We start from the raw sequence: 71,300 nt of genomic DNA on the forward strand, positions 1-71,300 counted from the left end.
CTCAATTGCTCCTCTTGTTGTTCAAAAGATCTCCCTTTTTTTTTTTAATTTGTTTCTTTCTTTTTGTAATGAAAGAAAGAAAAAAAAATAAAGTCTGAAACACAAGCAACTCTTTTCGGCTGAGTGTTGCAGATCTGAAATCTGCTGATCTGAGTGCCGAATGCAACTCAGATCTGCAACACTCATGTTTTTTGTGAATTTTTTTTTTCTTTTTTTTTTTTTGAAGGGAACAACATCAAGATTGAATAGAAATCAAATATGCCTTTATTAAAATGAAACTGAAACCAGAAAAAGAGAGTAATCTACTTAAGAAAGAAGAAACATAACTACATGAGTACAGTAGTTGCAGTCCAATCTGAAATGAAAAAGTTAGCAAATTAACCCAACTATGAATGCAATGCTGAATGAGATCAGATTAAGAATGCTCAATGTTTCCTAATATTGCTTCTCTAAATCCCCGGCAATGGCGCCAAAAACTTGATGTGTGGCTCATTGTGACACTAGCAAGTGCACTAGCCGTTCAAGTAATAAAGTAGTGAGTGAAGTATCGTTCCCACAAGGATTTAGGAAACAATTACCAATACTAAATTGAGCACTTCTTATCTGATCAACAAATAAATCAAAACTCTAATGAAAGCTAAGAATTCCTAAATTAAAATCTATCTAAATCATTGGTCCAATTGCCTTCAATTCAGGTTAGAAGAGTAAGCAGTAAATGTCAATCTCAGAATTCAGCAATCTATCAATTTGGATCATTCGAATAAATCATGATTGAGCCTTAGTTTGGTGAAACTCCAAGGTCATGAACAGCCTCTCTCAAGTGCATATTCATCCTATGCATGAGTGACGGTTCTTCTATCTTTAGCAAGAATCTAATCCCCATGCATGCATTTCTTCAAACACTTCTAAGGCATCAATTCAAATCTGAATTGATCACCAACTGAATTGTGCAAGTTATCTCTAACCTTGCACTCAATTCAGTTCTTGAATAGTAGATTTGAATTCCTAGAGTCTCTCTCAAGAACTCTAGGAATTCCAAGTTGTAGATTAATTCGCCCAATCTGAAAATTGCAGATCTGAATTCTCTTTCAAGCAATTCAGATCTTGCAATCTCAGATCTGAGAATTCAGATCTGAGTTTTGAAGGTTATTTGGCCGAATTAATCTACAATCACACCCTTATTCAAGAAACTTCAAATACAATGCATGACCATTTGAATGAATCAAAAAGAATTAGATTGCTGAACTGAAATTTTACAAGCTGAAATACATCAAGGAAGAATGGAAACAAGGAGAAAGAAGAAAGAACATATAACTAAGAAACTGAATTCAAATCAAAAGAGAATGAAACTACAAATGATTTATTACAGAAGATCTTTGAATCACAAACTCTCAATTCGAACTCACCTTCTTCTTCTAGCTTGCTTGTCTTGAACTTCCTTCAGCCCTTCTTCTTCTTCTTCCTTGCGCCTAGCCTTCTTCTCTTCTCTTCTCTCAAGGTGGCCGAATCTCTAAGAGTGGGAGAGCCTTCCTCTCAAGCAATTGAACACCTTCTCCCCTCCTAGAGGCCTCCTTATATAGTTTTTCAAGGGGGCTCTTGCCCCTTCTTGAAGCCTCTAGAATGGGGTGTATTACACCCCTCATGAACCTTCTAGAGTGCTCCCTCCTTCTCTTCAAGAAACTCCTAGAAGTTGCCGCCCCTAGCTCCCTTTGGGCTGCTATTTGGGCTACAACTTAGCTTGCTTTTGAGCTCATGTGGGCTACACTCTAGGCTGTTATTTGGGCTAAAAATGGGCCTTCCTTGCTGGGCCGAATTCTACTCATAGCTAGGCTTTATTTTCTTGGGTTTTCTCAAGGAATTCACTTGCTCTTTTTGGGCCGAAGTGCTCTCTCTTGCTTCCACGACCGGGCTGGACTGAAATTGGTCTTTTTGAACCTTCTTTTCTTGCCTTTTTCCTTCCTTTTCTTGGATTGATTATCCCTGAACTTATTCTTAGCATTAAGCTAAATTAAGGCAAAAATTAATAAAACTGGCATAAAAATCCATGCTAAAGTCCTCAAAAATTATAGATAAATTGTAAGTTCATCAAGTTTATTCTTAGGAGGCCCCCGAGTTCAACCCGAAGTGCCTTGAGCTTGGAAGATTTTCGTCTTGGGAGAATCTTAGCTCGGGGTACTTCTTACTTGGAAGAATCTTAGCTCGGGGTAATCAGAGTGACATCTTGTAGCGAGCTGCCACGCTGGATCTTGGCAGACTAGTCGTGCTGAGTCACGTCCACATGTCCTCTTATGATGAGGTCATGCCAAATCACCCTCCATCAATTGCCCCCCACTCCCCGAGCCAGGGGTCCTGACCTGGTGTGGGGAGTTCACGACGTGACAGGTGGATTTGGCCTGAAGTCTAGGCTGCCCCATCAGATAGTTCATCGGTCAGACCAGTTCGCTGCTCGACTCAATCAAGGATAACCCGGGCCACATGTAGTTCACGCACAAATGTCACGCGATCTATAAACTTTGCGGATGTCAAAAAATGTGCTAAACTGATTTTACCTCGGGGGTTGCGCAACCAGTTTTCTTGAGAGCCGTTAGATCGTCTTGATCTGAACCATTGAATCTCGGACATAGCGACTATAAATAGGGGAGACCCTAGTCATTTTCTCTGCCATAAGTTCACAATCGTTCATCTTGAGGTCACAACTAAGTTCTTCAGCTTGGGTTTCCCAGTTCGTCAGTCTTCCTAGCTCGGTCGTTTTCCCTTGGTGAGTTCCCTTAGTCTCTCCTTTTTAGTTCGTAGTTTGCTTCTCTTTTTTTTTATTCATTTTTAGCTCGTAGCTATGTCAAACCATAGCTTCGACAGTCTCTTAGATGAGCTCGAGGCGGGTGCCCCGACTCAAGAAGGTGCCTCCAAGGCACAGTTAGTCTACGAGGTGCGGGAGACATCGGATAACCCAACGTCCACTTCTCATCGAGGTCGGATGCTGGACAAGTTCGACCCTTCTACTATGATTGTAGACAGACTTAGGGCCCTAATAGTTCGGTATAACCTTCATAGGGAGTATACCTACCACCTTCCTACGGGCGACTTCCCTTGGGAACACGGTCACAACGAGATCATGATTTTCGGGGAATAGCTCGCAGCCGGACTCTGCCTTCCACTGCACCCCCTAATTATTGAAGTGTTAAATCACTTCGACGTCACTATAGATCAACTCCACCCGAACTCTATCCGGAACGTGGTCGGTACCATTTCCCTCTGTTTTGACTATGCCCTTCCTCTTGACCTCGACATTTTCTCCTCCATCCTCTCCATAAAGAAGAATGCCTCTAGCGTTCTCCCTGAGCACAGATGGACCTACTACTTGTCCCCCCGCCCGAGCTTCAAGTTGTTACACGAGCTTCCCAACAAAATCCTGGCCAGGAAACGAGATTACTTTGTAGTTCGCAACCCTACGGGGTGGCCTTTCCCTACTCACTGGAGGGTGGTCGTTCAGGACTTCGGCATTGTGTTGGACCGGGATACAAGGGAGACACTCATCTTGGGCGGAGCTTGGCTTCAACTACAATGACTACCTTGCCAAGGACAAGCTCATCCAGGCCAGTTTGAGTCCTGGTAGGTCGCCTTGTTTTAGAGTTAGTACTTTACCTTAGTAGCTGGCACTTTTTTGGTAGCATCACTGATGTCAAGCTTTGTTGCAGGACCCATGGAGCAACTTAGCGCAGAAAGGCTCTTCAGAAAGATGAAAGGAAGGAAAAAGCGACCTGCTAAGAGAGCTCGCATTGAACTTCCATGGGCTCCTACTCCCGAGCTTGAACATCCTGTTGATGCTTCGGTGATTGACTTGGAGGAGCCGGAGAACCTCCCACCTTGGGAGCCCGAGATGATTGCGGAGCCCATTCCCAAGACAGCTACGGAGCCCACTCCCGAGACCACTGCACAGCCCATTTCCGTGCCCGAGATTACTTCAGGGAGCGAAGGAACAACTCGGAGCATCCTAAACCCGCAGTACAACCTTCGGAAGAGCAAAGGGGCTGCGTGTGCCAAGGAGGTTTCTGAATGGGTCGAGCTATCACCTGCTCAGCTTGGAGCTCGAGCAGCTACCCACTGCATGGTGGTAAGTCTTGTTTAAACTTTAGTTTTTACATTTGTAGCCTTACTGGTGCTAACTGGCATTCTTGGCAGGTGAACAACGCCGTGCATGCCCTGACCTACCAGTCCAAGTAGCACTTAAAGCGAGCTCTGGCTGTCGAAGACTCAACCCGCATGACTCACACCGATTCGAAGCTAGCTCGCGGTCAAATCCACCGGTTGGAGAGCGATGCCATAGCTTAGAAAAACTACATTTAGGTGCTGATGTCGGAGAAGGAGGGGTGGCCGCGAGAGAAGGAGGAGCTGCTGCGCAAGGTGGAAAACCTTGAGGCAGATAAGGGAGCTCTGAGGCGCGAGGTAGAGAACCTCGAATCCGATGTCAAGGAGCGAACTGAGGTTCTCCTTGGCACCATGGAGGAGGCCAAAGTCAAGGCTGTCCAGGACTACGTCAAATCGAAGGAGTTCGACGGGGTGTTGGTGGAGGCCTACCGCAAAGGCTTCAATCTCAGCAGGTGGTTGATAAAGCGCGAGTTCCTGCATCTTGATGTAAGCGCCATCACCACCTCACGAATCATGGGAGAGGTAGCTCAGCAAGCTGCTAAAGACCCAGACTCTAAGGAAGAGGGCGACGAAGACATCGGGGAGGCTGATGCTACCGACCAAGCTGGCACTTCTGCAAAGGCTCCGAGCAAGAATGATAAGTCCCTTAATTAGTTCAGGCAGTCCTTGTACTTTGAGCCTATGAGCTCAGTTTTTTCTTTCTTTTCTTCCCCCTTTGTAACAAACTTTTTGTAATGAAATATATCCTTGTAATGAAAATACACTTTGCTAAGTGCTGTGCAATTTACTTTATTTTCCAAAGTGATTATTTTACCCTGAACTGTTAAGCTATCAAGCTAAGTACCCGAAGTGGGGGTTTCTCGACTGTCATCACCCTGAACTGTCTCCCAGTAGTTAGTAGGGGTAATCTTATGTACACCGAGGTGAACAATATAGTAGGGTATATGCCTGACCTGTCTACACCCGGGTTACTTAGACCACAGAAATGTTAAGCTCCCAATTCACTTCACTATCGCATTCTGCTGAAGTAGAAGATTATCCAAATAGGTCTCCACATTTGAATATGGCATTCTGAACGAATCTTCACCTTTTTTCTGGTGGAAATCTCTCCATCATTAAGCCAAAATTCTCTGACAACCTGCCACAAACCATAGATTCAGGCTGTCGAACAAATGAAGTATTGGTTAAAACCAATAAACAAACAAAACCAAAACCAAATGAGAATTCTTTTAAGAGGAACCAGTCTATTAACTCCAAAAAATAAAACAAATCTAATAAACTCAAATCAAAACTCTACAATCACAAATAATTTCCGCCAGTTAAGTCATCAAGAAATCACAAGATCACCACCGAAAAAAATTCAAACCAATAAAAAAGTTTTGCCTTTCTTGTCGTAACCTTCACCTTGAATACCAATTGCCTTCCGCCTTTAGTAACCCAGACGATGTTTTCATGGTTTACATGCAAGCCAACGACCATTTCCCCTAGGCCAATGATGCAAGCCCTGGTTATGATGTTATGTTATAGATGCAGCGGCGATGTTAAGGGAGGAAAAACAGGGAGCTAAGCTTAAGCTGAAGATAAAAGAAGGAGAGAGAGAGATTCGCTGCTAAGAGTTGTGGCGGCGATGGTAGAGGAGGAAAGAAGGTCTGTAGCGATGCTGTCTCTTCTTCCGTTCGAGATTCCCCAACAGAATTAAACACCTGTTTCGTCCTCTCCCCCTTCATCCTCTCGATTCCATTATTCTCTCCCCCTTCGTCTCTCTCTTTTAATTCCCCCTGTTTTGTCACCGTCGCTCCAACTTGCAGTGGCAGATTAAAACGCCTCACTTTCTTCCCCTCTCTGATTCTCCCTTCCTCCCTCATTCCTACCCGTCCCTCATTAAACCGTGGCGGAGTATAGTGTTTACCGCAGGATAGTAGTCGAAACGCCAGAGAAGAGGGTATTGATGCCATCTCTTTGAACAATTCTAATCCCAACAGAGATAGGCACTGCCAGACGGAAGTTGCAGCGGTTGTCGTATGTTTTCCATTCAACGCTTGTTGTGTTAAATAGAGGGTTAAAATAGTAATTTACTATATGACATCCTTTATTAATGTAAGGGTAAAAGCAACATAACGATGGTGATAGTAAGGGTATAGTTAGTCAATTTCCTAAACCTTAGGGATAGTTTAAGAAATTTATCTTATTTTATAATATGTATTATAAAAATATCTTATATGATATAATATAAATATATTTTATTTTTGAGCTTTTGAGCCAAACTCAAGCTCATTGATTATTTAATCAAATCGAGCTTGACCCACAAAATATAATTCAAGTCAAATTTGAGCTCAAACTCAAACCTAATAATATTTAGTCAAACTAAGCCAAGGTTTTTAAAATCAGACTGGACAAAGAATTGTTTTGGGGATCAGTTCCTTGGTAGAACTGTCCAACGATCCAGTTTGAACAAACATTCCATTTTGATTTAAAAAATAAAAAATGACAAAAAACCATTGTCTAGGTTGACAGTTTGATAGTTCAACCACCCAGGTCAACGAGGTCATGACCAAATCAACGATTTTTAGCCAAAAAACGATTTTAGGGTGAAACAGTACTAGTTACCTAACTGATTCCTAGGTTTTCCAATCCAACTGTCCAATTCAATCTGATTTTAAAAACCATAAACTGAGTTAAGACATGCCAAAGTTTGGCTTAACTCTATTGCACCTCTATTGTTATTGATAACCGAAGGAATGGGATGATAATGATTTATACTAAGGTTGCGACTTGGGCCAAGTTAGCTTGAACCCAACCCGATGCGGGTTGATGCTCGGGTTAGGGTTAGGGTTGGAATTTATGAACCCGACTTTACTTCGGGTTGGGGTAGGGTTGATCCCTTAGGCAATCCGACCCAACCCGAACTCGACTCTATAGTACACATCATATAAAAATATATGTTATATATATGATCATACAATGATTTGTTTAGATGCATGATAGTTGTATAGCCACTACCACATACTATCATTTATTTCATTTAAGATAATCACTTCACTTAATACTAATTGGAAACTAAAACCTTGATAAAATATTTTATGTTTTCTGAATATGTTATTCTTTATCTCCTCTTTGTTGTTTGCCACCTATAGCTTGCTCCCTATAAAAGATTTATTATAAGTCATCATCATAAACTATAGTCATTTCAAACACTTTGTACTTAAAGAACCATCAACAAACAAATACTAATAAAACATAGGATTAATATATATATATAAGTTAAGATCTAAGATTAAGAACCCAACCAAACCTAAAGTTGGGTTGGATTAGGGTTGAAGGAATTTAGTTAGGGTTAGGGTTAGGGAGGTTTGGTTGGGTTAGGGCAAGGTTTAAAACTTCGATATGATACACCTTGTATCGGGTGCATCGTATCGTATCTTTGAAAAACCGTTACAAGATACGCATGGAAATCAGACATCTCATCTTTTTTTTCCCTTAAATAAGCCTTCTTTCACCCCTAAATAACTCTAAAACTCCAAACCTCATTCCTAGAGTGCTATATTTGCAAGAAACAAATGTGAAGCATTAATTTTTGTAGATTTTTCAAAATTTGAAAAAATGACAAAAATAGGTAAGTTTTTTTTCTTCAATTTTTTATAATATCTTGTGATTTTTTTCCTTGAATGCTTAAATTTATGTTGATCTACATTTCTTACATTCAAAATCACATTTTTCTTTTGTATTATCAGAACATTTATGGAAATTTCGTGAAGATATTTGGGGAAAATAAAAATTAACAAAAAATTTGAAAATGTAATTTTTTCTTTGCCTATAAAGACTAAATATGTTTTAGATCTATGGATTTATCTATCATATCCATAGAGCGATTGAAAAATCTTCTTTAATATTTTTTTCGATTTTTTATATTTTAAAATTAGAAAATAAATAATAATTAATTATAATTTATCATTTGGTCACAATAATTGAATATATTATAATTCCATGGATGATCTATCATATCCACAAACCAATTGAAATTTATTCTTTAATAATTATTATTTTATTTTTATATTTTTAGAATTAAAAATAATAAATAATTAATTATATTTTATCATTTGATTATAGTGATTAAATATATTGTAATTCTATGGATGATCTATCATATCCACAAAGCAATTGAAATTTCTTTTTTAATAACTATTTTTTGAATATATTGTATATTGTTTATTTATTTTTATAATTTTTGGAAATAAAAAATAAAAAATAAATATTTAAGTAATAAATAATTATTAATTATATTTTCACTTGGAAATTGTGCCAATGCATGTGTAGGTGAGGTGGTGGCTAAGCTAGGGAAGTGGTATCTTTGAAGGACAAAGGAAGGCCGAGAGCAGAGAATCAACTGGGAAGCTAGGGTAAAGGGGGAGTGATGAGACGGTTGAGGAGGGATATCAACAATAAGGGTAATCAATGATTGAATGAATGAATTTCATTATGAGAAGGATATCTATTTATGGGGGAGATCTCGAGATCCTGAAAGGAAGGAGTTAAAGGTGTTTGTTTTCTATTAGGAAAGGGAATATTGGATTCGTTGTCAGTCGTTAAGGAGCATTGGTAGAGTTTCGCCACGTGTTCCTATGGGGATCTCTTCGAGGATTGATTTTCCTTTCACTCAAAGATCCTCATAACCCATATGTGCTACTACCTTTTGCGCCTCACTTAACCGACGTGGCGCTAGTGACGTTACTGCTTGACGGACAATGTCTTATTAAACTTATGTGGCGCTTTGTCACGTTCGTCACTTTGAAATTATGTGTGCAACTAATATCTGAGCCTGGTTCTTAACAAATTGGGATCCCATATATGAGGGTTGATCGCGGGACCAAACGTGTAAAACCTCATTGTAGGTTCAACTCGAGTTTGTTTTTGGCTTGCACTAAGCGTAGGCTCATCCCAAGCGGGTGCTGAACCGTGGGTTCATCGCAGATCTGTAATGTACTATGAGTTCATTGTAGAGAAAAGATGAGTTGTAGGCTGATCGCAAGCATCCATGTGGCATCAATCTAGTGTTTTCTGTGCTTTAAGGGACTCAGCGAGCACTATGTACCTATAGCATGTTTTATGGTTGGATAGGAGTGTTGCGTTTTTCCCATCCCATAAAACATTAAAACTTAAGAATTATATCATAAATTATAGTTAAGCATAGGGTTTTTAATGAAATTATAATTAACTATAATATATTTCTTCATAAAACCATTAAAATATATTAATTTAATGTATATACACCTCATTGAGGTCTTATATTTTGTGTTATTGATGTATTTTTTTTGATTTATTAAAGTATTTATAGTGTTTCCAAGTGTATCTAAGCATATCTTAATTTTTCTCTAATATACATACATATCCAAGACGTATCTAGGGTCTATTTGGTTCAAGAGAATAGAACCCTAGAATCGAAATCGGAATGGGTCATTCCATTTCCAGATGTTTGCTAGACAAGAATGGGAATGAGCATGTGGAATGCCATATTCCCGACCCCCTCCCCTGGAATGGGATTCACATTCCACAGTTGATAGACGCTCAACGCTATTTACTGTTGCTTATGTCATTAACGCCATCCCCAAAAAAGTATCTAACTCAAAATATAGTTCAAAGAACATTTAATGTGCTTGCTCACCACCTAAACGTGTAAATTGGGCCGTGCTGCTCACGGCTTGGCACGATCACGTGGGTCATGCTGGGCCTGGGGTTTTAGGTCCATGGGCCGGCACGACACGACATGACCGAGTGGGCCATGCGCCTATGGGCCGATACGACCCAACTTGCAACCTGGTGCAGCCTAGCCCACGACTTGGCTTGACACGTCCCATATATATTATTTATATATATTATATAATAATATATAGTATATAATATATTAATAAAATAAATAAATTCTTTTAATTTTATTATACTATTTTACTTAACTATGGTATATATAAGCAATTGTATACACATAATTAAAAATTAAAGTTTTTTGTCAATTTTTTTAAATAAATAGCTTTGGCTCGATGCACAACCCGACTTGGCCCAAGGCTCGGCCCATGAGCCAGCCTAGCCTACGGCATGGCACGGGCCTGGGCTGTGGGCCAGGCCGACCCCCAAAATAGCTTTGGCTCGATGCACAACCCGACTTGGCCCAAGGCTCGGCCCATGAGCCAGCCTAGCCTACGGCATGGCACGGGCCTGGGCTGTGGGCCAGGCCGACCCCCAAAATTTTCACCAGAGAGGGTGGCACGGCCCGTGAGGTCTGCCGGCCAGCACGATACAATTTGCACTTTGCGTGGTCTGCCCACAGGCCGTGTCATGGCTGCCATGCATGGGCCGCCCACGTGTCATGCCGTGTCGGCCTCTTAACGACCCGACCTGACCCGACACGATCCACTTTACACATCTATCACCACCTAATGTGTACACATTGTATTTGACACACAAACCGGTTCCAACCTCTTATGAACCAAACAACATTGGTCGGAATCCGATTCCGATTCCAGTCTGAACCAAACAGGTAGAGGGAATAGACCATTCCAGTTCTGATTCCAAAGGATTCCGATTCCAATTCCAATCACAAACCAAACGAACCTTCAATACGTTTCTTAAAATTACCTTTCCAATACACTTAACGTTTCTGATAATTTAAACCTTACGTTAATGTTAGAATTGTGATTTAAAACTTAGAATTAGACTAAGATTGGTTTCAACCCGACCTAACCCGGCTCAATAGCCTTAATTTATACGAATAAACATGATTAGGAGGTGGTGATTTTTGTTGTATAATTGGGTCGGCATGAATTTTTTATGATGCGGAAAAGTTTAATAAAAACCTACCTCATTGATCAGGACTATGATGTGTCTAGCTGTTCTCACATCTTTACTTATATGACGGGATATTACAGATGCGCAATGAATAATTTAATGTGGGATAATTTTTTGGCTAACAGATTCGGAGTGGTTGATGTAATAAGTTTTACCGGTATCATGTGTTTACGGCATCCTAATCGAACCATTTTTGGGAGAAAATTGGGTCGAACTGATCATGGTCAGAACTGAACCAATCCGGTCAAGTTGCAACTCTTTGCGAAACGATCGAAACCATATAGGCCTCTTCGAGTCTTTGGCGTAACGCGTAAAACCCTCATCTGGACGCTCTCTTTCTCAGCTAGGGTTTTTGCAGGGAAGCAAGCATGGCGCTGTCTCTCTTTCGTCGAACTCTGATCAGCAAACCATCCTTAACATCGATAGTCTCTCGTGCTTTCACCTCAGCATCTATCTCTGGTCCTCGCATTACTCTAATTCCTTCATCGCCTCTTCTTCGTCTCCGACCTCTCGTAGCCCTTACTGAGTTTTGTCGGTTCCCGTCGTCGGTCAGTTTGAGATGCTTCGCCACACGACAGTCTGCTTCGTCCTTGAACGACCCGAACCCCAACTGGTCGAATCGTCCACCGAAGGAGACGATACTGCTCGACGGCTGCGACTTCGAGCACTGGCTCGTTGTTATGGAGAAACCTGAAGGGGAGCCGACAAGAGACGAAATCATTGATAGTTACATCAAGACCCTAGCCATGGTGGTTGGAAGGTTGGTTTCTTCTATCATCCTTTTCTTTGCATTATCCAGTTTCAGCTGTTTCTGTTTTTGGCATAAAGGGGATTTTGTACTGAAACTACAGTTGAGCGCTTTCTTCCATGAAGAAATGAAGCCTTTCTTTGGGGGTTATGATTTCTTCTTTCATTCTTGTACTTTTTATTTCCGAAATGTACACTGTAGTAGCACTTGTTCAGCTCTTATCTGGATTTATTTTGGTTCTTTGATGGGCTTAATTTGATTTTCCCTGACGGGTACTTTGAACTGATATTTAACTATGTTTTCTGAATATAACTTGTTTTTCTTTTCATTGATGGCTAATACGAACTCCTATGAAAATTAGCTTCATTCCTACTGTTGTTGGATTGCTAAATTTATTCCCCTTTCGAGTGTTCTGTCTGTTAATGTGGGGAATTTCCCATAACATGGAATAGTGCAACTGGATGCTACTGTGAATTCTCTGGCAGTCTGGCTATCTGATATTCCATAGAACAGTTTACGTTTTCAATATATTCAGAAAAAGGGCATTTTGGTCTTATGATTTTTCAATATGTTGCAATTCTGTTTGAGTCCATGCAAAGGGGACTAATGTGCTGTAATTTTTCATAAGAGGAAAATTTACTAAAGAAGTGGGTTTGAAGGCAAATTTGCAAAAAACCTTCTTGTTTTTATGGAGTCTTGTACTGTTTACCTCAATGTATACTATAATCAACTTTTGTATGTATTTATGTTAGCAAATCTATCCTTATGTTCTCTTGTAATTCATGGTTGGCTGATTATTTACTTCTTTCCTTGTACTTGTAGTGAGGGGGAAGCAAGGATGAAAATTTACTCGGTGTCAACTAGACACTATTACGCATTTGGAGCCCTTGTTTCTGAGGAGCTCTCATACAAGATCAAGGGTATGTTCTTTCTTAACATTCTGTTAATGTTTCTTTTTATTTTCTGTTCAGATTTTAATATATTACTCAATATTTTTCTCTGAAACCTACGCAGAACTGCCAAGGGTTCGATGGGTTCTTCCAGATTCTTACTTGGATGTCAAAAATAAAGATTATGGAGGTAAGACACATGATACATGTTTCATCTTTCATGCTTAATTTTCTCTCCCCTTTGAGTTTTCAATTCTGAAGTATGTCAGGCACTACAAACTCATGTTCTTGAAAATGGGAAACAAGGTCTTCAACATATGCATTCTGTGAAGTCACACATATTTACACTCATATTTTATACATCAAAGAAACAATTCCCAAGTCTGCTGATCTCATGGCTTTCAATATTTACCTTTTCTGGTCACCCTGATAATTCACTTCTACCTATTATAAAATTGATGATGAAACTAATGGCATTCCAGCTTGTTTCCTGGCTGTTGGCATGTGTTTGGATGATGGAGTCATTCTTGAAATTTGCTGATTTTATTGTCTGCAAGCGACAATGATGCTAATGGCTAGAATTTGTTATTGAGATGCTTTTGATTATTCCTCATTCTGTGTCTTCTGTTTTATAATTTCAGGGGAACCTTTTATTAATGGGCAAGCTGTTCCATATGACCCTAAATACCATGAAGAATGGGTTAGGAACAATGCAAGGGCAAATGAGAGATCAAGGCGCAATGACCGACCTCGTAATTTTGATCGGTCAAGGAACTTTGAGAGAAGACGGGAAAATATGCAAAACCGTGATTTTCAAGCAAGAGAAATGCCACCAATGCCTAACCGGGATCCTCAAAGCCCCATGCCTAATGTGGGAGGTATGCCACCAAACCAGAATTTCCAGAATCCCATGCCTAATATGGGAGGAATGCCACCAAACCAGAATTTCCAGAATCCCATGCCTAATATGGGAGGGATGCCAACAAACCAGAATTTCCAGAATCCCATGCCTAATATGGGAGGGATGCCAAAAAACCAGAATTTCCAGAATCCCATGCCTAATATGGGAGGAATGCCACCACCTGTGCACAACAACAACATGCCAAATATGGGAGGCATGCCACCTAATCGGGATGCTCAGAACCCCATGCCTAATACGGGAGGAATGCCACCCGTTCACAACAGCATGCCAAATATGGGGGGTATGTCCAATAATGCAGGATACTCAAACAACATGCCCAACATGGGAAACATGCCACCCAGAGACTTTCAGAACAGGGATGGACCTCACAGTGGAGGTATGCCCTACCAAAATAGGGAAATGCCTAGTGGTGCCATGCCAAATAGAGACTTTCAGAACGGTAATGCACCGAACAGGGACATGGGAGGCATGCCAGATGGGAATCCTTACCCCAGGTGAGGTGAGATTATGAGAGAGATGCCTGGTAGAGACTTTCCTCCACTGCCAAGCAGTGACCACCAGTAAAGGTGAAGTGTAGATAATGCGGATCGGGTCACAGAAGATCCAACTTGGGGAGTTAGATATTTGGTTTTGTGGAGTTTATGGGACCTAATTGAGTAATATTGTTATAGTTATCATTGCCTCGTGGATGGTAAAATCTGCTGTGTGCATGAATTGAATATTAGTATAAGTTTTTTTTGATGACTATAGATTTCTCAATGCTATTTAATATTAAATCTGGTCCGGATCTAATCTAGCCACATCTTAGGGATTTGTTGCTCAATATTTCTGTGTTGATCTAGCTGTGGTTTTTATTGTTGGTGAAGGTTTTTATTGTTGAAAAAATATTAAAATATTTTTTAATATTTCTTTATCTCAAATAAAAAACAATAAAATGGACTACCTGATTATAGCCTCAAATATACGGTGGGGCATAATTTCTTTCAATGTATACGCACAATTATTCTAATAATCTGAATTTAGAACCTTTATCAGAATATTGTATGCATTATAAAATACAGTATCTATCAGTGGGAACCAGTTTTTATGAAAATACAACAAAGAAAGCAAGTGCAGAACTTGCCCATGGTAATGACTCCAGATATGTTACAACTTACAAAGACACGATTCTACAAAACCCAATCAGAAGTAGACACATCGGTAGATAATCTGATGACACTACCGGTTTCTGGCATATGTTTATTTCTGATTGGATTTCTTAGCCCATTTGCACATCTTGTTTGAAGGAGATCCAGAGTGTATAAATATCAATTTCTTAGAGAGCTTCAATATAAAAAAATGCCCAAGTTTTACTAGAACTTTAGACAAACAAATACAAAGAAAAAACATGCTATCCATATGAAATTGGACCCTGCAAATGTATGAAATTCAGCACTTAAATCATGCTCATATAAAGGACCAATTACTTGTTTAAATGGATTCTGCAGGACTATCTGCTGTAGGAGTAACTGTTGTACTCCTAGATGCCTGGAAAATTTCATCAGATTTGCTTAAAGCGTATCTTGTGAGAGTATCTCTTATATCCTTAAGTTCGTGGAGGGCATCTCTCATGCTAATGCGCAACTGAGGTGAATCAATGGCGCAGCCTAACGCAATCTCCAAAATTGATTCCGAACATTCTTGTTAAACTTTGGGGCTTACGGGGCACCTTGCATAATGAAAGTTGTCCATTTGTAGTAGCAATTCAGGATCCAGAACTTCTTTAGTGTTGTCAGGGTAGACTGATTGCACCCATACCCTTCCAGAAACATCTCATGGGTTGGGCTCTTTCCTGTGAAGAGTTCCAGCAATATGACTCCGAAGCTGTAGACATCACCTCTGGTAGATGGTCTCCCAACTAGTCCATACTCTGCATTCAGGTCATGGGGTCAAGGAGGCCCCATAAAAGGCTAAAATAAAAATTAGAAATGCATATGAGAGAGAGAGAGAGAGAGAGAGAGAGAGAGAGAGAGAGGAGGAACTTGCCTGGAGGTATATATCCTATAGAGCCCTTGAGACCGTATGTGGCAGTAGTAGATTTTCCTTCATTTGCTTTCTCAAGCATCAATCTTTCTAGCCCAAAGTGCATTCATGCCATTTTCCAAGAGTACATTTCTTGGCTTTAGGTCGCAGTGCACCACTGGAGGCTGGCAGTCATGGTGCAAGTAGTCCATGGCACATGCAATATCAATGGCGACATTCAACCTCTCCATAACATTCAACCACTCTGCATAAAAGCTCTTCAGTGCTCCATGAGTCCCATGGTCAATGACCTTAATTCCAACAACAATTCCATGTTTGAGGATCCCTTTGTAGACGGACCCAAAGCTTCCACTTCCAATCAGATATTCTGGATCAAAGTGCTCAGTTGCCACGCGCAACTCATCATAAGAAACCATTTGATGCTGTCCCTTAATCGGAATAACTTGCGACTCTGATGTTGATGCCTTGCTTCTTCTTCTTTTGCAGAAGAAAACTGAAAATAGTAAGCCTAGTAAACAAAATGCAATTGAACCAGCAATGGGGATCATAATCTGAGCCACAGATGAACCTTTCCCATGATTTTGACCCTTTTTACATGCAGAAGGAAAACAAAGCTTTGGGTTGCCTTCAAGATGAACATTAGAGCGATTACTGAAGACCCCGTCTGTGGGAACCTCTCCTTCATGGTCATTTTAAGAGAGATTCAAAAACTAAAGGACCTGTAATTGTTGAAGATCAGAGGGAATGAGACCAGAAAGTTGGTTGGATGAGAGGTCTAGAGTGTTTAGTCCCCGTATTTCTCTAAGAGTACTGGGAATATGACCCGAGAGAAAATTCCTGGATAGTAAAAGATTTTCTAAGCTCTTACAATTCCCTATAGAATCTGGTATGCTTCCTGACAGTTGGTTATCAGAGACATCAATTATGGCTAATTTTTCCAACAAGCCAACTTCTTGGGGAAGAGGTCCACTTAGAAAATTTTTGGATAAGTTGAGTAGAGAGTTCAAATTGGAGAGCTTGAAAATTTCTTGGGGTATGCTATCATTTAGCCTGTTGTAGGCTAAATCCATTAAATTCAGGTTTTGATAGTCACCAAAAGAGGTTGGTATTCTTCCTACTAACTCATTTCCAAACAATTCAAGCTTATTTAGTTTGCTTAGATTCCCTAGAGAATCTGGAATTTTGCCAGAGATCCTATTTCCAGCCAAACTTAGCACCAGTAGTTCCTTCATCTGGCCAATTTCTGTTGGAATTTCACCAGAGATAAAATTATGACTCAAATTTAGCAAATTCAAGTTTCTAAGAAAGAGGATTGACGAGGGCATGCTACCATAAATCCTGTTACCTCCAATGTATATTTTTGTGAGAGTATTTGATAGATTACCGATGGATTCTGGAATGATTCCCTCTATGAGATTTTCTTCCAAAGAGAGGACTTGAAGATGAGAACAATTTGATAAAGAAGTAATGAAACTTAAGCCACCATCACCAGAACTTACAATACGGTTGAACCCCAAGTTATACATTTCAATGTGATGAAGCTTTTCTATTCCTTGTGGCAATGGTCCATGAAGAAAGTTGTGAGATATGCGAAGAGTTTCGATTTTGGTGAGATTATGTAATGATTTTGGAACTTGACCAGTGAATTTGTTGAGGCAAAAATTGAAGAATAGAAGATTTGGAAGCTTAATGCCAATATCACTTGGAATTTCACCCCACAAGTGGTTTGCAGCCAAAGCAAAATGATCAAGGGAAGAAAGATTGTATAGGGATGAGGGGACGGTGCCTGTGAGATTGTTGAGGTTGAGTTCGAACAATCTCAAGTGTCGAAGATTATCCAAGTTGATGGGTACCAATCCGGATAGAGAAATGGTGCCTAAGTTTAGAGTTGTAAGTGATGAAAGGTTTCCAATAGAGGGTGGAATTGAACCAGAAAGACTGTTATGACTCAAGTCCAGAATTTGAAGCTTTGAGAGGTGATCAAGTCCTGCTGGTATTTGACCCGATATCTTGTTATCCATCAAGTCAAGGACCCTTAGCTTCGAGCACCTGTTTATGTTTGGTGGGATTGACCCTTCTATGAGGTTAGAGCTCATGTTTAGATATTGCAAGTGAGATAGATCGCCAATTCGATCAGGAAGAGTTCCTGCAAGTTTGTTCTTCTGTAAATGAATGTAACTAAGAAAGGAGAGATTGACAAGGTACGGACTGATAATACCTGTTAAACCAAGGCCCCCAAGCTCAAGACCAATTACTCTTTGGCTAGAGTTGTTGCAGATGACTCCAGTCCAATTGCAAGAAGTATTCTGGTCCCATGACGAGAGTGTTTGAAGGGTCTACTAGGAGGGACTTAAATGGGAACGATTCTTTTTTATCTGTAAAAATGCTTAAAGAGGTCACACTTGTAGTAGCAAGAGATGGAGTTTGGCTATTCAAAATGATAGCTAAGAAAACAGCTAAGGAAAATGTTAGAGAGAGACCCATGCCAAGATTCAGGGAGGGAGATAGAATTTTTTAGTGGTGAAGAGATTTTTATTGTATGAGAATGAGAATAAGCGGCCTTATATAACTAGAGTATAGACAATATGGTGGGTGGTTACATGACAGAAGCACAGATTTATTGCTTTGAAGAGGAAACCTTGGAATTTGGAAATGGGTTATCTTCCAAACTTTCAGCAAGCTGGAGCCAAATCTTGACTTGAACAAGTCTAGGCGTCCTCCATGGGCATGTTGTCATTTGTTTGGTTAAGGAAACAAAACGCACTAATAATATTTTAGATATGCTGCGTGGATCAAATTTAGACTTCAGATGGAGATTCTGCAAATTAGAAGAGGAGAAATAACAACAAAGAGACATGTCTTGTGTTTTTTTCGTTATTTAACACAACATATTAATAACTCTGGAAGGTAGGCGGTAATAGCGGGACTAGATTCTTCATATCGGTTGGGAGTCTGAGACTTGGGACTATCCGGCTAACGTATCAACTGAGCCACCACTCGATTGGTAGAAAGAGACATGTCAAGGAGAAACCAATACACGACCTTTTCAGCATCTGCTTTGCTGAACCATTATATGCCCAAGGTTTTGGTCATCAAATACCAAGACCCACCCTTGGGTTTACTTCCCTTTTCCCTTCCTTTCCTCTCAAACCAAACACAAACACACTATTAACCCACTTACAAGTCACAAATCACTTCATCCATTGAAATAAATGTGAAATGCTTTATTACCAAAAAAAATTGTGGATTTACTTGTTGACTTATCCAATAGTCAATATTTTTCTTTTTTCTTTTTAACTTTTTTTATCTTCCTTATGCCTTATAGTTTGGGGTTAAGTTACTTATTCTATCCATCCAAAGCGCAATAGTTGCATATCTCACCTACAAGGCTACAACATATACAAGTACGAGACATGTTTGAGGGTAGCTGCAGTTAGCAAATCTCCTATTTAACACCCGAACTAATTCCTTGTTATATTGTTACATTAAATGTGTCTATTTAACAACTGAGTGGGTTTGTTATCCAATTACATACGAAAAGTAGAACTATCAATTGTTTTTGGGGCATATCGGTCAGTGCAGTTTGTGGTATTCCAACTTTTATATGAGATAAAATATTGTCCCCTTGAGCGGAATGGAGTCTTTTAACAGGCAAGTTGGATATAATCTAATTTTGGCTGAACAAGTTTCATTGAAGAATGAAGAGTTCACTTTGGAAGCAATGGCTTACGTGCTGGGCTAAATGCTAGTCTGGCTTTGAGTTGTCAATCTGATGCCTTTTGCTCTGTTTGCATCACATATTAGTCTTTATTCTATGATAAAATAACTTTTTATAATTCTGGGGCTTGAGACTAGATTACTACTCCCACATTAAGCTCAATGCTATTGATTTGTAAATATCATGGTTTTAAAAAATTATCTGAAAACGGAACTGTTCTGGTAATTGGTTTTTGGGTTAATGGTTCGACCGTCTGATTCAAACGGATAATATGTTCTAACAATAAAAATTAAAAAAATGATTAAAAATAAAAACAACAAAAAACCGTTGAACGGATTGACCACCCAAATCAATGGGTTGTTGACCAATTCAACGGTTTTTACTAGGGACTGGGTTTGGGGTAAAACAAAACCAGTTGCCTAAACGGTTATCGGGCCAAACACTCTGACCATCCGAGTCAATGACAGTTCGAAAACCATAGAAACATTGTTTATAGGCTTTTTGGGTGACGCACCTCCCATTTCCCAAAGCCAAAAGCTTCACTGTGAAACCCTCCTAAATGGGCACAAGAAGTCATATATTAAGGGTGCAACTTGGGTAAATCCAACTCGAGTTTCTTGGGTCTGATCAAAATTTGGGTTGGGCTTCAGTTGAGGTTTTGGGTAGTACAGGCCTGGCTTTAAGGCCTTGTTCGCTTTTCGATAAGTTACTTATCCAGGTAAATGCAATTACCTGGGTGAGTTTTTCCTGGGAAACACTTACCCGAATAAGTGCATTTATCCATGCTCTTTTATTTCTCATGCAAATAAGGCAATGACCATTTTAGTCATAAAAATTCATTTTTAAAGGGGTATTTTTGTTCCATTTAAATGTTGGCAATTTTCCCCCTCAGGTGGGAAAATTATTTACCCACCCAAGAGATGAGTATCACTTATCCAGGTAAGTGATACCCAGGAAAATGAACTTTTCTTGATCCCCATATAAATTTAAAAAAAGAATAAGAGATTCTTGATCAATGAGAATCAAAATCCCATTGACGAATTTTCTACCCTTTCAAAATCCGAAAAAAGAACACCCCCTATGCATATTTCCGGTCAATTCTACTTTTAAATTGGGTTATGAAGCTCAATAAAATGATTATGTAGAATTATATATTCTTTTAAATCCGATCAACCTGATTAACCTGCCCTGTTGAGTTGTGTTAAGTTAAGCTTGATTGGGCCTCGATTGATAAATTCGGAATTAGCCTCAGGTTTGGAGCTTTTTGACTTTTTGGAATTTATGGCTACGAGGTTGCAACCCGGAGGTGGGTGACCAAAGGCAAAGCGAACATTTGGACCGGCCGAGTTCCCTCGCTCGCACGTCCATGTGACAGCCCGAACCGAACGCATAGTCGCCTATCTATAATGATTATTTAAATAACCTCAGTTTTATTATAGCAATTGAAGAAATTAAAAGAGACAGTGAGTGAATTGGTGGAGGAGTTGAGTGAATTGAAGACGAAGAAGCATAGCAAACAATGGCGGAAAAAGAAAACAGACGGGTTCTCCAGTTCGCACCTTTTCAAAGTGCCGTCGACGAGGGTTTCTGGCGGAGATTATCTTCTCTCAAGCTCGATACCTTAGGGATTGATCAGTCGCCTATTGCCATCAAGGGCAAGTTTCTTTTTCTTTTTATTTCTTAACATATGTTAACTTTAATTCTCTTTTCTATGCTTTTCCTCTTCTTCTCATTTCTTTTTGATTCTTCAATTGGTGGGTTCTTGTAGTTTTCCTTTCTAAGCTCTCTTGTAGATTTCCTTTCTTGTGCTTAATTATGTTCTTGTTTTTGTTATTACGGGTTCTCTTTGTAGTTTTTTTTTTTTTGTCTTTTTAGTTTTATCAGAAACTTAAGTTTATCCATTAGTTTGGTGTTTGTTTCACAGTTCACGGACGGTATCCGGCAATTTTTGTATGCTGGAAGATGTGAAGTTGGATTTATACTGCATGATGCCCCATTAAATTAGGCAGAGATCCAAATTTCCCCCGCTAGCAAGTTCTTTTTACACTGTCCAGCTCAAATTTACATTCATGAATATGTATTTGCAGCAAAATTTCTGATTCTAAAGATGAAGAATTCTGGAAGAAAGTTGCTAGATAAACATTTTGGCAAATATGGAAGATTAGAAATGAAAAAATGCTTCGAAGATGTCACTGTAGCACTGAACCAATTGGTATCCACTATCATGGGGAAGGCGTTGGAGTCTGAACAATGTTCAAGTTTTTGGAACATTGAGAAACAAAATGCATATGATAATGCTAAAGAAGAGATATCCATTGGGTGGAATCGACTGCCTTATGGATGGGTCAAACTGAACACTGTTGGATCTGTTCTTGAGTCAACTAATATAGCAGGAGCAGGAGGAGTATTCCACCTTAGGGATCATCGCTTGGTGCAATGGTGAACCGTGTTGACAAGTGTGAGAATGGATGTTCGAGTCTGATAGAGTCCACTTTGTGCCCAAATAAAAAAAGAAGCAAAAGAAGGAAAAAAAACAGAACCAAAGGCTAAGTTTGTAGCCAGTCTACTCTTCCCAAGACCCCAAATAATCAGGACCATCATTGGATAATGGCCCTTAGGTGGAATATCTTGAGATCGTGGAGGGAGGGTTATCGGAGCCTACCAAAGAAATGCTAGAAAAGGATCCAAGGTCAAAATAAAACTTTGTGCTGTCTTTGATTGTTTAAGATTGGCGATGGGCATTCAGAAAATCAGAACTTGATAGTGGAAGGTGATTGATCTACAACTATACTTTTTTGTTTACAGTTCTGGAACCCCCATGGTGTTCAGAATTTTAGGGGTGATTTTATATATTTAGATGGTAGAATTCCAAGTCTTTTGTATATATACATGCATATAGGAAAGCTACACGTTGACAGATGCTATAGCTAAAGAAGCAAGAAAAAGTTAGAGCAGGTAAAGTATGGATGGATAAAATTCCACGTAGTTTGTGATATTATGGAAAAAGCTTCCCGTGAAATGGTGGTTGTAATTTTTTGTTTATAATAACAATATTATCCCATTTTTTCTAACAAAAAAGGTCAATGACAGGTTTAACATTCATTTTTTAAGATCATTAAAGATTCAAGTGGACAGCTGGCATCTATGGAAATCAGGAGTTGATCACCTCTAGGAACTTATATGGATTGTTTATGAAGGAAAGTATACTGGGTATTTGAAAATAAGAGGTTCTGTGATGGGGTGACTTCTACTTGAGCTGATGTTAATAAACTAGATTGTCTATCATTCCTCTATGACTGGTCAATCTCAAACTATAATGTAAAGCCTGGAAATATATATGGTCTAATGATATTTCAAAGCAGTTTATTCTTCTGACCTCTTGAAAATTTTTTCTTTGCTTGTTTTGCATTCTTGGATGATTTTCTGTCAGCTTTTCTAAGACATGAATCAACTGTGTCAACAGGTTTCTATGCACCTTGCTCTCATGCCCAAGTTTCAAATCATTTAACGCTTCTTTCTGAATCTTTGCCCCATGAACCAAGTGAACAATCATCAGAATCAATAGTAACTCGTGGTAATAGGAACAGGTGTCCTATTCCAGGCATACTGTACAACATGAATACACTGGAGAGTTTCCATGCCCTTGATAAACAGAGCTTGCTCAAGGCAGAAGCAAAGAAGGTATTCAGATTTTAATTTTCATTTGTCACGTCAGTTTTTTCTTTCTTTTGTTCTTTCTTTCTTCATTATTTTTATGTTTCCACATGGGAGATGAGTTGGATTGCTCTCATGTAGTTATTAACGGCTCTATGCTAGTCTAGCACTAAAACATCAGTTGTGAATGTAGATGAATAAAAACACTAATTGACCAAAATATAGTTATTAATCTCACGTCCAATGTTAACACTTTATTTACCATTAGATTTGGGACGACATTTGCTCTGGAAAAGCTCAGGAAGATGCTGCCTTGCTTTCCAGATTCCTTCTCATCTCGTTTGCTGACTTGAAAAAGTGGAGTTTTCATTACTGGTTTGCATTTCCTGCTCTTGTGCTTGATCCTCCAGCAACATTGATTGATTTGCAGCCGGCTTCACAGTATTTCAGCTTAGAAGAGGTGCACAAGAGGATTCCTTTAGCCTATTAGTTTCTTCTGTTTCCGTTACTGATGTCACTAATATTGTTACAACCTGTAGGCAGAATCCCTGTCGGCAGCTTGTAATGGATGGCGTGCCTCAAGTCTAACTGCAGGTTGGACTGTTGGTTGTGTCATGTCAATCTGATTTCTTATACATAATGTTCAGCTCTGCTATTTCTTTCTTAGAGGCTAACTCACTCAATCCACTGCAGATATACCATTCTTTCTAGTTACTATTGCTTCAAATTCACATGCCACTATTAGGCGTTTACGAGACTGGGATGCTTTCCAGGGTGATGGTGAAAAGGTTTGTTCATGAAACTGTCAGCATTTTCTGAAAATTGTATGTCATCTATCACTAATGCTGAGCAATATTGAGATTCCCTGTTGTGGAAGTTACAGATTTGTCTCTATAAAGCATATGTAAGACAAATTGTTAAAAGTAAAGTTTGGTCTGTCTCTTCCATAACATTACACCCTTGGTGCTTGCAGATTATTTTTGGTTTCTATGATCCATGTCATCTCCCAAATAATCCCGGTTGGCCTCTACGCAACTTTCTTGCACTCATTTATTCAAGATGGAACCTAGAGAGGGTTCGTTTTCTATGCTACCGAGAACAACGAGGCTTTGCAGATATGGGATTGTCCCTTGTTGGTGAAGTTTTGCTTTCAGTTCCACAAGGTAGAGAAGAAGAAAATGGGTAATGGCTCACTTCTAATTGATTTTCTCTTTTTGCATATTTTGAATTTGCTTCCCTCACTCTTAAATCTTTTAATTTGTGGATTATTTGTTTAGGCTGGAGAGATTGTCAATCTGTACCCAATGCTGTGGGATGGGAGCTAAACAGAAACAAGAAAGTTCCCAGGTGTATAAGGCTTGCTGAATCCATGGATCCAATGAGGTACATACTAGATGGTCATATGTTCACTTAATAAAAGCTTTGTAATTCTTATTACCCTTTTTAAGCATATACAGAAAGTTTTCACAGGTTGGCCACATCTGCAGCAGATTTGAATTTGAAACTCATGAGATGGCGTGCTTTGCCATCTTTAAATCTAAATATCTTGTCAACTACCAGATGCCTTCTCTTAGGAGCAGGGACACTTGGGTGCCAGGTTGCTCGTATGCTTATGGTGAGTATCTAAAGATTAGTGGAAAAACAGTTCTCACTTTCTAATCGTTACCTGATGCTAAATTATATCCACCTGCAGGCTTGGGGTGTCCGGAAAATTACGCTACTTGACAGTGGTCGGGTGGCTATGTCTAATCCATTAAGACAGTCTTTGTATACCTTTGATGATTGCCTCAATGGTGGTTATTTAAAAGCTATGGCAGCAGCTAGCAGTCTCAAGAAAATATTTCCAGCTGTGGTGATTCTCTACTACCCATCCCCCTCCCGCCCCCCCCCCCCCCACACACACACACCCTCCCAAAAAAAAAACAATAAAATAAATAACAAAGAAGAAAGAAAAACGAAAAACTTTCACTCGTATGTTTTTATTGTCTAGCTCAACATTTCTTATTAGTTATTGAATGATTTGTAAGAATGTGGTGACTTTCTCCAAAGCTCATAATATTCACAACTCTTTTGTTTATGTAACCATTTCTTTTTCTTTTTTTCAATTTTATGCATTTTCTACCTAAAGTGTACATCTCATGGATGTTCCTATACTTGCTGCATACTAGTTTTATGTTTTCTTTTAATATTGGTCAATAGTGAAGCTTAAGCTTCATACCTCAAGGCTTATGCCTCATGCTTCTAAAGGTCCTCATGCCTTGCCTGCTCCTCTATATTTTAAAACATTGTTTCTCAATCCATGCAACTATGCTATATCTTGCAGGAAGCTGAGGGAATTGTAATGGCAATACCAATGCCTGGGCACCCAGTGGCAGCCCAAGAAGAAAATAATGTGGTGGAAGACTGCAAACGTCTTCAAGATTTGATTGCTTCTCATGATGCAGTATTCTTGTTGACTGATACAAGAGAAAGTCGATGGCTTCCAACACTTTTTTGTTCTAATACCAACAAGGTTTATCTTATTGGTTTCTTACTTTCTTTTTGGTGGTCTTTTATTTGTTTCTTGGGGAGTGAGCTTTGTATTGTCATGGTTATTAGCATTTACAACAAGGAATCTGGCTAATGATCCACATGGATCAGAATGACAGTTCAGACTTCAGATGCAACACACTTGTTATCTTAAACTGTTTTTGATGGCATATTCATTTATTTCATTTGCAGATAACTATAACTGCAGCTTTAGGGTTTGACAGCTTTGTAGTTATGCGCCATGGAGCTGGTCCTTTCAGTTCTAGTGGTGACAACAAAGGTGAAGATGAAGATGCTTTGGCCACTTCAATAGCCAACTTATCCCCATCAGGAGGAGATGGAGGCCAACGGTTAGGCTGTTACTTCTGCAATGATGTGGTTGCTCCTATTGATGTAATTTTCTTAAAGCCTAATATATTTTCCCCATGGCATCCAGTAAATATGTTAATCATCGGAGTAATTTCTGTTTTCTTTGTGCAGTCAACTGCCAACCGCACATTGGACCAACAATGCACTGTTACACGACCAGGACTTGCTCCCATTGCCTCTGCCCTTGCCATTGAGCTGTTAGTGGGAATTTTGCATCACCCAGATGGGTAAGTCCTTGAGAATACAAAGGCCAATTGGATGTCTTGGCGTCTTTCTGATGGCATGAATACTCACATGTGATTAGTGTTAGATTTTAGTCACTTCCACATTTTGATTGACATTGTGGTATTGGATTGGGTTTCTACAGGATACTTGCCCCAGGTGAGATTGCCAGCTCCAGTGGTGAGGAGAGCAATGAGCAACCACTTGGTATTCTTCCTCATCAGATCCGGGGTTCCCTTTCTCAATTCTCTCAAATGACACTTGTTGGTCATTCCTCTAATAGTTGTACAGCCTGTTGCAGCACTGTAAGTGTCTCAGCTGATATCATAGCCATCTAAACCAAGGCAGGCTTGAACCAAAGATCAGGATCTGGCATGTAAATGGGGTATTAGATATTCAAGATTTTGGGGAGAAAAGTGAGGAAAGGTTTTATAGAATCGGTACTATATAAAAAGTGTAAAGAATTAATACATGCAATAATGGGCATTTTATTTAACTGAACAAACGGATATATTGTACATATTACAAATTTGCAGTAGGTAGGAAAGGTTCTGTGGAACCCATGCTATATAAGCAATGAAATCAACTAAGAAGTGTCAAGAATTAATACATGCAATAATGGGCATTTTATTCGATTGAACAAAGGGATATCTTATATTTGCACATATTACAATAGGCAGGAAAGGGTCTGTGGAATCCATGCTACATAAGAAATTAAATCAACAAGTCATGCATGTGTGTTCTAATTCTTTCTACACTTGTTATATAATGCTTGAGAGAAAAAGGAGAGAGGGAGGGAGTAAGGGAGAATAAGGAAAGTTCAAACCAAGTGAAAGGGGGGCAATTCCTTCTCTTAGGCATATAATTTAAAATTTTAAATCTGCACCCCTTAATTCGGTTTCATATCAGTGGTCACAACTGTTGGATAACTTAATAAGGAAAGTCCAAACCAAGTAAAATTGGGAAGTTTCTTCTCTGGGGTATTTGAATTTGCACTCTTCTTTGATTCTGTTTCATATCAGTGGTCACTACTGTTTTGGTTAATTTAGGAGACTGCAATACTTTCTTAAATTGTTCTGTTGGTTTTGGCCTCTCTCAAATCTTAAACTGAATCCAGAAGGTCTAGTTCCTTGGCTAAGTGACCTGATCATCAAGGTCGATCCTGGTTTTAAAATGTTGTCCATGCAAGAGTACAACCATTGGTAGATGATGTTATCATCTTCAGTCTAGGCATCTTCACATTGCAAGGAATATTGGTTGTTTCATGAGTTTGATCAATTGGTTTGAAGCTTTCCCACCTAGAACCCTTTCTGACATTTTTTGTACTCATGAGGCAGACACTTTGCGCAAATACCTATAAGTACATCAGGTTTAATGGCATAAATTTGTTTCTTCACGTATATTGATTTTGTTCCATAAATTCTCATGCATTGCCTTGTTTCAGGTGATATCTGAGTACAGGAAAAGGGGGATGGACTTTATTCTCCAAGCTATTAACCACCCTACGTATTTAGAGGATCTCACAGGACTAACAGAGTTGATGAAGTCTGCAAGCTCTTTTAAACTGGATTGGGATAACGATGCTGACAGTGATGATGGTACTGCTGAGATCTAATAGGTTCTTTACACATTATTCTTTGTACTAAAAGTACATGTCAATTGTGCAAAATCTAGTGGAAAGTAGTTTGCTGATTATTATTTTTTTAATCTACATTAACTATTGAAAATTGTCTCTTGTAATCACTCGTGTACATCTGATCATTATATTAAGAAAACCATGTCCCTATTTCTTGGTGAAGCCTGAGAATTTTTTTAGCAGGATTTTCCCTTTTGGTCTCTGCTTGATCAAATAAAATGAAGGGAAAGGAATAGTTTCTCAAAAACTATTCATGAGTGTTTGGTGAAAAGCATTTATTTCAAGTATGGGTATTATAAATATTTTTAAAATAATGTGGTGGGTCAAGAGGGGTCACAAAGGAAATAAACACTTTTTTTTTTGCTATTTTAAAACCAAAATAAGCACTTTATTTTTTTAATCTACATTAACTATTGAAAATTGTTTCTTCAATAAGTGCATATTTTCAGAAATATTATTCGGACTTATTTCCCAAATGCAAATAAATGAGTATTGGTGTGGTCCAGCCCCAAAACAAGTTTCTGATTGATTAAGCACTACAAATGAAGTAAAGATAAGTCCTGAAATAGTATAAAACAAAACCCAAAACAAAATAAAACCAAAATTTAGTAATTTACATTCATTTCATTTGCCGTCCCATGCATTTGTACCAGGGCAAATAAAATTGTACTGCAATCAAACGCAGCAAAGCACCACAAAATGCACCCTGATTGGTTGTGGTTGGAATCCTTGGGGTGAACGTCAGGATACAACCGCAATTGATCTCAAAAGAAGACGATTGCATAAGCCAATCTCGTGTGAAAAACACCGTTGCCCAGTTTGGGGCATTAAGAAACGTGACACACAGGTGTTCCATCGAAGGCAAAGCTTACCAACTAGAGCGAATAGGCACTTCTAGTGGAGCAGATTAAGAAGTAATCACTTTCACTTCCACTTCAGTGATTGAAAAGCCTCCTACCTAGATTTCCAACTATCGTATGATGCATACAGCATACCCCCACAAGTTGTATGAACCATGAAGTTTAGTTTAAAACTTAAGCAGCATCATTTTCTCACGATTCGAAGAAATAGCCAGATTTCATCAGCATTCTCAACACCTATCTAGCTTATGCATTCAGTCATCTTCAGCCACGCTTTTCGTTCGAAGAAGATCCAAGGAAATTTCCAACTTTTCGAACGTTATGAGAAAAACCATCTTCAAATGTTTCCCACCATCTTACAATTACGTCCGTGCGGTTCTCCCTCCTATGTTACATTTCTCTGTCTCTATGACCACGCAGCCTTTACCTGACCCATCAAGTGTTACCAACCTGCTCGATGAATTCACGAAGTTCTGCTATCAGAGAGACCTTCGAAGGGCCATAAGCGCCATGAATTTGATGCAGAAGCACGGAATTTGGGCCGACTCCATTACATATTCTGAACTCATCAAGTGTTGCGTAGCGCATGGTGCCGTTGAACAAGGCAAGCTCGTTCACAAGCATGTTTTTTCAAATGGGTACGAGCCCCAAACGTTCTTAACTAACGTTTTGATCAATATGTATGTTAAATTCAATCTCTTGGACCAGGCACGGGAATTATTCGATAAAATGCCCGAAAAGAACGTTGTTTCATGGTCGACCATGATTTCGGCTTATTCTAATAATAATATCAAAGAAGAAGCCTTGAATTTCTTGATTCTAATGCTAAGAGACGGCGTGAGACCAAATATGTTCACTTTATCTTCTGTTCTCAGAGCTTGTGATGGGTCGCCGACCCTTCAACAGCTCCACTGTAGTATAATTAAGGTTGGTTTAGATTCTGATGTCTTTGTTCGTAGTGCCTTGATTGACATTTACTCTAAATGGGGCGAAGAGTATAGTGGACTTCGTGTCTTCAATGAGATGGTTACTGGGGACTTGGTTGTTTGGAACTCGATTATTGGTGGCTTTGCTCAGAATGGAAATGGAGATGAAGCTATGAATCTCTTCAGGAGCATGAAGAGAGCTGGTTTTCCATCAAATCAGGCTACACTAACTAGTGTTTTGAGGGCCTGTACAGGTCTGGTACTGTTAGAATTGGGAAGGCAAGTTCACGCCCATGTACTGAAGTTCAGGAGAGATCTGATCCTGAATAATGCACTCCTCGATATGTATTGCAAGTGTGGGAGCTTAGAGGATGCAAAGTCCTATTTTGATGGCATGTCAGAGAGAGATGTGATCTCGTGGAGCACAATGATTGCAGGTTTGGCCCAGAACGGCCACAGCCGAGAAGCACTTGATTTATTTGAGTTGATGAAGGCTTCTGGAGAAAAGCCTAACTATATTACAATTTTAGGTGTTCTTTTTGCCTGTAGCCATGCTGGGTTGGTAGAAGATGGGTGGTACTACTTTCAGTCAATGAACAGGCTTTATGGGATTGAACCCGGAAGAGAGCACTATGGTTGTATTGTTGATCTTCTTGGCAGGGCAGGGAAGCTTGATGAAGCTGTTAAGTTCATCCACAAAATGGAATGTGAACCGGATGTGATAATCTGGAGGACTCTACTTAGTGCATGCAGAGCCAACCGAAATGTAGATCTGGCAATCTATGCAGCAAAGCAAATTTTGAAATTGGAACCCCAAGATGAAGGAACTTATATACTCTTATCTAATATCTATGCTAATTCACAGAGATGGGAAGATGTTGCAGATGTAAGGAAAATAATGAGAGACAGAGGAGTGAGGAAAAATCCAGGGTGTAGCTGGATTGAAGTTGATAAGCAGGTTCATACCTTTGTTTTGGGGGATAAATCACACCCACAAATAGATAAGATTGTTGCAGAGATAAACAGGTTGATACAAAGAATAATGGAGGTGGGTTACATCCCAGACACTAATTTTGTAATGCAGGATCTTGAGGGAGAACAGAAGGAAGACTCCCTCCGTTACCATAGTGAGAAATTGGCTATTGCGTTTGGTCTGATGAGGGTAGCAAGTGAAAAACCTGTTAGGATCATGAAGAACCTCAGAATCTGTGGTGACTGCCATGCCTTTGCAAAACTTGTCAGCAAGGTTTCACAACGGCATATTGTTATTAGGGATCCCATCCGGTATCACCATTTTAAAGATGGGCATTGCTCTTGTGGGGATTATTGGTAGGGAAGATGCAGAAGTGCATGATATCTCTTGATAATTCAGTTGGACAAGTATATTGAGTATGGGTGCCCAACCACAGAAGCAAAGGATGGGTCTTAGTAGCTGCAGAATTGGATGCTGGTCTGAGCTTTACTTGATCCTCCAGTCTCTAAATTATTTGGGGAAGAACTTCTGAGCAAGCATAAAAAATAAGTCTCAATTGGTAGCAAGCATAGAATAATTGACAGAGAAGTTCACCAGTTTGTCATCACTTAATGTCATTAAGAGAGATTCAATTTAATTTCATGGCCATGATGTGTGATGGGTTCAATTCATAGTTAGATAATTGCTACCTGAAGATGCAGGATGGTGATTGGGTGACCAACATCAAGGAGATGAACTAACAACTGAATTGGACATGTCAAGAGATGGATATCCTATTTTGCCTTACTGATTTTTGTCTGATAAACTAGACCTGAAGGCAATTTGACCTGAAATCAAATATAAGCTTTTATGAGATGATTTGAACAGAAAACTAAGTTCACTGACCACTCTGAGGTATAAGAGACTTTGACCTTTTCTATCGCTTCTGACATAAATTATCAAGTTGTGTATGCATCACCAGCCATTCTACACGAGAAGTTTATTCTGCCATAGAAAATGTTTACTTATGAATAATATAGATTTTGCTTGTATCAGACAAAAGTTACAACTTATACTGTTTGGATCAATTCTTTCTCATTTCAATTTCTTATTCATTCTTTTAGTAGCATTATATCTCTTATCTCTTCTACATTCTCATCCCATCGTTTCCTGTATTGCATAATGTGAGTTCTTTTCTAGTTGTATAATCCGAAGGAACGAGAATAGCTTGAGCTTTTTTGCACGTTTTCTGGACCAATTTTTTGAGAAAGGTTAGCTGAACGCGGCTGTGGAATCCACAACCACTCAACCTCTCACTGTGGGCCCCATGCATTTTATCACTGGTGTGGGTGGGGCATTGTCATTGGAATTCATCTAATCTGAATACCAATTTTTTTCCCATGAGTCTACAATGAAGAGAGGAATTTGGAGATTCCATTTGAGCCACACTAACTTGTTACTTGGAAGTTTCATGGGTTGTTTTTTGACTGGCAAATCCAAGATATACAGTCAGCCTCCGATAAGGGCATAAACACTGATCGATGGAAGATGATGAAGAATGTGTAATCATTGAGAAATATTGTTGTTATTGCCTTGTTTCAGCACATTCAAAAGGGGACAAAAGGAGAGAGAGAGAGAGAGAGAGAGAGAGAACAGCTAGAATAAGTTTTTGTGTGCTTCAAACTTAAACAGACAGAATCAGTTGCCTTGGTTGAACTTGACTGTAATAAAATTGGCACTTGTATGAATTCTACTACGGCTCTGTTTTGTTGCATGTAAAATGGTTATGAGAAAACGAACAAATTGCAAAAAGTAAGAAAAATAATACTCCTTCAAATCGTCCAGGAATCATTGTTGTATAAAGGTTGATGTTCTCTTTTTATTTCCTGCAGCCATGGTTCAAAGTATAAAAGAAGTTGGTCTTCTCCATTTACTAAGGCTGTCTTTTGTTGCAATGCAATTTTATTTGCACTAATATAAATGTATGGGAGTGCAAATAAAAGAATGCAAATTCTGGTTTAATTTAGTTTTGGGTTTTGCTTTATTCAATTTTCAGTGTTTTCAACCTGCTGCCGAGGTCGAACTGTTTGAACCGTCACCTAGCCAAGATTCCGGGTCCGGTTTAGTCAAGATGACTCAGTCAGTTCAACAATTGACCCGGTCACCGGATTGCGGGTTGCACACTCAATGTATGCAAACTTTTGAAGGCCATAACTTTGCACTACGATGTCCAATTGGAGTATTTTTTATTTTGAGTAACTTTTCGAGATCTATGCATCCCCCTACTATTTTAGCAAAAAAACCTTTTTTGGTCTTAAATTGCAATTTTTATTATTTTTTATAAATAAAAAAATTACAAACTGAGTTAAAAAATATATTAAATATAAAAATACATATAACATATCCTTAGCCACTCTACATCGGACTCCGCCAATTCTAGTGCAATAAACTCGGCCTCCATTATTGAGCTTTTGTTGTATGACTGCTTTACCGATTTCTACGATACTGCTCCTTCACCTAGAGTAAACACATATCTACTGGTGGAAGTACTATCATTTGAATCTAAAATCCAATTCACACCAATAAAGCCCTCTAAAACAGGAGGAAAACCTAAGTAGTGTAAACCAAAATTTATGGTTCCTTTTAAATATTTTAATAATCTTAATAGAGCTTCCCGATGTTCATTTTCGGGATTATGAGTATGCTGACTTAACTTTCTCATAGCTATAGCTATGTCCAATCTTGTACAGTTCATTAAGTAAGATACAAATCCAATTATACTTGCATACTCCTTTTGTGAAACATGTTCTCCTACACGTTTTCTTAAGTGAATATTACAATTAAGATGTGTTTTAATCGATTTACAGTCAAAGTGTCCAAATTTTCTAAGAATGCTTTCTACATAGTGTGATTGGGAGAGAATAAAGTTTCCTTGTTGTTTATGGATTTTAATCCCCAAGATTACATTAGCCTCACCAAAGTCCTTAGTATCAAATTTGGACATTAGAAATTTTTTTGTTCCTTTTACTACCTCTAGACTATTTCCCATTACTAACATATCATCAACATATAGATAGATCATGACTCATTTATTATTTTCAAATTTGCTATAGACACATCTATTAGAATCATTTCTGCTATATCCATTAGTTTCTAAAACATTATCAAATTTTTCTTACCATTGTTTGGGAGTTTGTTTTAAGCCATACAAAGACTTAATTAGTTTACATACTTTATTTTTTGGTCTTGGCATTATAAAGCCTTTATATTGCTTAATATATATTTTTTCATCTAATTTCCTATTCAAGAAAGCTATTTTCACATCTATTTGATGAACTACGGGTTTGTAAATGGATGCTATAGCAAACAAAACTTAATTGTTGTTAATCTTGCAACCGGGGAGTAGGTGTTAAAGAAGTCTACATCTCTCTTTTGTCTGAACCTTTTAGCAACTAATTTGGCATTGAATTTATCTATTGTACCATTTGGTTTTAGTTTTTCTTAAAAATCCACTTACAATCTAGAGCCTTAGTTCTAGGTGGGAGATTTACAAGTTCCCAAGTGTGATTAGTGATTGAAGAGTCTATTTCACTTTTTATGGCTTCTTTCCAAAATACTACATCAGGTGAAGTTACAACTTCTCGATAGGTTACTGGATTCTTGTCTACCAGAAATGTGAACATTCCATCACCCAAATTTGTTTTTTTTCTTTGTCTTTTACTTCTCCTTAAGTCTGATTTTGCCTAGGTGAAGTACTGATTCATTGAGGACTTACTTGTTCTTGGTTTCTAATTTGGTTCTGGGAAGGTTCCCTATTTATTGTTTATTTTCTCTAAGGGAAAATGTGCTCAAAGAGCTCTACATCTCAAGACTCTCTATTATTGTGTTGTTTTTGGCAACATTTTCAATTATTTTAATTACAAGGAACCGATAAACTGCACTATTTTGTGCATATCCTATGAATATAGTCATAGGATTTCCGTCATAATTTCTTTCTTTTAGGTTTAGGTATTCCAACCTTTGCTAGGAAGCCCCAAACTTTTAGGTAATTCAAACTATGTTTTATGTTATGCCAAAGTTCAAAAGGTATTTGCCCTTTCTTCTTGGGTGGTATTCTATTATATAGGTGATAAATCATTAGGATTGCTTTCCCCCACAAATTCAGAGGTGCACCTGAACTAGTCAGCATTGCATTCATCATTTCTTTTAGTGTTTTATTAAGTCTTTCTACAACTCCATTAGATTCAAGTTGATAAGGGTTGTGGTTTTATGTATGATTCCATTTTCTTCAAAGAAATTTCTAATGGTTTATCCATCATATTCACTCCCTTTATTTATTCTAAGTCTTTTAATTTTCTTTCCTAATTGATTTTCTACTTCAGTTTTGTAATTTATAAAAGCTTGATCGACCTCATCTTTTGATCTAAGTAGAACTACTTTTGCATATTTAGAGAAGTCACTTGTAAATGTTATATAATATCTTTTTCCTCCTCTAGTTTCATGATATTTAAGGTCTCCTAGATTATTGTGTATAAGTTGTAGCAATTCAGTTTCTCTTTGTACACTTTTATGAGATTTCTTAGTGAATTTTGCTTCTACACATACTTGGCATTTTTCATTTGTAAAATTAATAGGAACATTCAAAACTCTTAATTTACATAATCGTTTTAAATAAGTAGCACTACGATGTCCTAGTCTAGCATGCCAAATATCAAATGTATCAACAATATAAGCAAAAGAAGAAGAAACATTTTTATTCATAACAATATCAGAAATGTTCAATACAAACAATCCACCAGCATTGTATCATTTTCCAATAAATACATTATTTTTAGTCAACACAGCCTTGTCTGCTTCAAATTTGAGTTTCAGTTCTACTTTGTTGAGGAGTGCTCCCGATACCAAGTTTCGTCGGATCTCTGGCACATGCAACACGACATTCATCATTATGACTTTTCCTAAAGTCAGTTTCAGGAGCACCTTTCTTTTGCTGATGACCTTCGAAGTTTGTGAGTTTTCCATAAAGATTTGCTCTCCTTCAAACTGAGTTGTAGACTCATAGAAGGAATTTCTGTCCTCACATATGTGCTTGATAGCACTAGCGTCCAGTACCCACTCCTTTAGCTTATTAACTAAGTTTACCTCAGTTACCACAACTGCGATAGCATCCTTAGTCAAATTGACTTTGGGTTTCCCAGAGCCTTCTTCTTTTAGTATCGACAGTCATTCTTGTAATGTTCGGGTTTGCAACATACATAGCAATTTTCTTTCTTTTGGTGCTTCTTAAATTTCTGATTATTTTTCACATTCAAGTTTTTTTTGAATTTTGTAGTCTTTTCCTCCACCAGATTGGTTTTGGAAAGATGGTCCTCATCTCTCTTTCTGATCTTTTCTTCTATTTTAATTCGGACCACTACTTGGTCTAAAATAATGACCTTCCTCTTATGCTTCATACTAGTCTTGAAATCATTCAATGTATATAGTAGTTTTTCTATGAGAGAACCGGCAATGAATTCATTTAGCAGTACCATGCCTTTTTTTGCTATTTCCCCCAGTAAAACATGGAACTCATCTATTTGGGCAGACACGTCCATGTCTTCTTTCATGGTGAAGTGCAAAAAGTTGGCAATTACATATTTCTTATTTCTGACATTTTCCAGAGCATATTTATTGTCCAATGAATTTCAGATTTCATAGGCATAATTGTAGGAAGAAGAAACATTATAAAGTTCATTAGACATGTAGTTTAGGATATGGTTGGTGTAGAGGTGGTTGGTTGTAGTCCAATGTTCTGCAACAACAGAACGGGCTAGTTCCTCCATGTTTGATGGGTTCGATTCAATCAAAGCAAAGGCTACCCCTAATTGTTCTAAGGCAAAAAGCAGGCATTGTCTCCAATGCTTGTAGTTGGTTCCATTGAAGGGTTCAATATTAGAGATGTCGGGAATTGTTGACAGTATCCGGTTCCTCATGAAGGGGTTAGTAGTGATAGGTTCCATAAATGCAGTTTTAAGATTGTTGTAAAAATAATAAAGAAGGCGGAATGGAACTTATCGGTAATCGCTTTCCAAACTGAACTTGCAGTGCTGTGATGTTGTTGCAGAAACTCAGAACTAGGAATTGCAAGGAGAAGAAGGGCTAAGTCATGCCACTTAGTTACTCTCCTTAAAACCACATTTTCCCCTACGGTGTAGCTGGGTGATTGCAAATCAGTCGCCAAGATAAAACATGCTACAAGCTACTAGTAGGCGTGCACTCGCTTACCAAACATCCACGAATCACAGAAGACTAATACTCAGATATGTAGAGAAGACAAAGAGTAAAAAAATGTGATTGATGAAAACTGGGTCAACTAACACTCCTTTTATAGAGTGCTCTTAGATTCGAATGGACACAAAGGTGTCCTTTCAAACAGGAACCTCTTCAGAATAATGCACCTGTTCGAAGAGGCATAGAAAGGAAGAGACACAAACAATGAAAGAGAAAACGTTTTAAAACATTAAGTTTGAAATTTGAACAAACACCTGTTCAAATGGACACAAAACCATTTAATTTGAAAATAAAATCCGGTTAAATGAAAAAAGCGATTCGGTGTAACGTGTGTGCGTACACACCGGCCCGGCTTGGCTCGGCTCGGCGTGCACGTGTGAAAATGCATACTAATCGTAGCCTATTACGACTTACGAAGGATTTGAATTCTCATTCGAACATGTTAAAAGGATCGTCAATATATATTTTAGTCCGCAACTTATCCCATAAAGGGATTTCAGAATATGGACTTTATACAGAAGCCATGCCACTTCGGATCTGTTTGACCACAATACATCGTTGGTCACGTTCATCCAGTCGCATGTTGAGTATATTGGTGATCATAACACAATCGATGTTCCAAATGTGTAGAGTGGCCAATTGGCCACTCGCCAGCAATATGTTGTAGCTAGCAGATCCGAATTCCTTTGGTTGGCAGAGTGGATCCATGAGATCCCTCAAAGTTTAGGTTGCATTTGAAAATGTTGCAAATGGAGTGTAAATCCCAGTTCAGGGTAAATTTAGTTCACTTTTGCATGTGTTTGTCAATATTGCATTTATGCATTGATAAATGATAGAAGACACATTTTCCGGTGCATATTTACGTAGATAATAAGATGTAAAAGTACATCAATAAAAAAGAATTAAATTTGCATTCAAGTGGACTTTTGATAAAAAAAGGCATATACTTTATTGGAATTCGTGTTTGTGTCTATTTTAGATAAAAGTCTATTTGGTAAGAAGGTAAACTTGTAGATGTAAAACTAACCCAACTTTGCCATTTATATAGACCATTTTACATTTTACATATTTGCATTCACACTTATTTGCTTCGTTTCTAAGCACAACCTTAATCTTTGACATATTTCATCATTTTCAAGTCAATATTTTTTTTTCAAATTAATCTATTATTTTTATCGGCCAAACGCATGATCATTCCAACCCTACCGGCCTGGGTTTGAATCTGCACCAGAAAAACATTCAACACAATGGAAGTCAGCCACGTGTCCTCCCATGCGCATTTGCCATCGATGCATGTGGAGCTTCACGAACATAAATATTTTCCCATTCCTGCTCATGCTTTCTCAGTCTCTTGACCTGCCCCATGTGGAGTGGCAATTGATGTAGAGCTTCACCCTGTTGGATGAGAACCAGCGCCGATGACTGTTTCGTTAGATACTGGAGGTACTTGCTGTCCCTTTTAGGGTTTGTTGCATGTTTATACGGTAGGGAGAGAGAGTTGATGACTATTCCGGAAGACACATAGGAGAAATCTGGCACCGACGACCGCTCATACTCTATCTTGATGTTGTCTTATTCTGAGGGATGTTGCTCTTTGATGCGTGGGATTGAAATTCGAGGTATAAATTTTGGGTTTCTTTCACCGCCCAAGCACTAATCATCAAAACCTCTCAAACAATTCGAAAAAAGAAAATCCAAATTGATGATTCAGGTTGCATTCTTGTGGGTGATTCAAATTTTTTTTTTCATGTAATTTGGACATAAAGAGGAGAAAACGTTTTTTGTGTGGTACTTCTAGTGTGTCTGTCAAAGATGAGATGAAGGAGACCGGAGTACCTTCGATGTCGTCAGTGTCGATGGAACTTGGAAGAGGAGGTGCAAGGGTTAGGGTTACATAGAGGTCGAGAGACTGAGAGCAGGAGCGGGAATGGAGAAACTTTTTCGTTTTGGGTGAATCCACACGCGTTGAGTGGGGAATACGTGTGGAAGGCACGCAACGGGCTTTCATTGTGTGCGATGTTGTTGGGGGCACAAGGCTGTGGGGCGTAGATTCAAACTCTACTACCCTACGCCTACCTAGAGGTGTAAAATGGGTAGTGCTGGGCTGGCACGACACGGCCCGCGGGCCATCTTGGGCTGTGCCTCCTTCCCTTGGGATACTTTTGGGGGTCGGCTGGCCGGGTCCATGGCCCAAGCCCGCATAGGTCCATGCTGGGTCGAGTTGAGCTAGTCCGTGGGCCGAGCCATGGCTAAGCCGGGCCGTTGATTAGGCCAAAGTTATTTATTTAAAAAAATGAAAAAATTAAAATTTTAATTTTATATGAATTTTGATACATACAATTGCATATATATACAATAATTAAATAAAATAGTATAATAAAATTGATTTTTTTTATTTTATTAATATAATTATATACTATATATTATTATATAATTATAATTTATACAATATATTATATATATATATATATATATATATATATATATATATATATATATATATATATATATATATATGGTTCGTGCTGGGCCACGAGCCACAGGTAGCATGGCACGACCCATCGGCCCATACAAATTGTGTTGGGCTGCAGCATAGCCCACGGACCATCAGGCTAGGCGGCTCAAAATTGTGCTGGGCCGCAGGCGATACAGCCCGATTTACACCTCTAGGCCTCACTATATATGTCCACATCAGCTCTATATCAGAAGTCCAGATCTACTGACCACAAAACACTCATTGTGAATCTTTTAATGACCTATTCATAGGCCGGGTAACTTGACGGCCCAGCTCAACCCATTATAAGTTGGGCTTGGTCATAATTTTAGGCCTGCGGGCTTGAGCTTGAGCCTAGAGCATCGAGCCCAACCTTTTTTGGGCTGGGCTCAGGCTTTCTCAAAAAAACCTCACTCGAGCCTGAGCTCGACATGATACTATATATTAAATAATAAAAAAAATATATAATATTTTTTCTTTGTCCTTCTTTTCTTTCAAATAATAGTGAGATGTTTATTATTTTTGAGTTTTGAATATTTTTAATATAAATAAAACACTTTTTTATTAAATAAAAAAAGAAAAACTTTTATTTTCGATTTTTTAACGGATTCGGGCTTGAGCCTGAATGTATTCTATTATTCATACATAGATAAAACCCGACCCGGCTAATGAACAAGTATCACTCTCTCTGTATCCTGTACACAGCGATTTACCACTAGATGATGATTAGACATCCACGTGGCCAATTGTAATGGGCAGCTAAAGATTCGCTTGCATGACGAGGCGATAACTGATAAGGACTGGCCTGTATTTCCTTCCGTTCAACGCCTAAACCTCACGCTCAACTTCTGTTCCTCTGTGTGTGTGTGGAAACAATGGCGCTCTACGCACCTGCGATTACGAACCAATCGAAGCTCTGTAACGGCTCTCGCGTCTTCCCCACCAAAACCATAATCGATGGGAGAAGAAGCAGAAGAAGAGGCAGTTCTTTTGTACAGATGGCGTCTCCACAAGTATCGACCAGCTTCGGTGGAAACATGGCTGCCTTCGAGGAAGGAAAGCTGGAGCGTCCCAGGTGGGTCGGAGAAACCCCTCTCTCCCGTCTTGTGGGCGCTCTCATCTCCTTCAGGCCTCTATTCTCAATCATGAAGCTCGGTGCCAGACAAGTTCTGATAAGGCAGGCTACTCTTCTCATCCTTTGTAATTCTTATGAATTTTAGATCACATAATTAGGATTTTACAATTTGGCATTTCTCACCAAAAATTAATAGGAAATTTTGAATCTTTGTGGGAGGAGCAGTACTGCTGAGAAGACGAACATTCCATGGCGGAAAATGACGGAAGAGATTCTGGATTCGGAGGTTTATAAGGAGATGGATAGCATCCAAGACTCCTCTGTCGTATATCCCGACTGTAAATATTTTTCCCATGCCTTTTGAACTATTAAGTTGGCAAGTGATTTGCATGTAGGAATTTTTTATGATGATAATGATGGTAAATGACATGTTTCCAAAATTTTCTATAACTTTTTTTTTTTATGTTTATCTATCTATAAAGTTCATTCTTATTTTTCACATTTATTTTTGTTTAATGATGAATATATGTGCCAAATGTTTCTATAAAATTGTTTGCATTTTTATAATTTCGTGTGTTTTCATTTTTCAATTATTATTATTATTATTATTATTATTATTTAAGTATAACATCAAGGGTTAACACATTTTGTCGTAAAAGTTGTTGACTTGCCACATAACACAACTCCATTTTAAATTTGTATTTTATTTCTATCATCAATAAAAGCAATCATCCACTTATTTTTTTAATATGCTTCATTAATATAGAATTCAATGAAAAAATGAGAAGTAATACATTAAATATAAGGCTTAATGAGAAGGAATTGAATGAGGAGAAATGTACTAGTTCAAATTATATTTTGTGCCCTCACAATTAAAGAGGGTCCAAATTCAAAGATAGGGGTATTCGGTCAAAATTAGGATTCAATAAATGTTAATAGGAGTTAATACCTTAAACATAAGATTTAATAAGTGGGATTTGAATGACGAGAAATGTGGTTCTTCAGTTTACATTTTTGTATTACAATTAGAGAATGACCAAAGTCAAACTTTGGGGTATTTTAGTCAAACAAAAGTTCCATGCTCTCATTCACACTTTTAATAGTGGTATAGATTTCTGATTTTTATAAATTTTCCGCAAATTCTAGGAATGTGGTATCCCCTAATAGAGCTGTTTAACTTCTTGTAACGGGATGTGATACCCGAAAAACTTATAACAAATCAACTGGCATCAATCAGGTGCGAGGGGATTCCTTTCAAACAAAAATCCTGCACTGTGGGAATAACCGCATAGTGGGTTCCGCATGGGGTTTTGTTAAAATGCACGGTGGATTTTGATTAAGCCTTTTAGGCATTGTCCCTTTATGGTTTGACATATTAACTTAATTCTACCCTCACCAATCACTCCTAACACAAATTATACCTTGGTCTAAAAGAAGGCAGGGAGTGCACATGGCCATGCAGAGATCGGATCAGTGCTCACAAGGCTGTTCTCATACTGTTTTCGTAGCTTTTTACATCTGTGCATTAGGAATATCTTCGTACTTGTATGCTTTTCTCATGGGGAGATATTTCCAATGCACAGCTGTAAGGGACTGTACAACCGATGTGAGCACAGAGTGAGGACCAAGTCCGATTTCGTGCACATGATATGAGAAGAGTATTTTTGGAATAAAAAATACCGGATTTGTGTCCTTTCAGATTTTCTACTCGTTTTTACAGATGGAAACACAAACCGTACAAAGGTTGATAAGGAAAGAAGTTGCAAACTAGGGGGGGAGATGCTTAGTAAAACACAAACTAAAGTATTGGTTTTAGTAAATACATGAAATTTAGGTGTGTAAACAAATGAAGTATGTATTTGTCAATCTTTTTCCAGTTGAGGGGTGCACTTAAGGAATGCATAGTGACCATTGTTGTGCCTTGAATTCCTGTTGCGGCATGCTCCATGATCCGAACCTGAATACATGGAGAAAAGCCTAAAGGGGAAATTTTGGGGTTGTTTGATACTGTGGCCCAATAAAGTGTTGGAGAGTATCAATTCATTGGACCCCACTGTGGAGTGGTTGAAACCACATCACATTCTGAGAAGACATTCTACACCCTTGTGTGGATGCTTTAGATGTTTTTGTCAAATAAAATTTTCTATAAAGTACCTTGGAAACTTTACTTAAATAATTGTATGTATATTGGCATGGATTATGGATTGGAACATGAGATTTAATTGTGAATGATAAATTGCGAGATGACTCAATTCAATTCATACTATAATGTGGACCGAATTGATCTACGTCTCAAATGAATGCTTTTTTCACCATGGTGTGGATCGGAATGAATTGAACAACAATATTTTCCAATGAACCACGCTACCAAATAACCCCTTCATTAAGGTTTGTCATGGATGTGGAGGGCTTGGGCCTAGCCCACTACTGACCTCAGGAATGCAGGGACAGTAAAGGGTGTTTAGAGTGTATAGGGTGCTAGGGTTTGTGAGATGCTGAACAGATATTATACTCCATTGTTTTGCTGTCATAATGGATTTATGCTCCTCTTGTAGATGTAGGCTCAAGGCAAATCACATTAAATCTTTGTGTGCTCTTGAGTTGCTCTGTTTTCTGTTTAGTTTTTTCCTTGTTTTCTCTATTGCTCAAGGAAAATCACGTTAAATCTTTGTGTGCTCTTGAGTTGCTCTGTTTTCTGTTTAGTTTTTTCCTTGTTTTATCTATTGCCAATTGTTTCAGACCTTGGGTTAGTCATATGAGGTAGTTTTGGTTTGTTTCGTTTTTTTTTTCTTTTTTTTTATACATATCAAAGTATCAATGGATTTGGAATCTGTGCTCTTTGAACAGATTATTTGAACCCATTCCATGCATATGATGAGGGAAACCTTTCCTGGCTGGTAAGCCTTCAAACTAGTCTGTTGGCTTATTACTCGTTTGATTCTTTCTGCTTCTGATATCTGAAGATGCATCATGCATCTTTCTGAAACAAAAATGACTTAGGCATACCTAGGTACTTCTGAAACGTGAATTAACATATCTCATAGAAAGAAAGTGGCAATATTTATAGACAAAAGTGTTCCATTGACAGGCTGCAGCAGAAGCAGAAGCTGCAACTATGTCAATTGCAAAACGAGCAGTACCTTATACTTCTTCAGTGGATGAAGCATATGAAATAGTAAGAGGAAATTGGCTTCAAGCAATCGAACAATATTATCTGCAACACTCAAGCAATCCAATGATGAAGGATATCTTAGATGTTGGGTGCTCAGTTGGTGTAAGCACAAGATTTCTTGCTGACAAGTTTCCTCGGGCCAAAGTAACTGTAAGTCTGAATCTTCTTCTATATGAAGTTTTCTAGGAGAAATAAAATCCTTTTCTATAATGTATTGGCGTGTAATGCAACAATGATATTTATGGTTGAAGAAATTTCTTAATTAAGGATATTTCTTGTTCATGTTTTACTGACATTTAGGATATTTCTAGTCATTCATTAGACTGGAGAACTCTTCATTTTCAATTCAATTTTCTTCATTTTCAATTCAATTTAGGAGATCAAATATGTTTATATATGAAAGAGCAGTTTTACCCACATGTCTGATGAGTCACACACTCAAGTGTTCCATGCTCAGAAACTTGCTTTGAAGCTATTAAAATTTCCTAATTAGAATCATTTGTGTGAATACATTTCTTTCAAGGAGAAAGTTGTCCTGCTACTTAAAACAAGATGGATTGAGAATCCTGTACTTATCCAAGTGCTTTTCAATCCAAAGCTGCAGCTGCTACAGTGTTTCATCGTCATGACGTCATTGATAAACTTTTATCTATTATCTAATATTTACTTTGTACTGTAAATGCTGGCATCTTCAATGAGCTTCTTAGATTCTTCTTTTTCTTTTTTTTTTTTTTTTCCAAATGAAAGTTGGATTTATTTATTCTTGGATATGACTTCTGTCATTTGACTCGGTAGTAAATTCCAAAATGCTTTTATTCCAGTGAACTCCATTCTTGTTAAAAAATGCGATAGCATGAAGTAGTAGCCAGGGAAATTTCAGGTTATACCCTATAGAAGCTCAATTGGTTGAAAACTTGGTCCTCAACCCTGAGGTTTCAGGTCAACTTCCAGATTATACACAAAAATAAATAAAAAGGTACTGGCACTAGCAACTGAATGACTAGGAGATCTATTTTTCTCAATTATCCATGACTCGAGGAAATAGAGTTTCAGACTGAGTTGATCACAAAAAGTTAAAATCTAGTACTACTTACTGATCACAGCCATACTTTTCATATACCATCTCTTAAACTTGTTGATGTTATAACTACAGGAGTGCAAAGTTTGCCACCACTAATATAGTAATATTCGAACATTATCACAAAACGGTCATCTCAATTAGTGGCATTTTCCTAATTCCTTCTTATTCTTTTCTTTTTTTCTTTAATGCATGTATTACAGGGACTAGATCTTTCTCCTTACTTTCTTGCGGTAGCTCAATTCAAAGAAAAGGAAAGGGCCCCAAGAAAGAACCCAATCAGATGGATCCATGCCAATGGTGAAGCCACAGGCTTGCCTTCAGAATCATTCGACCTTGTTTCACTTGCTTATGTGGTAAGTCATTGATGAAAAGCTGAAAGTTGTACAAAGAAGATTAAAATGAAAATTTTCTATTTTACTATGTTATTGTTGACTTATTTTGTGTTGTTTTGAGAAGATTGTATGTGAAGACATCTGCATTGGAGATGAACCTAAATGAGTGTATATTCATGACTTTCCTTGTCTATAAGAGTTTCTATCTTTATATTAAAGATATTAGGATACTTGAATTTTTTATGTTAAGATTGGCAGAGGTGTAATTTTCATTGTAAGAAAATCTTATGAAAGAGATTTTAATGGTCTATACTGTTATCCTCTTTCCAGTGTTAAAGTTAAGACATCTTATTCACTATGGCCATGATTGGGAGTGCTTAAGTTAAAAATAAGTGCTTAAAAACAAGTGCTTATTCAAATAAGCACTTATTTGCATTTGGCACCCAGATTTTTCAAGTTCTTATTTTTTAAAATAAGCACTTAAATAAGCATTTGTGACTATTTTGTCCTTCATTTTCTTTCAAATTCTCAAAACATACCCTTTGAAAGCACTTTTGAAGAAAGTACTTTTATGGAAGCACTTTTATAAAAGTACTTTTATGAAAGTACTTTTATGAAAGTACTTTCATGAAAGTACTTTCTTCCAATCCTAATTTTAAGTTAGCATAATTTTTGGTTTTTCTTCAGTTTCTTTTATGACTCCAACATTCTAATCACTATGCTAAGTGCTAACATTATCCTTCCATACTCTACATATTAAAATTGGTTGCTGGATTGGTTAATTGTCAGTGGCCATATTTCATTCCTGGAAGATATGGGTAATATGTAGCTATTATTTGCTTGCTAAGCCCTACTAAAAGAGTTTCAGAGTGAAGGCTGAATCATGACATTCTGCATTCCATATTTGAATTCCATTTTGATTGGTGAGGCAAACCGAATATAATAACCTGGTTTTGTTGCACTGGTATTTCCTCCTTTTCTTCAAACAAGGCATGTTGTAATCCTTTTTCAGAAATCTTTGAATTATTTCATTTTCCTCAAATGCTATTACTAGTTCTGCACATAATTTTGGCTGAGCTCCATCTAGTTAAACCTATTTAGTTGTTTGATTGGTATATTTTTGATTCGTTTTGTCCATTGACTTCGAGTGTTTTTTTTTTTATTATTATTTATTTATTTATTTATTTTTTGGTGGGGGGGGGGGACCTCTGACCTGCTATTTTACAAAAAATTGTTGACTTAGTCAACAACTCTTCAACATTCAACCCAGATGGCTGAACTGTTGACCAGTTTGACTGTTCAGCAGGTTATCAGGTTCTTCGTATTATTTTATTTTTTGATGTTAATGACATTAGGGATTGACCCATTGTCTCATGGTTGAACCACTGATCCATTGATGCAGAGAATAGCGATTCAAGCTACTGGTTGGATTTTAAAAGACTGGTTCTGTTAGGCTTGTCTATTATAGCTTGATGAGTTTGTAATTTGGATCTTTGTTTTGTTACTTCATGGTATCATATGGTTTTCCAATTTCCAAATAGTTCAACTACTATTGTTCTAAATCTCTATAAAAATATTCATTGCAGCTCCATGAATGTCCGAGGAGAGCAATAGTAGGCTTAGTCAAGGAAGCATTCAGGCTTCTTCGGCCTGGAGGCATGATTGCTTTGACAGATAACTCAGTATGATGCTGGCCTCTACATATATTTCAAGTTATATTTCATTTTATACAATATTTACTCCAAATTTAATAATTTCCTTTGCTTAATTTTGCAGCCAAAATCAAAGATCATTCAGGTATAGTCATGTTTTTCTTAAGTTGGTTTTAGTTACTTATTGTAATAATCTGAGATAAAATATGCTATGCTTTTGAAATGGCCTTGATTCTCAAGAATCTTATAAGGAGCTAGAAACTCAAAATAAACCAGTCAAGAATAAACAATTAGACAGGTAATATCAAATAATCTTTACATTGAAGAGGGAAATGGCTTGCTAAGAAATTTGGTGCTTCTATTTTGCTCTTCTTGACTGAATTTTCTAGTCAAATTCGTGCCACAACTTCATCATATAAATTGTTCGTTTGTTAGGTTTAATTTATATTATCCAGGTTTTCATAGATAACTTCCTTTTATACTTCCAAGTTTAGTTAAGAAATGATAACATGCCTATTTGTATAAACCATTGCTACCAATCTCAATGATTTAGCCCTGTGGTTTCTCGAATAATCAAGATTAAACATGCTGCATACTTACTATTGAAAATCACTTCTGTAAGATTAAAATATTGCAATTGCAGTTAGTGGAAACTGTGGCCTTTTAAATTGTCCTTCAACTTGTCAACTCAAAAGTCCAATTACTGGTTAGAGTTTATACCAAATTGATTATATTAGTCCACTGATATCCATGTAATTTTTGTTCTTTTTTTCACCTGTCCTTTCTTTCATTTGGCTAATCTGAGGTAGCATTTTTCACCAAAAAAAAATCTAGGATATCAGTTTAATGAAGGAAAAAAAAGTCAAAATTGCCAGGTCAGTAAAGTTTTTAAATTGTTGAGGCAGAGGACAAAAGATTCAATTATAGGGGGATTTATCCATTTATAAGCTTCCTTTGATCTTTATTTATATTGTGATGGAAAACAAATCTATTTTCCTATTTAATGGAGAAATAAAGTAGACATTCTAATGGTGGTTCCAGTGTCAGTATTATCTAGACAGCTCGATCTTTTATGTCCTGGCTGCATTTTTGGATTATTAATTAGTTTGATCATGTCACTTGATCATTATAGTACTATTCAACTGATACTCTTGAGCTTTTGCTTGCTCTTATTGTAGGAATTGTCTCCAGTATTATTTACATTAATGAAGAGCACTGAACCATTTCTAGATGAGTACTACCTCACTGATCTGGAAGAGACAATGAGAGAAGTTGGCTTTGTGAATGTGCATACAATTCTTACAGACCCAAGACATAGAACAGTTATGGGGATGGTGCCTTAATAATCATCATCTACTCCCACAGAAAATCCATCAGTTGCATGGGTAACAACTCCATCAATGGTTGAGTTTTTGTTCTTTAACATGTTAAACTTGTATTTAGTAGACGTCTGTGTAAGAAATTAGCTTGTGAGTAATTTTTGGTCATGTCTTCATACTTTTTGTAAGATATGCCTTAACCTAATAAAACAGTTAAGGCTTGAGGAATTTCCATGCCCTTAGCTACGCATATTTTGTTTCTTTTTTTTTTTTCAATTTTCATTCGTTTGATTCGTTCCTCATTTTGGGAGAAACTAAATTGATTTCTACTACTACTATTACTACTGTATTTTTTTTGTAGACAAAAAACCGTAACAGAATCTTTATTTCTATTGGAGTGATTCTGGGGTTGATAGCTTTCTGAAAACTATTCATAACTACTATAAAACTCTCAAGATTTTCGCCAAGAAAAATTAAGTACGATAACTTCGCATGTGGTCTTCACTTGCATAATTTAATTGTGTGACTTCTTGGATCTTGGTTTCACTTTATAACTTCAGTTCAATAGAATATCATGTCTGCCCACTGCCCAGTAACCCAGTTTGGAAATTTCAGGCGCAACATAGTAAGCACATTAAATGAGTACTTGATAAATATTTTATGGACAAGTGTCAACAAAATTTTCTTAGTGCATTATTTGGCAAATGAGCTTTTTTTGGGCTAGTTGTGATAAATACAAGACTTAACCACAATCGTTGGACCAACATGAGCCTGGATAATCCATTAGGCCTTAACCTTTGGACGTCACTAAAAGGCTTGAGTATCAAAGATACATAATTTATTAATCTAAATTTTGTTTTGGTTCTTTTTGCAGAACAATGAGGTTGGGTCAGTCTGACTGCAGAAGCCAGCCATTAAACATTTCCACCTGCATCAACCGAAATGCATTCATCTAAAAGGAATTCAGCTATCTGTCTGACAAATTCCCAGTCACCGAAATAAATGAAAAGTATTTCGATGCTTAGGTGCTTCTCCAAACAAAATTTCCCAAAGCAAGTAATTTCAAAGTGCAAAGAGCATGTCCCAGTTATGATTTAGCAGAGGCCATTGCTCGGTGCAATGACAGATTCCACTTCGGGACAAAACCAGTCCACCCTTCCCAGAACACCCTGTATGGTTGGGGACCAATATTGTGTAATGGGGGGTAATGGCCCTTCTTATGTTCAATTTAAGTCTGAAAATAAATTAGAAGGTTATAAATAGAACAAAAAGATAAGAAGAACACACAAGATATATGTGATGTGGTTACATCCAGATAGGGGGTGAGAGATCAATCCACGATCAGAAAACTGAAAAAATACATACATGTCTATGAACTTGCGTTCATGGTAGAGTGAGAGAGCAATCCACTATATATGAGAAAACTTAAAAACACATGTCTATGAATTTAGCCAACATATCAAAACGTCTGGGTCGTCTCTCCTCAGACGCCTTGCACTGCATCTGGTTATAACATTAGACAGAAGTCACAGAACCCTCTTTAATTTCTTCCTCTAGAGGGTAGCCATGATTATGATTATGATAACAAACAGGACCCCAGAACCCACTTTCCTTTCCTTATGGAAGTAACAGACATTGCTCAAAGACTGGCCCTCTCCTTCTCAAATGCCTCGATGCACTGACTTATGGTTGTGACAATAGACAGAATTCCAGTCCCTGAAGCGCTCGTCCCCATCAAATCTGCCAAAAACGCCAACCCACCAATACACATGCCTCCAGTGGCTGCAACGATGGGTATGTAGCCATTCAATTCCTTGTGTAAAAGCATCTTTTCACGTCTACTTATCATCGTATGTCGGTCCTTGATGAGCTTCTTCGCAACATCTTTAGCAGATGATCCAGAGACTTCAATCCAAGTTTGGGAAAACACTGCACAGAAGGATAGCATAAACCCAATATAGAGCAGAGCACGAAGAGGATTTTCCGCCATATCCGCCAAACTAGTTGGTGCAGTGAAATAGTGAGCAAACCCACCAACAGCAACCAATTCACCATCCGACTCCTCCCATGTACCGAGCATATCAACAATCAAATTTCCATTGCACCACCTCTGTATCTTCTGAAATATAAAGTAAACAGTGGACACGAATGCAGATTGCAGAACAACTGGCATGCTGGAGGCATAGAATAGCTTTACTCGATACAACTCTCCTTCTTGTCCGTAGGCACACTTCTTTGACTTCAAGGGGAAAGCAACATAGAACTCTTGGAGGTAGACAACAATAGCGAAAATGAAGAGCGTAGCCAGCAAGTCCGACAGATGGAATGAAGCAACAATAGTACCTTCGACCGGGGAACTGAATATTTCGCAGATGATCTCCTTGCATTTACTGGTCGCAGAGAAAAGAGAAGTAGCAGACCCCAGGCCATAACCTTTCTGAAGAAATTCGTCCAACAGCAACATAATAACAGTGGCGAGACAGAGTTGACAGACGACGAGAACGGTGTTGAGGACTCCAAGTTGGGCAGGACTGCCATAGGCTCCAGATAGAACGTGCGCAACCGCTAGTCCGACGCTGAACAAGAAACCCAGCAACTTCTTGGCATTATAGAGGAGGATCTGCTCCTCATGCACACGGCTGTCGATCTTGATGATGTTTGCACAGAGAAAGAACTTCATGGCAAGTCTAGATGATGCGATGGGGGCGATGCCGAGTTCCATGACGGTCCCACGAGTCGAAGCGAGAATAGCACGTAACCAGTATAATGGGTCAGCGGCCATTACGGACTGGATGCCGTAGAGAGGAAGCCGGCTGCAAAGAAGATAGATCAGAACCACCATGGCCGTGTTGATGAGCTTCTCTCTTAAAGGAACTCTCATCTCTGGCTCTTGAACTTCTGGAATGAAGGGAAGAAATGGGGTGACAAGCTGCTGCAGAACCCTGAACGATACTCTTCGTCTTCCTCCCATTTTAACGTGTCATCCAGACTCCAAAGCTTCAAACTGATGAAGTGTGATAAGAAAAACAGACCCTACAAACGGATCGAAGAGATTATTGAAGAGTGAAGAGTGATATAACCGATTTATAAGGACCCGTGCGGTGAACGGGATTTATTAAGGGAAAGTGAAATAACCAAAACTCATAATTAAGGAAAGAATATAATGTTTTTTAAAATAGTTAAATCTTTATTTTAATATTTTTTTTACAAAAACGATTTATTAATTTAACAATTTGGATTAATTATATTAACATTTTAAATAAAAATAATTAATTATTAATTAATTACTTAATAAAATAATTATTTTTCTCATATTTTCTAGTAGTGTTCTATTTCATTTATTTTACTTTATTAATGATTAAATGTTACAATTTTTTTTGTAAATATCACTTAAATATTAGTAAATATATAAAATTAGACTATATACATAATTAAAATAATCTATAGTTAACTTTTTTAGTCATAGTTAAATTAATCTAAGCCTGAACTCAAGGTTTAAGACATTGGATTAGGCTTGGATTGATCCTCATCTTGATCCAATCCACCCAAGTTGCACCCCTAAAAGTATTGTGAAATTCTCAATTGGACTTAACCAAACCGAGTGCAATTCATGCATGCATTACTTTTTAGGTTTTTTTAACTATTATTAGATAATATTGAATCTGAATGAGCTATATATGGGAGAGGACTACTCCCATTGTGTAGATCAATGAACCATATACCTACTTCTTGGGCTGAACCTCAACTTTTGGGTTGAGATTAGGGGTTTCTTAGCTTGGCCTTATCCGCTAGGGCTATCATTGAACTCCAAAAGTCTAATACCTAATTAGATTTTATATTTGGTTATCCCAGATTTGGATGTTAGAACTTGCATTTGATTAATAATTGGATTGGATGCAGATTTTAACTCCTTTTGGTGTAATTAAAATCTGTCTAATAAAAATTATTATTTCATATATATATATATAGTATAATTATGTGTACAAAGAGATATTATGTGTAATTATATAAAGTTTATAATTAATAAATTTAATATTTTATTATTTATATACATTTATTATATATTTAAAAGTAATTAGCTTTTTTAACTTTTTAATTTTTGGGTCATTTTAAACACAATAAGATTATTGTGTATTAAATTCGAAATCCAACGTAATAATCGGATCTGAATGTGGATCTAGAAATTTCATAATCAAATGTTCATGTAGATGTAGTTGGATCTGATCTAAATCAAATCCATTTATAGCCCTACTACCCATATTATGTATGGTCTTGGTGTAGATCCAAGCTAGACCTAGATAGAAGAAAGTAGTTGCCTGCACCTAGAAATTTATAGGTCTAGCCGGGTTGTGCTATCTATTAATTTCTTAATTTTTAAAAGTTGCTAGATTAAAACTTGCTAAATTTGAATAATTTTTATTAACTTTAGTAATTTTATTTATTAAGCTCCAAATTATAATTTTCTAACAATTAATCAATTAAATGGAATTTGAATATGAAATAAACATTTGAATGAGAGTAAAATTTGAATCCGGATCTACTCCTCATAGAGTATTCCTTACACCAATCTCTCCTTTTTTTGGAATACAATAGACTAATAATAAAATGCACTTATAGAAATATGCTAAAATAGGCTTATGATGGAAAATTGTGGCAATTGTCTTAGAATTCTCTCTCTCATTATTTTTAGGTGATTTAACTATTTATGATATTTTAATTAAATAATTGTTAGACTATTATTTGTTTATAGTTTGGTTGGGCCTACAACCATCTTGAACTATTAGGCCCAACTTGGCTCTAAAATTTTTGGGCTTGGTCGGACCAAGGCCTAGGCCAGACTAAAATGATCACCCCAAGCAAATTGCTTTTGGTTTATTAGATTAATTAAGATAACCAAAGGAGTTAATGGAGGGTTAATAACGAGGGATGAAAGTCTTAAAGACTTAAATTTGATTAGCTAGTTGAGTTATTTTATTCAAAAAAACCACAAAATAGATAAATGGTAATGAGAAAGGAGATCCATGCTACATGACATGGACCAATGAATATCTGAATCTAATCAAACCGATCTGGTAACACATGTTAGTTCCGATCCGATCTGAAGATTTGATTAGATCTCACAAATGGTGATTCAAATCTAAATCTATTAAGGAAGTGGAATATTCAAATTTCATTCAATCTAAAATAGATTGAAGTTAAACAATAAAAAATAAAACAACAAAATAAAAATATCAAATCATAACATTATTAAAACATTTTTAATTAATGTTTTAAGGAAACCAAATTTCTTAATTTTTATTAACTATTATAAGATAAATCTATTTTAATTTTTACTAAGTTTTATTAATAGTTATTATTTTTAAGTGAAAGTTTATTAGATTTTAAATTAAGCTCAACCTATTTATATTATTTGATTTATTAATATTATAGGTCCTTTTGGTTCACGAACATGATCAAAATTGGAATCGAAACCAAAATACCTATACCTAATACAGATTTGGTTTAATTGGAAATCAGAGTCGAATTTGGATTGCTATTATTTGGTTTATTTGGAGTTGGAATCGAAATCAATTTTATATTAGTCTATTTATTATTTTATTAATATTATATTTTCTTGTATTTTATTAATATATTATTATTTTATTTTTATTTAATTATTATTATTACTTTAATATTATATGAATATTTTATTTATACATGTATCTTTGCTTGTTATTTTTAATTTATTAATATTTTATTATAGTACTATTATTTTATTACCATTTTACTAATATTTTGTTCATATATAGTTTATTAATATTTTATTAATATTATATTAAGCTTTGGGAGATTTTTGTGTCATGAGTTCTTTAGTCTTCAATAGACTCGGAATGGCAATTCCATTCTTGTGAAATAAACAAAACAGTTGACAATTCTAACCTAGATTCTAAGCATTATTCTAGGGAACTAAATAGACCCTTATTGTATTGTTTTTTTTTATATACTTATTGTATTATGTTATATTAGTATTCCCTCCCTCTCTCATTAGCACATTACAACATGCATTAGATGAGAACATCGGAAAACTCTAACGTCTCTCAGTCTCTATCACATTCCTTTTTACTCTCTCTTAATTTTCTCCATTTAACAAATATAATTTCTTCCCTTCTCACATTTTCTTACTCTCTCTTAATTGTCTCTATTTAATAAATATAATTTCTCTCTCTCTCTCTCTCTCCACAAAAGAAAATAGAAAAATGGAGAAAATAGATAAATAGCTTCTCTCAAAGATATACATGTTGGCATGGGCCATCCTACTTTATTTTATATATATAGTGTGGATGCAGAGTGGGAGTTTTTTTACTAAAATTACCCTTTATCTTTTCGCTTGAGAAAATGTATAAAAGTCAATTTATTATAGTTTTGATGGCTCCTAAAATGCCCATATTTGTCTATTTATTCCATCTCTAATTGTAAGGGTGGAAAATGTAACTTTAATTATTACTTTCCACCTCATTTAATCCCCTCTCATTAAGTCTTATATTTAAATTTATTAACTCCAATTTTCTCTTATTAAATCTTATATTTAAGTTATTTTTATTAATAAATATTACTAATTAGATCTATGCCAATATTTTTAACAATATAAAAACATATATTTTAAAATTGACTAAAAAATAAAGAATTCATTATCTAAGTGATGACCAAGCAATTCAACCATCCGAACCAAATTGATTAACCTATCAAGTCATAGTTAGGTAGTACAATTTTTAAAATAGAAATAAAACTTGTGCTTTCAGCATATCCAAGCCCAAGAAAAGAAACCTATACAAAAGAAGAATTAACTGTCTGTTGGGGTCCAACAGCATAGGCTGTTGAGACAGTTTCTGGGTTGGGCACGTTCTGGGCAGTTCACCTATTCATGCCCGTGTTTTGGTATTTAGTAAAAATAAATTAACATGTAATTACTAATTTATCCATTCTCAGAATAACGTGGCATTCCTACAAATTCTCTCAATAGTAGAGGCTGTTGGGCCCCAATAGCTAAAGTTTTTCCACAAAAGAGTAGAGTCCAGATCAGCTGATGGTGGTTTAGTTGGTGTGATGTCCTGCTGTTGGATTAAATTCAGCTACCTAGGAATTTAGGAGTATGGGGATGGGCAAGAACGCAATACCAAAAAAAGAAAAAGTCCAGGAAGGACTTTGTAGCTATAATAGTCTTGGGCCCATGCCATGCTTTGAGCCTGCCTTAGGTAGGGGTGAGTAGGAAAAACCAAAAAACTGAATCGAACCAAGAATATGATTGAAACTGACCTGAAAATCCGGTTAATCGAATCGGTTGGTTTGGTTTTGGTTCGGTATTTTTAAAAAACCAAAGTTATTGGTTTGGTTTTGGTTAACCAATATAGAGAACTGGAAGTTAATCGAACTGACCAGTATACATATATTTCTATATATTTTATATATATATTTATGTATATCCTATATATTATATATATTTTTTATATTATAAATTAATAAATATGCATTATATATTTATAATATAATATATAATATATTATTTATTATTTAAAATATAATATTTTATGTATATTTCTATTTTTATTATATATTTATATGTTTTTTATAATATATATTATAAATATAAAAAGCTAAAAAATCGATGAACTGAACTAGTTAACCGGTTAATTGATAAGCTTCGGCTCGATTTTAATTATCACTTTTCCAGAAACTGATAGAACCGGTTTAGTTTCAAAAATAGGCCCATGGGTGGGCACCCCGGATGAATCCATATTGGATTGATGGAATAGAAATCAACATAAAAAAGACTGATATAGTAATATGCTGAAAAGATAACATTCTTGTTGTGTAATGTATGACTTTGTTAGAAAAACTTTGATTTTTAATAAAAGAGTTGCAACCGACAATTAGGGCTGTCAATTGGACTGGATTTGGTCCAATCTAGTTCAATCAAATATTGGTCCATTTACAAATGGGCTGGACCAAATCCATATGAACCAAATTCAATTGAGTCTAAATAAAATGCAAGTGGACTGGATTGGGTCCAATTCAATCCATATTGAATCAAACACCAAAATAACATGAGAAATCTAGAAAATGCATAAAATACAAAACCTGCTGCAATCCAATCCAACCCAATTAAAAGTACTTTTATAAAAGTTCTTTTGTAAATTTACTTTGTAAAAATATTTTCAAAAAATGCTTTCGTAAAAGTGCTTTTACAAAAGTACTTTCATAAAACTACTTCCACAAAAATGCTTTTGTAAAAGTTCTTTTGCAAAAGTGCTTCTATAAAAGTGCTTTAATGAAAGTTCTTTAGTAAAAGTACTTTTAAAAAATTACTTTCATAAAAATGCCTTTATTATAAAAGTACTTTTTATAAAAGTGCTTTCAGAAAAATGCTTTTGTGTAAAAGTATTTTTATAAAAGTACTTACATATAAGTGCTTCTATAGAAGTACTTTACTTTCATAAAAGTACTTTTTAAAAAAGTGCTTTTGTAAAAGTGATTTCATAAAGGTGTTTTCGTAAAATGCTTTTTATAAGAGTACTTTCATAAATGTGTTTTTTATGCCAATTTCAGTTTTGATTGATTTCAAATTGGACAAGGGTTTGACCTCATGATCAGGTTATTAGGAATTTGGTTTAGGTTCAATTTAGATTGATGAGAATATTGACCGATTTATTTTGGATTGGCCCAATCCAATAATTATAAGAGACCATCCAAATCCAATTTGATAAGGTTTGGATTCGATTGGATGCGATCCAAAACTGGTCCATTGACACCCCTACAAGCAATGGGCTTTGGTGGAATGAACCCATAAATTATACAAGAAAAATTGTTTCTTAAAGTGACAATTTGTTTGGTTAATTTGGGTTCTAATTCGATGATTTGTTTTGTGATTTGTACTAGTTAGGGCTGCAAATGGTATCATATTCAAATTCGATCCCATTAAGGGTGATCTAAATTTGATTTGTTTATAGTTGGATCAAATATAGATGCACCCCATCGGATATTCAATTTAAATATATTCCCACATATACGTAAAACTTAAATATATGCCTATTTTTAGGTCATCTTTATTGCCTTAGTTTTGGTGTAATGATAGGAGTTAAATTTGATTATATAACATCAATCTATTTTACCCTTTACCATGCACACATGCATACTACATGCCCTTACACTTGAATTATATAAAACAAATATTTGCCTTAATTTTGGTGCAAGTCATAAAAGTTAAATTTAACTAAGTGTCTGTTTGGGAGGGCTTACATATGTTGTGGCTTTCTAGCATTACATGAACCAAGGAATCTGGAATTTGTGAAATCATATTTGGTAAAAACCCAAAAAGTCAAAAATAAGCTTGCAAAAGACACAAAGTCGACCTTTTTGATGAAGCTATGTCAAATAGCTTCTCCAAAGTGGCTTAACCAACGTAGAAATGCTCCCAAATAAGCTCTATATAATAAATTAATTTATCTTTGCTCTTTACTTGCATAACACATAACCTTATACTAGTTTTATTAAAACTATATAGTATTTTGAACACTGTTAATTTAATTTATTTATATTATTCAATACCCTATTGCAATCCAAATTCGATTTAAACCCAAAACCTAATATGATAGGATAAGATCTGATTCAAATTGAAATATAAATAAACCAAATTTGGATATTATTATTATTATTACCTATTCGATTTGATTCGATCCATTTGTACCCTAAGAAACTGGGACCGTAGGTTTGTTTTGAATGGGATCTATCTTTAGCTTTTTATTTTATTTTATTTTATTTTTCTTGGGTCCTTAAAAACTTAACAATAAAGTGTGAGTTTTTTAATTTGGTTTTAACAAAAAGAGAAATATTCTGATTTTACGAGGTTTAGGGAGGGAAAATGACAAAGTAAACTAGCTATCTTCACATAGGAATCGAATACTTTTTTCTTAAAAATGAATTCTTTTAAGACTAACAAGTGTCCTGCGTTGCTCATTTTCATTATTCAAAAAAAAAAAAAAAAAAGTGCCAGTATTCCCAAACTGCCAACTTAGGTCTCCAACAGTCAATGTTTACCATTTGGCATAAATGTTTTGTAAAAGTACTTTCACAAAAGTGCTTTAATAAAAGTATTTTTCTAAAAGTGCTTTTGTAGAAGTCATTTTATAAAAGTGCTTTATAAAAGCAATTTTCTAAAAGTGATTTTGTAAAAGTACTTTCATAAAATTGCTTTTGTAAAAGTACTTCCATAAAAGTACTTTCGTAAAGGTACTTTTATAAAAGTATTTTCATAAAAGTGCTTTTATAAAAGTACTTATGTAAAAGTACTTCCATAAAAGTGTTTTTATAAAAAGTATTTTTGTAAAAGTTCTTTAGTAAAGCGCTTTTATAAAGATGCTTTTGTAAATGTATTTCCATAAAAGTGCTTTTGCAAAAGTACTTTCATAAAAGTGCTTTTGTAAAAGCTCTTTCGCAAAAGTGATTTTATAAAAGTGCTTTTGTGAAAGTACTTCCATAAAGTGCTTTAAGGAAAGTAGTTTCATAAGAGCACTTCCATAAAAGTGCTTTCATAAAAATACTTTCATAAAAGTAATTTCATGTAAAAGTCCTTTCATAAAAGTACTTCTATAAAATTTTTTCGTAAAAGTACTTTTGTAAAAGTGATTTTGCAAAAATAAATATCTATGGCAACTGTTTTGTAGGCAGATTTTCCTCAAAGAATGAAATGCGCAAGATAGGACATGATTATTTTTCATGCTACAAGGTACCGAATTTTTGTGCTATAGAACTAAGTTTTCGTTCTAAAAAGAGTGACCCTTGGCAAGGATTTTGTAATCAAACACTCTAATGTTATTCATTCTTTCCTTTTCTTGTCTAGAATGAGAAAGAATTAAGAGAATAAGGCTTAGAGTAGTGAACCAAACATGGCCTAAGGTCCTGTTTGTTTGTTGTGCGAATTTCACCTTGGATAGATGCAAGGGAATGCACTTGGGTTGAGTATAAATCCAGGTTTACTTTAATCTCATTTAATTTGATTTGTTTGTAAGAAGTAAAATAATGTAGTCCATGCATTACAAAATAGAAAGGTTATTTGTTTGGGAGGAGTAAGGTAGTATATGCAAAATACTTATAAAAAAAGTAATATGCAGAATGACATGACCCCAACTTTATATGATATAGAATCAGTTTTGTTTTTTTGTTTTTATTGTAAAATGTGCACTACCGGTGTTCTTTGTTTCTTTGCAACTAAATATGGTCTAAAGGCTAAAGATCTTCAGCTAGGGGAGAAAAGATTTTCTTTTTGAACCAGAAGGGACCCATGTGATGCATGTTAAATATGCTCCATATTTGACAATAGAGTAATTAGATACAATTTCTTGATGAAAACGAAATTAAATCAGTTATGGGTGAATTGAAATGGGCCCCACATTCAATAAATATTTCCTATTTTTCTCTCAAAAATTTAAAACATATAACAACATGTGGAGGTCCATTAAGAGAAGAGAGGAGTCATGACATGGACAACTCCATTTCATGTACAACGCACTGACTGGTATCGTTTCTTTTGAGTAAAAGGATATTTCATTTAAAGCAAAACAACAATAACAACAACAAACGAAAAATACAAAGGGAGGCAACCCCATAACAACAGACGGAAAAGACACAAAGAAGAAAACAAACACCACAGCTCATGAATCCGCTTAATGTAGTTAAAACGAAAGGAGTTTGTCTCGGTTATAGAAATTTTCTAGGGTAGGAAATGAGGTAAACTATTATAACACCCATTCACAAACTTAAAATGATCATTGAGCTCCCTAATATCCTTTATAATGAAAAACACTTTCGAGGCAGCTTGATTGCCCTTGTTAGCTAACAATAGAAATGCATTCATCTGGTAAGAAATGTAATGGTTAAATTAGATTTTCTGATAAAAAGATGGCAAAATCTATGAGGCAGAAACTGTATGGTGGACCAAGTGACGGGTTACAGTTGACATCTTTAGAGACCGAATCAGCCCCCCATAACCTCCCACAGTACATTTTTCCCGTGTATTAAGAATCTCTCAATGATGATATTATCATTTCTAGTATTATCATCGGAAAATGTTTCTAATACACGGCAGAGATGTACTGTAAAACATTCTGAGGGGCTGATTTGAGTTCACATTTTGACATTATTAAAGTTCTTTATGGCAAAGTCATCTTATAAAGTGTGAACTAAAGATCATGTAACTCTTTTAACATAATTGATTGAAGTCAAGATTTAAAATATCATAAATATTCATTCGTAACTCTAAAAAAAAAATTGAATTGGTTGTGGGTGAATTGAAATAAGTTCATTTTTTTTTTATATTTTCTAGTTCTTTTATAAATTCAAGAAATAAAATCCGCAAAAGGACCAAAGAGAGTGGAGGGGAGTTGTGAAACTATACAAGATTTCATTTGATTTGACTTTGTTCTTTTCTTAAGCTAGGAAAGTTGATGTTTCAAAAGAGCACATGGGAGGTTTTTATTGGAGTCTTGAGTTTTTTTTTTTTTTTTCGATGGCTAATGGTCCTGTCACCACCGCATCACAAGCTGTGGTTGGGATGCAAAAGTAAACCACTTAACACTTCTCTACATTTAAGGAAGCAACCATAACTAACTTAGAATGTTTGTATGCGTGTACGATGATGCAACCATGGACTACAGGTGGGTGTATTTCACTAGTCTGGCCCATTTGCTTCTAATGTTGGGCTGGGCTGGACTGGCTGTCAACATTTAGTTAGGCTGTTAGGGTTTGACTATATAAATTGGGTAAAGAGACCATAGATAATAGATTTGGTAAATGCTTTGCATTAAAGGTAAACTACAATGGGCATTTTTTATTCTCATCCATCTAAGGTTGCGTCCAATTTATCAAAAGTCAAAGCTGATCTATCCAAATCAGCCCCCTGAAATAGAAGTTGGGTTTATTGAGGAAAAAGGTGAGGCCCAGAACCAAACATAGAAATGTAGTGTGTAGACCAACCCACGTAGTGGAGTCCACCGTGGCCATTGGCCAAAACCCGATCCATATCTTCAATATTCTTATCTGCACGTCATGTAACTGCAACCTACCCTCTAGTTTGTGTATATTACTAAAACACTCAAACCATTTAAGCTATGTTTCGTTTAAAGAAAAAAGGTAGGGAAAGGAAGGGAAAGACAGGAAATCCTATATAAGATTGGTAAAGTTTTTTTACTTTCTTTTTTCCTAGTTTTTCCTTCAAACCAAATACAGCCTTAGGGTTAGGGGGTATTTGACAACATAATTGATTTTAGATTTTAGTTTTAAAGATAAAAACAACCATCAGAATAGAAAAATTATATTGCTTTTAGTGATATAGAAATTGTTTGTTTCCGAACACTCCCTTGGAATGGTCATGTGACTTCTTAAAATGATTAGAAAACATGAAAGGACATGAATTTAGGGTTTTTTTTATTACAAAATACCTTTGTGGAATAAACAACCTTGGATTCATGTTTAAACAAAATTTTCACCCATTTTAAGAGGTTACTTGAGCACGTGACCATTCCCAGAAAGAAATACAAATGGGTCCGGGTGATAAAGTAAAGTGGTTGCAAATTATAGGTGTTTTGGAAATAAACAAACTAAAGGATAGGTTTAATAAATACATAAAAATATAGAGATATCCAAGTAAATTACACTACATAACTGTAATGGGAGGCTGACCTTTACATTGGACTGACTGATCGCTTTCTCGTGGAGTCGTGGTCCAGCTTATACTTTTGCATGGGTCGAGCAGTTGGGCTCTAAAGTAAAAATGGACCTAGCTGCCTAGGTGGACTACTATTCTTGGTGGGGACTGGTGGGCCAATGCCCATCATCCGCTTTTTGGACCTGTTTAACAGACAGAAATAGAATATTGTCCTCTCTCTCTCTCTCTCTCTCTCTTCGTACATCTACAGCTACACAACGACGGAATCGAGGTTCCCGGAGGAGACAGCACCAAGGCCCAAGCCACGTAACTCAACATCTCCGTCTCTGACATTTTAGTGGGTCCATCAATAATCCAGCTGAAAAAGGCTTTACCCTGATTACCGTACTTTTCTGTCGTGATTTGCTCATGTCCCCATCCTACGGCCATCAGATTCGCATCCACCGTCGGACCCACCACAGCACCTTTAACCCAAGTACCCAACAGTCTACGGTATTGTATGATGGCATTTCGGTAATATATGCATCAATTAGTGGCCAGTTGCGGTAAACAAAATCTTCTCTCGTATTTCTCTGAGATTTCGATTATAAAACTACGTCTCTGTTTCTGCATGTGCTCTCTGCTCTCTTTCCCTCTCTGTTTTGCCTCCACACTCCGTGAGTCCTTATCCGACCAACTCGATTTAGTTGATTATATTCTCTTCCCCCCCTCTCTCTCTAAGCTTTCTCTGAGCTCTGTAATTAAAAGATTTACCATTAATTTAAACAAGAAATCTGAAACTAGATTTCAATCCCTGCTCAACTTTGTCCCCTCACCCAACGTCAAGCATGTTGCAATCTTCTCCTTGGTTCCTTTCATACACCACAAAGCTCTTATTCTTTGCTCGAATCCGACGCTTTTTGCAGAAGAAGGCCTCCGGCAAGTGCTGCGGAGCATCCGATCGATTCGACAAGTTTAGAATAGAAGAAGTTGAAATGGAAAAGGAAGATGAAAAGAAAGAAGAGACCAAGACGGCCGGAATGGAGGAGAGAAAAACCGAGGAAACAGCTTCACCATTCATGCTGCAGAGATCCGTAAAGCAGCTTCACTTTGGGAGCTGGGAGGAGAAGGAGATTGCGGTGAAGGAAATCAGGAGATTGGCCGGAGAGGATCTGAGGATGAGGAAGTCGCTCGCTGCTCTCGGTGTTATACCGTCGTTGGTGTCCATGCTTGGTTCGGAGGCTTCGGATCGTAGGCGATTGGCGGTTCAGGCATTAATTGAGCTGGCTAATGGCACTTACACGTAAGTTCCCTTACGACTTACTTCGAATCGAGATTATCAGTCCTCTCTGTTGTTCGCTTTAGTTCGCTTGATTTCGAAGTTTTCGATCTTCAAGGGATTCTAAAATACGCACCTGTGTGTAAAACTTGCTGGAGCAATGGATTTGAGTCTCTAGTGAGTCTTTGAGAAATGAGAACATGAGATTAAGATTATGATTATTAGCCAAGTATCGTGAACAGTACGCACCCTGCGTCTGTTAAGCGCTAGCAAGTGAGTGTGGGTTTTTATTAGTGCTCCATTAATGACCACCGGAAACTGATGTTCTTCGCCGGCGGGAGATTGAAGTGTCGCTTTCAACACTTTTGACTTTGAAGAGTCTAACAGAGACGATGACAGGAGTTTCGTCGGGTTTGAGACTTTTTAGGCCAGGTGATCCCGGACCCGGAGACCCGGGCTGGAAGCCTAGTATTTCTCCATGATGAAAATACCCCTAACTTTCTTTAAAATAACCTAATTTCCTAACAATAGCCGACGAAACTACTGGCTAGTAGCCTGGTTCAACGACCATTCCTATCAATCTCCTTGTCCAGTGATTAGATTACCTTTAAATTTGATTGTCCTCCAACCTAATTACTGTATCCATTAATCTAAACCATCCATTTTGGGAGACCGGATCTGCTCCTGACACCTGGTGCCTCACAGGCGTCACATTTACATTAATAATATCTTCCGTACTTATTAATGAGATATTTCTAATGCACGGTGGATGTATTGTGAGGCGCCCATTTTAGAGACTGGATCTGCTCTTTACACCGCTTCACATGTACATCCTATCGTAGATTGAGAACATCTTCTGTACTTATTAACTATTATTGACAGGAAATATTTCCAATGCACGGTGAATATGTCTGTGAGGCGCCCATTTGTGAGGAGCAGATCCTGTCACTCCATTTCGATAGATCACTACATTAAGCGGCTTTCAAATAGATTTTACATATTTAAGACCGTTAGATCGGAATTTAGGGCCATTGTTGCCTGATTGTAGCAAGCTATAGTAACACGACACTTCAGCGATTAAGGGTTATGTATACTTGAAATGACCAAAATGACCTTAAATTATGAAACCGTAAGATGCGCAGCGTGTCTTCAGCACTCCACGGTGATTGGAAGCTGGCGCTGTGAACACAGCTCCTTCCGGCTATTATAAAAGGGGACATGTTAAGAGACAGGTTTATAAAAAATACAAGCAAGACCCATCAAATTTGGTGAAGTGGGGTAAGATTCCGTCTGCGCTATGGACAAAATTGAAAATTGAAATTATTGACCTTCTGGTATCACAACAGAAATTTTAGGTGTAAAAGCACAGTTGACTCATCTTTACCAAACAATCTTATCTTAACTGTGATTCTTCAAACTAAATAGTTTTTTTCTTATTCAACCCAAAAGTCGGTCTGATTTGCGTCTTGTTCTTTACTTTCAACCTTGGTAGTTATTAGTTGTTGAAAGTTTTAGTTCTTTATTGCTTGTTTTGCAGAAACAAGGCTCTCATGGTGGAGGCCGGAATCTTTTCAAAATTGCCGAAATGCGACGTCATCGATGCTTTGGATGAATTGGAGAAGCGAGATTTCGCCGTACTCATGCTTTCAATCTCTGTTCTAGCCAACACCCAGATCCACATTGCCTCATCAGAGATTCTTCTTCTCTTCATAATTAGGATCCTTGATTCAGATGCAAGCATGGAAGCCAAGGAGGCCTGTCTGGGAACTATATATAACCTCTCCACCATGTTGGAGAGCATAGGGCCTCTGGTCTCTAGTGGTGTAGTACATACATTATTAGTCCTGTCCTCTGAGAAAGAAACTTCGGAGAAGGCTCTAGCAGCTTTGGGGAACATGGTTGTGGCCGTGGTGGGAAAGAAGGCCATGGAAAACGAACCCATGGTGCCGGGGACCTTCATAGAGATTCTGACATGGGAAGACAAGCCCAAATGCCAGGAGCTGGCTGCCTACATCTTGATGATTCTAGCACATCAGAGCTCGGCCCAGAGAGAGAAGATGTCACAGTTGCGAATTGTTCCTGTTCTCCTTGAGGTGGCCTTGCTGGGGAGCTCCTTAGCCCAGAAGAGAGCATTGAAGCTATTGCAATGGTTCAAGGATGAAAGGCAGTCAAAGATTGGAGCCCATTCTGGGCCTCAAACAGGAAGGGTGATCGTGGGTTCACCTATGAGTCAGAGAGTGACCAACGAAGGAAAGAGAATGATGAAGAATATGGTAAGACAAAGTCTGAATAAGAACATGGAGCTGATTACAAGGAGAGCAAATGCTGCCGGAGAATCTTCTAATCTCAAGGCTTTGGTTATTAGCTCAAGTTCAAAGAGTTTGCCTTATTAAAAAAAAATCTCAAAAATCTATTGACACATTGTAAATTTTGGAGAAATTTACTAATTTCTCAAGGGAAGGCAGTCCTAAACTCCTAATAATTTAATCATGTTGTAAAATATGTCTCTTTTATCTGCATTAGAAAATTTGATTCCAGATTATAAAGTTATACATGGAATTCTATTTTTCTTTTTATGATAGAAAATTAGAAATCTCGAGCTAACAACTGGGCTGGCAATTGGCTATTGGAAGGTTGGGCTGGAACCCAATTAGCCTCTGGGAAAAGGTGGAACTGGGTTGGGTTATCATTTATTATTGGATTGGGTCATTGTTCAGCCCAAACTAATCCAAATCAAGTGCAACTTAAAGCCAATGACAACATAACATCAGTATAAACAATTCATATATATATATATATATATATATATATATAACAGAATAAAGTATCAAACCTTAAATTAACTCTCAGTTTCTTTCCTCTACAAACCTTAAATAAATCTTAGCACTTTTGAGTGTCTTCTTCGCATTAGTTGTAGGAAAACTGAGTGACACAACTGAACCAAAATCAATCTAACAAACCGGGGATGTTTGTTGGAGGTTGATTTGCCGATTCTGATTTGTAAATTTGTTATATCACCCGAGTCTCCAAATCATATTAAAAGCCCCATTTAGTAAGACAGACTCCTCACATAAGAACTCAAATCAGTACCCCCACAAGATTGGGGGGTGTTATCATCGGGAGATGTTTTCAATACACAGCGGGGATGTGTTGTGGGACGTTGTGGGGGGGCTAATTTAATCTCTCCTCAAAAAGCAATGGAAAAATCAGAAATCCGTGGTGATGTCTGGAGCTCTGGGAAACAGACCATGCTAACAATTTGCAAATCAAAAATATTGTAACACTTGCATGCCTTTTTGGTGAAATCACCTCATCTAACAATATTTCTTCCAAAAACCATCTTCAATAGGTCAGTGATTCCCCAAATCCCCCAGAATCACCAAGGGGGAAATGATTTTGATTGGATTGCATTAAGATTGACTAGTTTGCTCTGGGTTTTAGTTGGGGATCCTGGGTTATTAAAGGGCTGAGTTAGTACCCTTCCATTAGCCTATCTCAAATGACCAGAACCTGATCATTTCAAGCTTGTGAGTGGAGATCAAACCTCAAGCCTACCTTATTTATCTGAAGTCTAAGCAAACCAAATCGTGCTTGGGTTGGGTTTTGTCTCAACTTGTTCGGATGTTACATTTTGTTTGTATGAATTAAAAGAGGAAAAGAGGAAAAAAATGGTTTTAAGCAATATCTATGGTGCATACTGTGCAGTAAAAGAAATGATTGGTTGAACATGATGATAATTACATTTTGTGAGATGTGAATCAATGAAAAGTAAATAGACTTTGATGAATTTGTTGTGGTTGGCTGAGATATAGATTTAACGTGTATCCAATATTAGCGAACTCTTGATTTTATTGTGTCATGGGCAGTGGGCTTTGCTTTATGGGCTTCTCTGCTTACAAGTAACATCTGGAAATTGAAATAGCAAATACAATGCAAGTGTGCCCTATGCCACTCCAGATCTGTTACCCACAAAATGTTTCCACATATATATCCACAGAACACCATCACCATGGGAAGATCTCCCTATGAATGAAAAGGGAAATATTTCTAATGCATAACTGTAATGTCCCGTGGGTAGAGATTTTTTTTTTCAGTATTCGGTGCTATGCACCATTAATAACTTCCCCCTGACCCCTTTTATCCCATTATGTTGGTTGTAGGATTTGATTCCACATCAGCGCTGAAATAAACCAACTAACACACCAACAAGCCAGATCTCGTTTGGTCTTGAAGGTAGAGATGTGGAAATAACTTGTAGCTAGCAGATCCAAACCCGTCCTATGTTAACTGACTTGACCCAAGCCTGAGCACCTGGACTAAGGCTTGCAAAAAACTCAAGCTCATACAAAGTATCATGAGAATTGGCCAAGCTACATAAGGCTCTTGAATACTCTTGATGATAAGGTTCAGCAAAAGGCCCAGTGAATATTGGGCGACCCTATGCTAACCCAGCCCAACCAATCAAGCTTCCTAAATTGTGCTTGATGTGATTAGTGAAATTGGTTTCTTATGCACGGTAAATGCCAAAAATTAACACCTGATAGTACAAGGAGGTGAAACGATCTGGCATATTCGTAATCAGAAAAAAGTATAATTAATAGCATGGTTTTCAAAATCAGACCGAACCGGATGGTCGGAATGGAAAATCAGAAACCGGTCAAATGATGTTTTACCTTAGAATTATTATTTCCCCAAAAACCGTTGATTTGATCAGCAAACTGCTGACCCAGGCGGTCGAACCATTCAATGGTTTGGCCGGTTTTTATTTTTCTTTTATTTTTATTTTTTTTTTAAATTTATCAGAATGGACCATCCATTTGGCTTGAATGGTTGGACCGTTTGACCCAGAAACGGGATTCCTGACCAGTTCATTGTCCGATCCAATTTTAAAAACCTTGATTAATAGTGGCGAAATATGTCATTTATTTAGAATTTATACCATCATTTTTTTCTATTTTTTCAACATTTTAGATCTATTTCCTATTTTCTATAGGTTGGCGTTCAAAGTAATAATAGTTGAAGGTTTTCTCTTTTCACTTTTCACATAGGATGTGCAGTTGTGTTTCAATCCTCTACTGGCCCAATGATATCATGCCAAATCATTTTGTTAAGTGGTATTTATCAAAATTCAAAAGGGGAGGGGGAGGGGGAATGATTGGTTTCATGTCTTTCCGGTCTAAGTGGTTATTTCTTTACCCACTAGCAATTGAAGGAGTTGGTATGATATAATTGGGCCAGTAGAGGATTTTTAGCACACCTATTCTAACACATGGTGGATGTATGTAGGAATGCAAACGGATCGAATTAGATTCGAATTAGGGTATGTTCGAATTCAATCCAATACTATTAATTGTATATCCGATCAGATTTGATAAACATGGATCTGAATTTGAATTTGATTGGAAAATAAGAATTTTTGATATGATCTGATCCGATTTGTTTTCTTTAAAAATTAATAAATTATTAAAAAAATAAAACATACCAATTTAAATGAAGAAAAACAAAAAAATACAAGTATTTTTTAATTACGTTCATCATATATATACATGTTTTTTTATAAAAAATAAATAATATAACAAATTTACAAAAATACAATATAAATAATATATTTATAAATAAATATCATATATATGTATTATATATATTTATATAAATAAATATATAGCATATATATTGGATTGGATCTTCTCGGATCGGGAAGGGGTGATTTGAATCCGATTTAATTGCTAATAAGATCCTATTATTCAATCCAAAGATCCGAGCTGGGGTGATCCAAATTTGACCAAATAGAATAAGATTGGATCATGATCTGATCCATTTGCACCCCTAGGTGTCTGTTGAAAATAATATCAAAGCCTACCCAATTGATAATCCAATTACTAGGTTTATCCAAAAGCCAACATATACATGAGAGGAAATTTGATTGGTTAAAGTTCTTATGGTGGTATCATGTCTTTCCGTTATTAGTGGATATTTCTTTACCCATTAAGCCACTAACAATTGAATGAATGGGCAATGATATTGTTGGGCCACTAGAAGATTTGATGAGCATACCTAATCTTACACATCGTGGAAGTCAGTTGAAAAGGTTATCAAAAGCTACCCAATTGATGTTCCCATTAGTAGGTTTATCCAAAAAAGCCCACAACCTGTACTCAATGGTCATCTTAGAGACGTTAGTGGATGCTTTCACAATAAAACTTTATTCGTTAAATTTTTAGAAAAAAAAAGAATCACAAAATAGAGGAGGAGTTCAAATCTGTGCCCCACAACATCTGACGACACATCCCCGCCATGTATAGGGAACATCTCCCAATGATGACATCACTGGTTCTGGTACTATCATCGGGAGAAGTTCCCAATACACAATGGGGATGTGTTGTGGGACATTGTGGGGCACCCCCTTGTGAGGCGCATATGTAAACTCATAGAGGAGGGGGTGATGAAGAGGAATGTCGAGCCCAATTTTCTTATATATAATACATTACGTATGTATGTATATATAGAAATTAAGGATTAAAATTTCGATATACGAGATATATCGTATCGGTATCGGTAGTGGACGATATTAGGCATTGTATCGTGTCAGTTGTGCGTATTGATATGATATCTATATCAGTGTGTATCGCATCGTATTGATCGGTACGTGTCAATATAGATACATGCACAACTCCTGTATTAAAAAATGCAGCTAGCGTGATTCAAACCCATGCTTAATTAAATAAACATTAAGTGCTAAGCGTCTTAAGCTGCTAAGCCATTGATGAACATACAATTTATCTATAATTTATGAGGACTTTGCGTGGATTATTATGCTGGTCTTATTTAATTTTACCCTAATTTAGCCTAATGCTAAGAAAAGATTTCAAGGGTAATTAATCCAAGAAAAGAAGGCAAAAGGTAAGACAAGAATGTCCAAAAAGACCAAATTCAGCCCAGCCCGGTTATGGAAGCAAGAGAACACACTTCGACTCAAGAAGTACAAGTTGATTCCTTAAAAAAAAACCCAAGAAAAGAAAACCTAGCAAAGAGTAAAATTTGGCCCAGCAGAGAAGGTCCATTCTCAGCCCAAAAGAGCAGCCTAGAGTGTAGCTATCATGTGCTAAGAGGGAGCCTAAGTGCAGTTCAAAGAACTAGGGGTGGCAACTCTTAGAAGGCTTTCAAGAGAACTCTAGAAAGTTCAAGAAGGGGGTGTAACACACCCCATTCTAGAGGCTTGAAGAAGGAGCAAGAGCCCCCTTGAAAATCTATATAAGGAGGCCTCTAGAAGGGGGAAAGTGTTCAATTGCTTGAGAGAAAGACTCTCCCACTCCTAATACTCTCCTCATATTTGGGTAAATTATTTACCCATGCATGCTGAAAATCGCTAATATGTGATGGGATAATATTATCCCTTCAATAATGTCACTTTTTTGGATAAATTGGTCGTTGTACACTTTTACCTAGGAAACAAAAGAAAGTTAAGTGCTTTTATCCAGATAAGTGTTTCCCACGAAAAACATGCCCGGATAAGTGCGTTTACCCAGGCAAGTCATTTATCAAGACATGAATGAGGCCTTAAGTGTTAAAAATAGGATGCTGGTGTGCAAGGACAAAGGAAAAATCTAACCTTCTGTGTGAATATTAGAGTTCTAGGACCTCTGGGTCTAGTTAAGAGCTCACAGATAGATTAAGTTATATATGTAAAAGCTTTGTAACCCTTTGGTTAGGGGTGGATTCGAGCCGAGTAGTATGAGGCTCGAGCTTGGCTTGCCTAGGAAGTATAAGGCTTGAGCTCGGTTTGAGCTAAAACCTTAAGCTCGAGCTCGATTTGAGGAAAAGTATTTTATAAAAATTAAAAAAAAAATATATATATATATATATATATATATAACATATTTTTTATTTGATATTTAAAAAATAAGAATTACAATATTTTTATTATATATATTATTTTCTATAATTATATTATATTATATTGTATATATATATATATATTCATGCCGGTTCACGAGTCTCATGAGCCGAGCTCTATTAGGCTCAGGCTCGGCTTGTTTATTATTCGAACCTATAATCTAGGCTCGAGCTTGAGATCAGTTGAAACCGAGCCGAGCTCGGGTAACTCATGAAAAGCTCGTCTCATGGCCAGCCCTACCTTTGGTACTGGCAAATGGGATCCTGTACTTGTTAAGGGTTACCCTGCGCATTCAAACTTTTGCCCTTAGCTCTTCTCAGTCCTACTTGAGACTAATTCATAGTCTACTTAGGTGACTTTTTTTGGTAGCTGTTAATCAGATAAATGACTGATAATTTATGAACTTTGTGAGTTCTAAATGATTACCAGAATTCCTAAGTGACATGTAAAAACATCAAGCTAAATGGCTTTCTCTACTAGAGCATGAAAGGATTCTCAATTTCTCATCCATTGAAGAAATTAACCATCAATGAAAAGTGTTAGAGGTCAATAAGAATAAGTTGACACAAATTGAATCATGAACCGTAAGATTATTTCTATTTTTTTGTCAAACTTGACAAAAAATT

At 36.9% G+C, this 71,300-nt stretch overlaps 6 protein-coding genes and 1 pseudogene across 9 annotated transcripts; 5 read left to right on the top strand and 2 right to left on the bottom strand.

The window, feature by feature from the left end:
• Positions 1-11,013: 11,013 nt before the first annotated feature.
• On the top strand, positions 11,014-14,319 carry LOC148877543 (uncharacterized). Its single transcript, XM_088942137.1, has 4 exons — positions 11,014-11,743; positions 12,554-12,651; positions 12,746-12,811; positions 13,263-14,319. The coding sequence occupies exons 1-4, from the start codon at positions 11,352-11,354 to the stop codon at positions 14,039-14,041; spliced, it is 1,335 nt and encodes a 444-aa protein (XP_088798263.1). The 5' UTR covers positions 11,014-11,351; the 3' UTR covers positions 14,042-14,319.
• Positions 14,320-15,639: 1,320 nt separating this feature from the next.
• LOC148877544 (uncharacterized) lies at positions 15,640-17,661 on the bottom strand. Its single transcript, XM_088970038.1, has 2 exons — positions 16,377-17,661; positions 15,640-16,244 (listed from the first exon to the last, which is right to left on the bottom strand). The coding sequence occupies exons 1-2, from the start codon at positions 17,659-17,661 to the stop codon at positions 15,640-15,642; spliced, it is 1,890 nt and encodes a 629-aa protein (XP_088826164.1).
• A 3,053-nt stretch (positions 17,662-20,714) lies between these two features.
• LOC148877545 (ubiquitin-like modifier-activating enzyme atg7) lies at positions 20,715-27,855 on the top strand. Of its 3 annotated transcripts, none has more exons than XM_088942134.1 (15): positions 20,728-20,938; positions 21,208-22,053; positions 22,747-22,964; positions 23,206-23,397; positions 23,477-23,531; positions 23,631-23,725; positions 23,911-24,100; positions 24,215-24,320; positions 24,408-24,552; positions 24,631-24,789; positions 25,261-25,449; positions 25,659-25,859; positions 25,947-26,062; positions 26,203-26,362; positions 27,502-27,855. In XM_088942134.1, exons 3-15 carry the CDS (start codon positions 22,899-22,901, stop codon positions 27,670-27,672), a joined length of 1,845 nt encoding a protein of 614 aa, XP_088798260.1. In that variant the 5' UTR covers positions 20,728-20,938; positions 21,208-22,053; positions 22,747-22,898; the 3' UTR covers positions 27,673-27,855. The 3 variants fall into 3 exon arrangements, with proteins under 3 accessions (XP_088798259.1, XP_088798260.1, XP_088798262.1); XM_088942136.1 differs by having other exon boundaries at positions 20,737-20,938; positions 22,374-22,964; XM_088942133.1 differs by lacking the exon at positions 21,208-22,053 and having other exon boundaries at positions 20,715-20,938.
• A 620-nt stretch (positions 27,856-28,475) lies between these two features.
• On the top strand, positions 28,476-31,546 carry REME1 (Pentatricopeptide repeat (PPR) superfamily protein). Its single transcript, XM_088948217.1, has one exon. The coding sequence runs from the start codon at positions 28,875-28,877 to the stop codon at positions 30,810-30,812; it is 1,938 nt and encodes a 645-aa protein (XP_088804343.1). The 5' UTR covers positions 28,476-28,874; the 3' UTR covers positions 30,813-31,546.
• A 6,498-nt stretch (positions 31,547-38,044) lies between these two features.
• LOC148877547 (uncharacterized) lies at positions 38,045-48,076 on the top strand. The gene is made up of 9 exons (XM_088942138.1): positions 38,045-38,320; positions 39,901-40,372; positions 40,496-40,608; positions 43,118-43,167; positions 43,359-43,592; positions 44,724-44,876; positions 46,442-46,537; positions 46,632-46,652; positions 47,686-48,076. The coding sequence occupies exons 2-9, from the start codon at positions 40,071-40,073 to the stop codon at positions 47,848-47,850; spliced, it is 1,134 nt and encodes a 377-aa protein (XP_088798264.1). The 5' UTR covers positions 38,045-38,320; positions 39,901-40,070; the 3' UTR covers positions 47,851-48,076.
• A 1,043-nt stretch (positions 48,077-49,119) lies between these two features.
• On the bottom strand, positions 49,120-50,861 carry LOC148877548 (uncharacterized; annotated as a pseudogene). The gene has a single exon (XR_016096546.1). The product of XR_016096546.1 is annotated as an uncharacterized LOC148877548 (transcript).
• Positions 50,862-62,069: 11,208 nt separating this feature from the next.
• On the top strand, positions 62,070-65,332 carry LOC148877549 (ARM repeat superfamily protein). The gene is made up of 2 exons (XM_088942139.1): positions 62,070-62,804; positions 64,318-65,332. The coding sequence occupies exons 1-2, from the start codon at positions 62,350-62,352 to the stop codon at positions 65,171-65,173; spliced, it is 1,311 nt and encodes a 436-aa protein (XP_088798265.1). The 5' UTR covers positions 62,070-62,349; the 3' UTR covers positions 65,174-65,332.
• The last annotated feature ends 5,968 nt before the right edge of the window (positions 65,333-71,300 follow it).

Source organism: Nelumbo lutea, chromosome 1 (assembly GCF_056320005.1).
Source record: "Nelumbo lutea isolate HS-2025 chromosome 1, American lotus-T2T, whole genome shotgun sequence".
NCBI classification, from domain to species: domain Eukaryota; kingdom Viridiplantae; phylum Streptophyta; class Magnoliopsida; order Proteales; family Nelumbonaceae; genus Nelumbo; species Nelumbo lutea.

Bases quoted from the DNA above. Each gene is read 5' to 3' on its own strand.
- LOC148877543 (XM_088942137.1), top strand. From the start codon at position 11,352: ATGGCGCTGTCTCTCTTTCGTCGAACTCTGATCAGCAAACCATCCTTA. The intron at 12,652-12,745 runs GTATGTTCTTTC...AAACCTACGCAG, and splicing joins GCTCTCATACAAGATCAAGG to AACTGCCAAGGGTTCGATGG. The intron at 12,812-13,262 runs GTAAGACACATG...TTATAATTTCAG, and splicing joins CAAAAATAAAGATTATGGAG to GGGAACCTTTTATTAATGGG.
- LOC148877544 (XM_088970038.1), bottom strand. From the start codon at position 17,661: ATGAGCTCTAACCTCATAGAAGGGTCAATCCCACCAAACATAAACAGG. The intron at 16,245-16,376 runs GTACTCTTAGAG...ATGACCATGAAG, and splicing joins TCTCTCGGGTCATATTCCCA to GAGAGGTTCCCACAGACGGG.
- LOC148877545 (XM_088942133.1), top strand. From the start codon at position 20,803: ATGGCGGAAAAAGAAAACAGACGGGTTCTCCAGTTCGCACCTTTTCAA. The intron at 25,450-25,658 runs GTTTATCTTATT...TTTCATTTGCAG, and splicing joins TTTGTTCTAATACCAACAAG to ATAACTATAACTGCAGCTTT. The intron at 25,860-25,946 runs GTAATTTTCTTA...TTCTTTGTGCAG, and splicing joins ATGTGGTTGCTCCTATTGAT to TCAACTGCCAACCGCACATT.
- REME1 (XM_088948217.1), top strand. From the start codon at position 28,875: ATGAGAAAAACCATCTTCAAATGTTTCCCACCATCTTACAATTACGTC.
- LOC148877547 (XM_088942138.1), top strand. From the start codon at position 40,071: ATGGCGCTCTACGCACCTGCGATTACGAACCAATCGAAGCTCTGTAAC. The intron at 40,609-43,117 runs GTAAATATTTTT...CTCTTTGAACAG, and splicing joins CTCTGTCGTATATCCCGACT to ATTATTTGAACCCATTCCAT. The intron at 43,593-44,723 runs GTAAGTCTGAAT...CATGTATTACAG, and splicing joins TTCCTCGGGCCAAAGTAACT to GGACTAGATCTTTCTCCTTA.
- LOC148877549 (XM_088942139.1), top strand. From the start codon at position 62,350: ATGTTGCAATCTTCTCCTTGGTTCCTTTCATACACCACAAAGCTCTTA. The intron at 62,805-64,317 runs GTAAGTTCCCTT...CTTGTTTTGCAG, and splicing joins CTGGCTAATGGCACTTACAC to AAACAAGGCTCTCATGGTGG.